This window comes from Gossypium hirsutum, chromosome A01 (assembly GCF_007990345.1).
Source record: "Gossypium hirsutum isolate 1008001.06 chromosome A01, Gossypium_hirsutum_v2.1, whole genome shotgun sequence".
Taxonomy (NCBI): Eukaryota; Viridiplantae; Streptophyta; class Magnoliopsida; order Malvales; family Malvaceae; genus Gossypium; species Gossypium hirsutum.
Window position 1 is genome coordinate 104,117,859 of NC_053424.1, and position 68,514 is coordinate 104,186,372.

The window sequence follows — 68,514 nt, forward strand, 5'->3', positions numbered from 1 at the left end:
TATTGGACTAAAATATTAGCGGAATGAAAGTGTAGGTACCACTTTTGATCAAAAAAAAGTTTAGGTACCTAAATGGGAAAAACACTATAGCTTAAGATTAAGTTTTTTTTTAAGCCTACTAATTATCTAGTTCTTTTTTCACTTATTTTGTTTTAAAAGAGATATCAAATATACATGATATTTATATTCTTTAACTTGGAATTTAATCATATTGTCAACAATATTTCAATATGATTGATTTGATTTTTTTAATTTAACTCGAACAAATTTATTTGACTCGAGTCAAATTTCATTTCACTCGACTCGATTAGGAAAATTTTCAAATCGAACTAAGATGATAAAATAGGATTCGTAAGGTCGATCAACTTAAATTTTTTTCGCTCTATTTGACTTGATTCAAACGATTATCCCTAATCCAACCTCAACATCTGGATGTATACTTTATTATGATAAGAGTCCTATTAGTTGGAACATATGGTAGCACACTGGACTACGAAGGTTAAGTATTAAGCCGTCACATAAGCTCTTGTCGAGGTTAATTGGGTCAACAATTGCACATTGAACTTCATGTTAATCTTCCAGGTAAATCTACTATCTTTTATGAAATGTCGGTGCTACTCATCTTTGCCAAAACCTTGTTCTTCATAACAAGGTGAAGCATATTGAAGTAGATTTTCACTAAGTTTGTGATCAAGTGCAGTGGAAGCAGGTTTCTGTTTCAATAGTTCAAATAGTCACACGCTCACAAAGCCTCTGTCTCGTCCAGCGTTTCATCACCATCTTGCCAAGCTGAGGTTGTTCCACTACCAATCAGCTTGCGGGCATCAATGACTGATAGCCTTCTTTCCTTATTCTTCTTATTATTCAGTAGCAATTGTTTATTGTCACATCATTAAATTTTAAAGACATGAATTATTATACACCCATCCATATTCAACTTACTTTTTCAACTCTAGTTTTATTTTTAAAAAGAATATATAAATAATTAAAATTAAAAAATTGAATAACATAGAAACTTTATTATCTTTATTATAGATGAGTGTATAATAATACTTTATTATCTTTAAAATTTAATGGTGTGACACTATTTTATTGGTACCTCAAAACCATATTTTTTAGGATAATCCTAATATAAATTATTCCCCAACTTTATATATATATATTTGCATATATTAATTTAAATGTATAAAATCATGTAATTGTTTAAATCTAATGAATTTACAAATAAAATAAGAAAGGAATTAAAATAAAAATTTGATAAATAATATATTCAAAAAATATATTTTATATTAAAATAAGTTATAATTAATATTAAAAAAAGTATTTAAATCTGTATTTGAAAAAAAATTAGTCTCGGTTGCTTTTTGAATTTCATTTTGTTTGACTTTTAGTATTTCTATTTTAATAACAAATATTAAATTTTCTTTTAATAATTTCATTAGAAGTTTTTAAGATAGTATTTAAAACCTATGTCTTTTTTCATTGACAACAATATCCATACCTATCGGGCAAATATTTAATCGGCACAAATAATAAATTTCTAATTATATTGCATTTGATCAATAAATTTTTGGTTTCATATACCACCTCTTAAGTTGGATTTAAAAATATTGCAATAATGTTACTATGTAAAATAATTTTATTTAACAAGGGATACAGGCAAATTTTGATCCTGACTAATAATCTTGAAGTCGCTCAAACCTTGTCTGACTTAGATTTGGAAGATTCCGGGATAACTGTTCTCAGAAGGACTCAACGCATCATGAGGGCGGAAAGAGTGTGAAAGATTAAACATATTCCAAGAACTTAGAATTTGGTTGCGGACCGTCTTGCTAAACTTAGTAAATTGAAATTTTAGCTTACAAGTTTTTAATGAGGCTCCCAAGGAAATAATTGATTTGTTACAAGAAGATAAAGACAATGATTGTCTTATGTAATTTACTTTATTCAATTTCTTTTCATCAAAAAAATAATTTATTCCAAAATAAATGAAAACAGTTTATATAAATAATAATTTAAATGTATCCATTAATATAAGTAAAAATAATAATTGATTCCAAAATTAAATAATAATTTATTATTTTTACAAAATATTTGGTTCTAAAACTAAGTAAATTAAAATAATAATTTTAATGTATTATTTAGTTTTTGAATAATTTATTTTGTTTAATATATTATTTTAATAAGATAGACTATGTAGTTGATCACCCAACTTTTAAAGTGTTTTCGTTTTGGTCACCCAAAATAAAACACTTGAAATTTTGTCATTTAACTTTTAAGACACTTTCATTTCAATTACTCAACTGCTAAATCTCTAATGTCAATTAGATTATACATGCTACATCATATTTACACTTTCATTTTGGTCACTTAACTTTTAAGTCTCTTTCATTTTGGTCACTCAATTTATTCTTTTTTTCAATATTGAAAATTTAAATTTCAAAACAACAAAATCAATTAAATAAATTGTTTAAAAAAATTATCTATTGATAATGTCAACCAATTTCTTACTATAACATTGAAATTAATTAATTTAGTCTCCTTCTAAATTTTAAAAATTTATTTTATGTTTCAAAATTATTCTTAATGAAATTAACTCGAATAACTCATATTTAATAATTGTCTATAAAAATAAATCTCAAGTCTTCCAACTAAGCAAAAGTAAAGAAAAATATTTGCAATTAATTAAATTATTTGCTTGTTCTTTGTTTAGGTAAAGAAGTGATGAAAAAAATTTCTAGATTTTGTTTGAAATAGAAAATAAAATTAATTAATTGCAAGGGTTTTTCTTTGCTTTTAGCTTAGCACTGAAAGTTTAAGATCATATAATCAAAATAAAATTAGGTTTCATAAATAAATATTAAAGATGAGTTATTACGACTTTATGGAGCAAGAAAAGCTACATATGAAGATTCAATTGGAGCATTTTCAACTTGATGCTCATCAAAGCATGGAGTTACAGAAAGCTTTTACAGTTGCCAAGTTGTGTCAAGTGCTAGCTAAGACAAAAAAGTCAAATATTTATCCTCTTATTGATAGAATTATTCGTCTTGTGCTAACTCTTCTCGTGTCTACTGCAATAATCGAACGAGCATTTTCAGCCATGAAAATTGTGAAGACAAGGCTTTGCAACAGAATCGAGGATGATTTTCTTTCAACTTACTTGGTGGCATACATTGAAAAAGAGATAGCTTGAGAATTTTCAACAGATTCTATCATTGATGAGTTTGATCTTATGAAAAATTGGAGGGTGCAATTTAGGATGCCTAGTATTGAGAAGTAAGACTAAGGCCAAATTTTTTTTAATTTACTTTTTGGAATTATAATGATATTTATGAAATTTTTAGTATAGTATTAGTTATTCTTTTTGCATATTGAAAGAAATATTTAATTTTATATTGTGTGATTTTTTCTTTTAACTTTTTTTACAATTAAATCATTCATGCTTTTTAAAAAAATATTAAATTGATTTGTTTGATAAGAAAAAAAAAGTATTCGAGAAGAATTTTTTTTATATTAAAAAAAATCGTTCAGATTTAGAAGTTTTGTCCCCTTGGAGTAAAATCTTGGATTTATCCCTGCTAATATATGTACTATTCTTGGTGTTTCATGCCTATTAGTTGTCAATTAAGAGGATTTTTGGGTAATGGCAGGCTTCTCATTTTACCCATTGTTTATTTAAGGCCTTACTTCACTCCTTTATAGCTTTTCTTGATCACCACTTTCTGCTAGTTTCCTTTTGCTAATTAGGACACAAATGATAATTCTCAAGGTCTGTTTTCTTATTATCCTGATTGAATATTACATCTGCTAGCTCTTATTTTGTATTTGGGAAATGGATGATAGGTTTAGTGCTCTTAGCGAACAGTTAGCTTATCAAATTCTTAGTTTCCTCAACATAGATGATCTCTGCCAGCTAATGCTTGTGTCCCAAAGATGCAAGTCTTTATGTGTTTTTGTCCCCTCTTTTACTGTTGATAGTATGAACCATACACATGACTTGATTTCTAGACACCACTTTAACCAATTTGTTGACAAGTTTTAGGTTCACGTACTCTCTCTGGAACTAAGACACGACACCTCACATTGGTTCGGTCTTTCCAAGGATCCCGTTGTGATCGGAGGAAAGAAGAAAAAAGAAAAGGGATAGGATTGTTGATCCTGAGTTGATGTATAGTTATCAAGCTAAAACCCTTTTCTATTAGTATGGTGCCTCAAGAGGTGATTCCTAATTTTCTTTTCTAGATTATGTCTTTTATAAATCTATGAAAGACCTTGCATTGTGTTCCAACAAATTGTTGGAGAAAACAGAGGATAGCAGACTAAAGATAATATTTAACCGAGGAATTGATTTGACATTAAGGAGGAAATTTCTTTTTATGTTGCCTTACATCCACAACTTTCTTCAACACACTTATATAGTTTACAATAAACTTAAATACAAACTCAATTCACTTAACCTAACTATTTAAACTCTCTAAAAATATCATAAATAAACCGACTTAATTCACTTAACCGAACTATTTAATTTCTTTAGATTCATGAATGGAAATTGCAAATTAACTTTAACACACCCCCTTAATTTGTAATTTTCATTGAGTCTTTAAACTTCTCGAGCTTCTCCAACGACACAGGCTTCGTAAGAACATCCACAAGTTGCTCGTTGGTCCAAACGAACTTCAAACAAATTCTCTATTGTTCATCAAATCTTGAATGAAATGATGACGGAGCTCAATGTACTTACTTTGGGCATGAAAACCTGGATTCTTTTTCATCATGATCACTGACATATTATCACAAAATATGGTATTTGAAACCTCTTCTTTCTGCTGCAAATCAGCCAAAATTCGCCCAAGTCAAACCATTTCACAAGTTGCACTTGTTGCTGCAGCATATTCAGCTTCTATAGATGATAAGGACACTGTGTTTTGCTTCCTCGAGCTCCAGGAAATCAGCTTCGATCCCAAGTAGAACAGATATTCCAAAGTACTCATCCTATCTACAACGAAAATTGATATCTGTAAAACCAACTAGATTGTTGCTCGATTCTTTCACATATCTTAACCCCTACTTCTTCGTTCCTTGCAAGTACCTGAGTATTCTCTTTGTAACAACATAATGAAACCTTCTCAACTTGCAGGTTGAACAATATCGAGCCTTGTATTAGTGAGATAAATCAGAGATCCCACTAAGCTTCGATAAAGCATCTCATCATTCATCTCTTCGCCATCTTTTTCTTGCAACTTTTCATTAAGTGCCATTGGTGTAGGCACCGATTTACAAGTCAACATCTGAAACTTCTTCAATAGGTCTTCCACATAAGTTTCTTGAGAAATAAAAATCTCAGCACTTGATTGCTTAACTTGAAAATTAAGAAAATACTTCATAAGGGCGAGATTACACATCTTGAACTCTTTCATCATGGCCCTTCTAAATTTTCAACCATCTTTATATTGGTTCTTGCATAGATCACTTCATCAACGTAAAGACAAACTATTAGAAAGTTCATGTTTACTCCAACCTTCATATAAATGATGTGTTGAGAAATGTGTTCGTATTATAGTAAACATGTAACTATTTTCTATTTATTTGAACGATAAATAAATAAAGTTAATTTCATATTTCACTATTATGCCTTTTGTATTTTTTGTCTTTCATATTTTGCATACATAGCAAAATTGTGACAAGCAAATATTAGCTCATTGATTGCCTAAGTTCAAATTGAAGATAAGTGGCATTATAAGAACGTTTACATTACGAGAAAGACAACTTACTTCAGTAGATAATTTAAATAAGTTTGAAATCCCGTAAAAGAATCAAAGTGGGCATTTGATTCAAATACTGAGAAGGGTTATTATGTCATCTACAATTCCAATTGGCGAGATGGCTAGTCTTGGCTATCAGAGTAGTTGATTACACAGGTAGAGACATAGATGTATTCATTGATAGAATGATACATTGGACTGGACCCAAGATGAATTAATTCTAAATCCATTTGTGAATTAATTCACTTGTGACATTCATGGTGTGATTTACCTAAATCCCGAGTAAGTCACTGACCATGCGTATGCAACTCATATGTTTTGATATAAGTGGAGGCTTATGCTCTAAAGATCATTGAGCCCATACTCGGTATGTTAGGTTACATGACTTGTATATGGCATGGCTTTACTAGCAACAGTGGAATTCATAACTCAATGAAAGAGTTAGTGATATCCTCTCATTGGCATTGTGTGGATTGATAAATATGGAACGTAGCCACAGGTTGCTTGTTCTTGAACGAGCAATTTATTATAGTCATTTGTTGACAGTGACCATATTAATCATTAAAAAAACACAATGGAGACAATGAGATAAGATAGGATTGTATTTAGTGAACGAATTTAACTCAAAGAAATCAATGATATCATATGAGGGTAACACACATAAGATGAGGTTATTGGACAAAGCAGTTGAATGAATTGCTTTCATAAATAGTACAAAAATAAAGAGTTTTCAATCATGGTACTTATTGTGGATTGAATTCATGATTAAGTAATTGTGAATTATCATAACGATGCTCTTGAACATAAATTGCAATTACTAGAGTCTAATTGTATATGTCCGATTGGTCTCTCTACTAGCTCAAAAAAAGCTCAATCGGACTGCATTTAAATAAAAAAAATTTTACGACTCTCAAAATAATTTAATTAAGTCGATTTATTCGATGTGGAATTAAATTAGGTGGTCGTGAGAATTATTCAACTAGAGAATTTGATTAAGGAATTTTCTTGAAGAATTAATTTAGAAAATCTAAGTGATTTTTAGAAAAATTAATTTTGATCAAGTAAAATTAAATTAATCAAATTAATAAAAATTAATATGATATTTTTAGAAATTAATTTTCAAGTCAAACAATTGTCTCAATGGGTAATTGAACTTAAAAATTGGACATGAGATCGTAAATTAAGCTTGGGAGCCCAAAAATCAAGACCAAGACCTAAAAACTAGTCGAACTGGGCCAACAGTCTAACCAATAGCTAGACCGGACCGATTGGGTCTTCACTGATCCGGACCGAACTAGCAATAGCCGAACTGGCTCGGGGTGCCGTAAGGGTGTCGCACCTGCATCACCAGACACGGCGGTGTCGACGGTTGCGATAGTGAAGTCTTGGTGGTTGGTGGTTGCAACGACGATATCCCGATGGCCAGCAACGGTTGGTTTTTAGTGGTTGAGCAGTGAAAGAGTTACACTCCTACTGAGACTGTACCAAAGAATTTGATTTTAGATTTACTATTCCAAAAATAATATTATTTTAATAGTTTATTATTAAATTTAATTTAATGTTTATCTTAATAGTATTTTATTAATTTAATATTAAAGTGATTATCTTAGTATTAAATTTAATTTAATGTTTATCTACAAGATAAACATTCTATTATTTTAATAATATTTAATATTAAATCTAATATTTAATATTAATAAATATTATATTAATTTAATATTAAAGTGATTAAGTTTAATCATAGTTGAACCCTCTAAACTCTCCTTCTATAAAGAGAGTCTTGGGTCATTATTTTACACATACTTGAATTCAAGAGAAAGTTGTAGAGAGAAAATTCTCTAAAGAGATTATTTTAGAAAATTTCTAAAGATACTTTTTAATTTACAACTTGACTCAAAAGTTTAGAAAAATTACAAAATTACCCCACTGGTAATTTTTGTGAAAAATTTTTCTGATTCGAAGCGAGCCCATACTCAGTAGACATAAGCTTAAGGATAGTGGAGAAGACTACTTGGTCAAAGTGCTCATCCTAGAAGAATCGAAAAGGTACAATTTTGATTAAGTGTTTACTACTTTAGATATCAAAACCAAGATCTTGTTTTGGAAAAATGTTTAAAACTCTGGCTTTTCCTTAAATTTATTTTCCACTGCGTTTCCCAAACCCCTTTTTCCAACAATATCGCTCGCTCGAGCTCCGTAAAAGACCAAAGTGTTGAAAGTATAAGTCAATTTTGTTGCTCCATGCTCAAGGGGCATGTTTTAACCCGTTAAGACCATTTTGAAGCCGATACACTTTTTCTTCCTTCCCATTTACGACATATCCTTTGAGCTTTCAATAAGGTTGACTTCATGTTGACTTGGTACACCTTTATCTCTAACTGATATGCCAAAGTGAAAATAGTTCTTATCATATTCATTCGAGTAACTAGAGCGAAGGTCTCATTGAAGTCGACCCCTAGCTACTGCGAATAGCCTTTTGCGACCACTATAGCCTTGTATTTCTGAATGCTTCCATCCTTGTTATACTTTGTCTTGAATATCTATTTCAATTCAATTACATCCTTTCCTTCAAGCAAATCGACCAAATCCTACATTTGATTTTTCTGGATGCTTCTAATTTCTTGATTCATGGCTTTTCTCTATACTTTTTGCTCTGTATCTTCTTCAAAATTTTGTGGTTCTCTAGAAAATAAAGTAAAATTGCTTACAACATATATGCCGGATAATGAGCAATACATCTGAGGAGAATCTGTGTCACACTTGATTTCCTTCAAACCCAAAAATTTAGAACAATTTGGGGGTTAAATTAAAAGAAATTGTAGGTTGGAAACCTCTACTGAAAAATCAAGGAAACTTAGTGACTAAATTAGACATGGTTGAAATCCAATTATGACTCTATTAGACTGGAACTAATTGGTTCCTTAGTGGGAGACATAATGATTACCAACGAATGATTTCTATAAGGTTGGTAACCAAGCGATAAGAACTATATTACATAGTTGGGAAATGACTTTTTTATGAGAATTCTCCTCACTTCTATTTCATTTTCTTCTCTCCTTCACCTTCTTCCTTGGTTGCTTTGGAGAAGAGATGGTTATGGGAAGCTCTGCATGGAGTGGAGATCATGAGGTTTGAGTCAGAAAAATAAAGAATCTAGTAAGCTGGTAAGGTTCCCAGCCCTTTTGTTTATGTAAGGTTAAGAAAATGAATATAAGGAATTTTAGAGACCATTTTAGGGGCTCTACATGTTTCTGGAATTTTGAGTTCTAAGTTGAAAATACTAAGTTTAACTCATAATTCTGGTTGTCATGCCTAACTACCAAGAGAGTGGAAGTTCTAGCATTTGCAAAAGCAAAGTTGAAAATGCGAAACAGCATGAGATGAGTTTCTGCACTTGCCTTCTAGATGATAGAAGTTGGAATGTAAGCTTGCAAGTTGTAAGGGGGTGCAAATTTCAGGTTTAACCGAACAAATTCGGTTAATCAATCAGTTAACCGAATTAATTCAATCGAGGGTCGATTAATAATGTTTTGGAAGTTTGGTTAACGGTTAATTCAGTACAAAATCGATTAATTAACTGAATTCACCGAAAATTTATATTCTTATATACATTTTACATATTAAATTCGGTTAATTTGGTTAATTCGGTTAATTTTTTTATATGTTTTATACTTGTTTTAACCAAAAAGCAAAAAAAAAACCATATAAATTTCGGTTATTTTGTTCAATTAATTTGGTTAATTCAGTTAATTTTTTATGTGTTATACTTGTTTTAGCCAAAAAATAAAAAATAAAAACATATAAATTTCAGTTGTTTCAATTAATCGACCGAATTAACCGAAAAAGTTCAGTTCGATTAACATTTTTTGAAAAAAATTCGATTCAGTTAACGGTTAAAGATTTAAAAGGGTCGGTTAATTCAGTTAATGGTAATTCGAGTCAGTTAACCGATTGAACACCCTTAGCAAGTTGTGTGCTAATTATTAAATTGTAGACAACAAATGTTTAGTTAACTAGTATGATGTACGTAAAATGATAATTTGTATGAATAATGTATATGTGTGGCAGAAGGAAATTATCGAAGGGATAGATGAAGTTAAGTCTTAGAAATGGGAATTTCTGTTAGATACTAAGTATACGGTACTACTGTGTGCAAATCGTGATGTGTGAAGCTCCGAGCCTTGTAGAGGGGATACTACGGTGTTCGAGTGTCAAGGTTAAGAATGGAGAAATGGAGGAATAAGGGAAAATGAAATTCCTGTTAAATACTTCCATACGATGCTACTGAGTGCAAACCGTGATGTATGAAACTTTGGGCCTTACAATAGGAACACATCAGTGTTCGAGAATCAAGTGGATATGAGATAGGTTGATATCGACGGTTATAAGGCTCCATAAAGCAACATCATGGTGGTGGTCAAAAGGCTTTTTGGGACGACACTGTGAAGGTGATAAGGTTCTATAGGGCACACTTAAAAAAGAGGTCTAATATGTAAAACCATAGCTTGGGTATGGCAATCAGTATAGTCTGCTGAGACAGTAAACATGGGGTAGTCCACTAGGACATTAAACATGGGAATTTTAGGTATAAGACAATAGCTTGGTTATGGAATCATATGGAGTCCACCGAGACATTAAAGACAAGTGGTCTTCTAGGAGGATTACAAAGGGGAATCTCGTGAACAAAGAAAAAGAGATTTGAAGAAAAATGCAAGTGTTAGCAAGCAATAGTTAGCAAGCGAATTATGAGAAATCAGTCAATCAAGGTAACTTTAATAGATAGGGAAATAGTACGCCAAAATAGTAATTAAGAAAGTCAGTGAGGCACATAGGTGGTAAGCCAGTAAGAATTAGGCATGGAAATGATGCATCCGCAATACCTGGTGTGAAGATGATTCGAATAAGGTTCACTAGAGGATTAAGAATAAAGGTCCATAATTAAGAGCCACCAAAAAGTCTTTAAAGAAGCTTTGTATGTTGAAAGAGAACCTCAGAAGGTTAGTAGGAGTTCTACCTCAATATGAGGCTCGTTGATGCCAATGTTAGGAAGGGAAGATTAATCATCGGTACTCTAGACCTATTAATCGATAAAGAAAGAGTTAGACAGAACCCATTGACAAAAAAAAAGTTCCAGGAAAGATAAATTAAGTGATAGATACGTCTATCAAGACTATTCCTCTTTAAGAGGATTATATTGCAAGGTACTTGCCAAGAGCTAGTTCTATAAGGAACAATCAGATAAAAGGGATTGTAAACTCAAAAGGTTATTCAGGTGACAGTCTACTAGACAGTAGGTCCAAATGGTTCCTAGAAGATGGACATGTTGCACTTATAAGCATGGTATCGCAAACAAGATGGATTACAAAGAAGTAATCCAATCACTACTCATTCCAAGTGGGATGAATCCGCTAGAGTGGCAGGTAACCTCAATAGTTATCCCAATAGATGAGATGTCAGTAAGTCCTTCAGGACTATGATAAGAAAAGGAGTTTGTCATGGACTAACAGATTTGGAATGACCACCAAGGGGGACATACCCAATGGCCATTAAGAGGGTAGGCCGAAGGACTACCTTATAAGAACATGGTGGAAAGAAGAATCCATACTAGGGATAAATGGAAGAATGAAGAGGAGTAAAGGAAGGACAAAGTCTGTAGAGATGACCTGAGGAACCATCAAGACTGATCAAAGGTTGATAGGATTGCTAGAAGAAAATCGCTTAATGATTTATTCGTCAATAGATGGGATTGGGAATAAATCAAAGCCACTATGTCGGGTTAAGAGAAATTCTCTCACATAAGCTGGGGGTCAATTGCATTTAGTTTCTTTTCTTTTACCATCCTTGCAAGACGGGGTCTAAGTATAACTAATCCAATTAGAAGACTCACTAAGTTATTTTGGGACTTATTGAGGTTTGACTTGTGGTTACAAGATTCGTGGAATAAGGAAACTCGATGAAGGACCAAGCTAGAATGCGTTGGATCAATGATCATTGTCAGTAAAGTGTCAAGCACATAGGAAGAGGGAACCTATAAAGACTCTGCCATGGGGTCAAATATATTGTAACTATGTAGTTCCCTCAGAGTCCAAAGTTGAAGTAAACTTTAATTTTAAAATTTTTGTCTCTGTTGTAAAGGTTTTTAAATAAATATGTAATAAAGTCTAATTTTAAAATAATCAATTCTAAACTTGTATATGAACCCAGTTCAGTGGTGACACTCCATACCCGAATTCAGCAATCAAGTCGGATAGGGTCGTTTCAAATTTAGTGGTATCAAAGCATAATTTAGTCGATCCTTTAGACCTAGAAATTGAGAGGAATATCCCTTATGTGCATGACTTTTGATCTGGCTAAGCCCTCGAGTCTTATTTTATTCAATTATTGTATGTTGAATGTATATATATGTTCGTTAAAATTGGCGAGCAGATACGAGATTAAAAGCAGACGAATAGGGGAAAAAGACATAAAAGAAAGATAAGTAAATACATTGATTGGAAGTACAAGTGCTAGAGAAAACAAAATTTTATTAAAGGAAAGATATAACGAAAGTAAAGCATCATTATCCACCAAGTGAGTTGTCACTTCAAAGGTGTCTTTGCCTCCTTCCGACTAAGTCTTCTAAAAGGAGTGGAAACAATCATGCTTGATTTTTGAGAATAAGGATTAGGTGAAAGAGTTGCTGAAGAAGGTACGCTTGGATGTCAGATTTGGTAACAGATGCAAACTCCTTAAGGGCTTAAGGGTTCTCCATTTTTCTAGTGTGCCTTTTCTAATAGGGTGCAGCTCCCACCAACCCTTTTTCTTTTGCACACCTACAGAGGTTTGAATTTAGGCTTCCAAGCAAGGAGAGCATAGGTAAACCCCCAATTCTAGTGGACAGGTTCCTATGAATCAATTTTTTTTAAACAATCATTAATTATCAATCATTCATTCAAAACATGTTATTCATACTAAATCCGAATTAAATCGCGCTTATGAAAGCTTTAAAAACAATTCAAAACTAATGGGGGACTAATTTGAAATATTTTAGAAAAATATGGTAAAAATGAAAAATAAGGGTCACACGGTTGTGTTGCCAGGCTATGTAACTAACTGTGGCTGTGTGGACCTAATTGTATAACATTACAAATATTCACACAGTAATGTGGCTAGGTCGTATGTGAGACTAAGTACATAGTATTATATATATACAAGCCTAAATACATGCCATTTATATCAACTATAAAATAAACTTTTTACCAACATTGTTTAAGCTGATCTTCGATTCTTCGGATGCTACTGGAACGACCTACTGAATCTAACTACTTGCGCACAGAAGACTTGACAATTATATGTTGTGTAATTTTTTTGCTCAGTGATGCTAATATCATATAAATCATTACATAAGTATTGAACATAAATTAATTGATAAAAATAAATTAAAACATGATTATAAATATCATTAATAACATCACAATAAAAGGAAATTATAATATTAATAAACTTTAATATTACAATATTGACAAACTGAATAAAAAAAGCTTTTTTAATCAAATTCAAATTCGCATGATTAATTTAATTCGCACAATGTGGAAATTCAAATAAATTCAACTTTTGTTTTTACTTTTCTTTCAATTTAGACATCGCATTAAGGTTTAGACTCATAACAAGATACACGAATCTGCCACCCCAAGTTGTTCAGCAATGATAACTATCAGAGTAATCCACGACCCCCCTCTGAGAATTGGGACTGCCCACAACCCTTTAGGAATTGGGCCTAATAATAATAATAATAACTGGCTAATTTGGCATGTCCTCCCTTGACCCTCTAGGAATTGAAGAGTTCTAAATCCTCTGATATAAAGACTCTATGGCATGCCAACTGTATCCAATTTAGTCTAACTTAGTGAAATGAGGTAAAAACCAAATTTCATAATCCATTTCAATTCCATATTAATATAATTCTCATTCCAATTTCATTTCATGTTCAAATTACATATCGCCTAATGTAAAATTAGGCTTCCAATTCAAAACATACTAAACATTTTCTTGCTCAATCATCTAAAATCATAATACTCAAATCTAAATCATAACCATGAATTTGCCAATTTAATCATTTGAAAAACATAGTCTTCCATCTCGAAACATAATTTTATAAATATTAACTAAATCATTCAAACTCATCCAAAACTCATAAAAAATAAAATAAATATAACTAGTCTTAGTAAACTAAATATTATAAGACATTATGTAATGAAAATAAGATATTAGCACAAATCGAAGTTTCAATCACTTTACTTATTTTCTTCACCTTTCTCCTTCAAGATGCTTGCTTCGTTTTTAGTTACAGTAGGAGCAATTCAATACAACCATATCATTTATCTATTATAATACTAAAACTAATAATAATAAACTTAAATATGCATGGTTAATCAAGTTGACAACTTAAGTTTCCTAGTCTGAAATTTGCATATCTTTCGACTCGATTATCCGCTTTCAATTTTATTTTCACCAAAATATTTATTGTTTCACGAGCTATCATTTAGCACTAATATTACACAAAGTGGCCAAGGTTCTACTTCTCCTTCACCATGGCCAAATGTACCAAGTAGACTTTCTATCCATTTTTATTTCCTTTTCACACTTTTAACAAGCTAGAATTCATCTTCTAATCATTTCCTTTCAAAAAATGTACCTACTTCACTTAAGTTTTTTAAGCTTCCATTAATGTCCTTTAATGACAACTTTAATATACTTGATAAAATAAAAAAGTATTGGTACATATATGTAAAATAAGCTTCAAAGATTTAAAATCTATGAAAAGTTTGAAAAAATATCATACCTTATGCTTGAATTTAAAGGAAAATAATGAAAGAATTTTTTTCTCCCCCCTTTAATTTTCTTAAAAAGAAAAAAAATGAGAAATATGTTCATCTTTCTCCATTTTTATGTATTATAATATTAATTAATAAATATTATTACTTATTAAAATATTATTATCTAATAAAAATATCATTTAAAAGCCATCATTAAACCATTAATTTTTCTTAAGTAATGGTAAAATTGTCATCAAGTCTTTTTCATCAAAATAAAAATGGAATAGTTGCACTTTAGTTTCTATACTTTTCTAACTTATTCAATTTAGTCCCTTGATGCCGAATTTTTAGTCTAACCGCATGCTCCGACTAATAATTCTCTATGTTTTCATATTTGACAGTTTCCTCTAAAAACGATTATAATTTCTTGTACTACTATTTATTTATAGATTACTTATTCAAGGAATTCTACCACAAATATTCTTCTTCTTCTTCTTTTTAAAGTAGGGGTATTACATTAGTAATTTTATTTAAAATGGGAATTTCATATTTTCGGACTTGAACTTGGTAATTGTTCCCATACTGGGGTTAAAACTTTTTTTTGGTCCAAGTTAGACCCTAAGCTTGGTAAATGTTCCCACATTAGGACTTGAAATTTTTTTATCCAAATTAGTCCTTGAAAACCCTAAAGTTTAGCCCAATGTGAGAGCAATTACCAAGTTCAAACCTCAATACCGAAACAATTGTCAAGTTCAGGATCTAACTTGGACAAAAAAAATTCAAGCCCCAGTGTGAAAAAAGGTTGCGCAATTCAAGCCCCAATGTAGGAACAATTGCTAAATTTAAAACTTAACTTGAACAAAGAAAAAGTTTAGATCCAATATGAGAAAAGTTACCAAGTTTAGGCCCCAAATATAATTTAACCCTAAAAAAATTGGCGGGTAAAGCAAGCTAATTGCATTTGGCGTCCGGTCAAATTATTAAAACGCAGCGTACGTAGAACCGAAGCCAAAACCCTACAAAAATATCAGGAAAACCCTTGTCCTATTTTCTTTTTTCCGAATTTGTAGAAGCAACAAAACCAAGCTCCCTCACTCCTCTCCGGTAATCAACGGTTTCAAAAAAATATGGTTGATAAATCTGTGAAGTTAACAAAGAAAAACAAGAGGAAGTTTAACAGTTCCCAAGAAAAATCGAGTCTTAGAAAACGCCGCCGTAACGATTTGTTGATCAAGGAAGCAAAAGAAGGTGAAAGCTCGGCGCGGACTGAACCGGAGCTGAATCCCAGTGAAGAACGCCCATGGAGAAATCTACAGTTAATTCTTTCCTTGCAAAACAAACAAACCGACCTTCAAAAGTTAGTATTTTAGTTTTTTTTCCCTTTAGCATAAAAAAGTGAATTTGTTTGCTTCATTTATTCGGTTTATTTGTTATATTATCTCTTTCGCCTTTTCTTTTCATTTGCATCGAAATGGATATGCAAGATTTAATTTTGAGTAATGGAGTGTGTATTGTTGCAGAAAGGTAGAGCTGGCTTTTGATTTTGTTGATTCAGAAGAGAAAGAAGTAAGAAACGATGTGGATGGAGATGATGAAACGGTGAATATATCTCGAATGATTGTTTTTCTAAGTGATTGGATTCAGTCATTGTTAATTTCTCCTCAAAAGACTGATAAAGTTGATGGAGTCGTTGACGCTTGTTTGGATTTTAGATGTTGGCGGATTTTTGAATTCTGTTTGAAAGAGTCTTTGAAATTGCATGTATCTTTGAATTTCTCTCGGAATTTATTAAGAGCAATTGGTTACATTGCAAGAAATGTTTTGTCTTTTATTAGCGGTCCATCTATGTCTTCAAATGAATCAGTTTTTGCTGGTGAAGGGTTTGAATTGTATGGTGTATTTCTTGATTGTGTTTCCTTGTTATTCTCATTCCAACATGGCTTGTCAAATGAAAATTTAGAGTTATGGGTTTCCAATATTGACGTAGTGCTTCAGCTTGTTCACAAAATTCATGCTCAGAACCTTGGTGGTGGCAATATAGGTGCATTTGCCATGCGGTTTTCTTGTGTGGTTCTTGAGCCATTTGCCAAGTTTTTGAGGATTCAGCCCACTCGGAAAAATGGGTTTCGTGATTTTGTAGACAAGCTTCTTGAGCCCTTGTTGCTTCTGCTAGATGTCTTGTATGGCTGTGTTAATGAGAACAATTCTTGCTTGACAAGGAACTTGTTGATGTTGGTTGAAGAAGTATTATCTCATGGGTTATTTCATCCAATTCATATTGATGGATTTTTAGGCTTGCGCAGTGTGGAAAATTATGCTCTGAAAATTGATGCAAAAGACTCAAATGTGGTCATTAAAAGTTATCACAGACATTTATTTGACAAACTACAGAGCATGGTAAAGAAGAACATAGTATTGAGTGGTATTGGACGATTATTTCACTTGTTTGCTGCTCGAATTAAAAAGCAAAAAGGAGCTTCAGCTGCAGGGACTGCTGGAAAATTTGGAGGTACTAGGTGCATGGAAGATGAGTTATCTGGTCATTTGTCTACAGATCCATCTCCAAGTAGTAGGGCAATTCCAGATAATAACTATAGATCTAGTACTTACAGTGCAGAAGCACGGAAGTCACTATTTGATTTTTTTGTTCAGCTTTTGGAGCCTCTCCTGCTTGAGATGGATGCCTACATGCAATCTAACTTGGCAGCTAGGGTCTCATTGGTAGATGTTCATTGCACACTGAAGTCCATTAATAGTTTAGTTGCCAGTTTTGTACATGAAAAAGTATATGTAAGAACAGAAGATATCTCAGAAGGAGCTTGTCTTAATTTCTTGAAGAAAGTTTATAATACAGTAATCTCATTTGCTGCGAAATTATTTGGCCTGTCAGAAATGGATATAGATGGCAAGACACGGAAGGAAATGTTTCCTTTATTAGCCAAGGAGTTATTTCTTGCTGTAGGGCACTTCTTGGATATTGAAAACGATGTTATTGGGAGTGATTTAATTAGCTTATGGCTCATGATACTTTCTTACTTGACCAGTCTTTCTGATTTAGATTTACCAGATCAATCCTTATTGATTTCCCCAATACTTGATCTTGGGTGCCAGCTGGTTAATCTTTATAGCGCACTTCGCCAGGTTAGTTTATATTTTTCATATATGCACTTTCTAACTGTTGCTGCCTTGAATGGCACTGTTAACAACTTGTAAACCATGTTGGACAGTGCTTATTTTCTTTCATGGGATTTAGGGGTATTATGTCATTTGATCAATTACTTCCCCTTTCTGTCTTTTTCACATTTCTTGTCCTTGAATAAATGGCTTAATCTTTCCTTTTCATTAAATGGATCAAATCCAATTCATAGACTTTGTAATTGATGTAGGTGAATAATTCTATTTTTACACTCTGCAAAGCAGTGAGACTTTTGATAACACACCACCATGAAAGTGAAACGAGCTGCACCAGATTTTTTGCATACTCAGCATGCTTATCTAATGAAGCAACTGCAGCATCAGTGGCAGTTCTTTTAGGCTCACAAGAATTTAAATTGGCTATTCACCATGCTATTAAATCCATACCAGAAGGGCAAGCGAGTGAACTTATTCAGCAATTAACTGCAGATGTATCAGAATCGATGGAATGGTTGAAAATTGGTTGCTCAGTAACTGATGGAAAAGAAATTGAAAGATTGCACGTAAGAGATCATCGCATGCTAAGCATTCACAAACAACTAGAACTCTTGGGAAGGGTGCTATCTGAAATTTATATGGTATTGCTAGACTCACTTTCAGTTACCGCAGGAAACTGCATTCTGCTTGGGCCTTCTATAAAGGAGCTAGTAAGTACTATTTATCCTTTCATTTGTAGTCTGGGAGAAAAATGCCTTGATGGTGTCAACGTGTTCCTGTTTTCTGTCATGGGAACGACTTCTGAGAATATGGTGGCTGAGAACGAAAAAGAAAAATATGGAATATCAATACAATGGATATTTGTTTTCCTATTTCGACTATACATGTCTTGCCGAAGCTTGTACAGGCAAGTCATTAGCCTTACACCTCCCATTACATCACGGAAATTGTCGTTGGCAATGGGGGATGCATTCACAGCGTATACTGGTAGGGATTGGATGGAGAAATCAGTTTGGACTGATGACGGCTACTTTTCTTGGATTATTAATCCTTCACTGTCTCTTCTTGATCTTATACACCACATAACAGACACATACATTAAAGACAACATTGAAGATTGCTGTCCACTGATTTATGTACTGCATATTATGGCTCTCCAAAGGCTAGTGGATTTAAGCAGGCATAGATGCTCTCTTGAGTATTTATTAGAGCAGAATAAGAAGCTGATGCAGGTTCAAAAGTTTGATGATGCTGATTTGTCACGTTATACCAAAAAAGACAGAAAGTTGAAAAGACGCATCTTAGTTTTGGAGCAAGAGGCAGTGCAGCTTGCTGATTTTGTGCTGGGATACCTTTCATTAGTTGCTAATAATCACTCATCAATCCTCTCCTCTGATGACACATTTTGTGAGAAAAAGGCACATGAAAGTAATAAATGGGATTTTGGTATTTGTTCTGTGAACAAGAAGTCTTTGCCGATTGCAATTTGGTGGATTATTTGCCAGAATATTGATATTTTATGCATTTATGCCGATGCTAAAAAGTTAAAAAAGAAGTTTAAAACATTCCTCACTCTTTTGATCCAGACTTCCCTTCCTTGTTTATCAAAAAGCTTTCAGCAGGTTGAAAAGCATAAAATTGAAAAAGATGGTCAGCCAAAGAAAATAAGTCTGTATCAGATTTCACAAGGTCTTCTAAAAGATTCCACTCTCTATGATCATAAAGTAAGATAATAAATTCATAAATCTTCTCTCTTTCTTGCAGTTCCGTTTCATTTGTCGCATTTATTCTCTTCGCACTTTTACACATTCCATCTGTAATTTTCTTATGCTTGCGTGGTAGTGATCTGAAATTTTCATGGAGATTATTTTGTGACATGATGTTTACTCCTGGTTTATTAGTTTGTTCGCAGGAATTTGTCATCAAGGTTTTGTCATGCATTGGAGAACTTGGCTCTGTTACTGTTTGGCAATTCATCAGTTAGTGACAGGAATTTTAATTCATTTCCTGTTTGGTCAGAGGTTTTTAGCACACTTGATAACTCACCTGCGGTTGTTTCTGGTAGAAGATATGTTAAGCATGATTCAGCTACAAGATCAATTTCAAATTCATGCAATGAGCAATCTTCTATGAATCCGACAGCCCTTCCTTTCAAAACTGTGAAAGATTGTAAGAGTTTGCTTAATCTTCTGTGTTGGATGCCAAAAGGATTTTTGAGTTCAAAATCATTCTCCAAGCTAGCCACATGTGTCCTCCACCTTGACCAGTGAGCCCTCTATCTCTTGTTTGGAATCTATGTTAGACAGCTGGCCTTCCTCTCCCTCCTTTTCTGATTTGAAATAATGTGTATTAATAATCTAATGCATAGTTTACAATCATACACTACTGATGCATTTACACTTAGTATGAAGTCTCCATTGACAAGAGTCTCTTAATATTTTCAGGCTTGTAGTTGCAGAGCTTTTACTCTGTCAAAGAGCACTGTCTTCATATGGTTGTGAGCTTTTCCAATTGTTTGTCACTTGTCGGAGGACATTGAAAAATATTATTATGGCATTGTGTGAGGAGAATATAGAAGCTAGTCTGTCTTCACTTCTCTCAGTTGCTGAGGGTTCATATTTTATCACATGGCTTTTCAAGTCAGTATCTGCTGTGACTGAACTCCTAGACACAATGTCGGAGGACTGTATTTCTGATTACAAAACTAAGAAATTCTCATTGATGGATCACACATCTTATGTCTTCTTTGCAATAAGCAAATATCAATTTAGTCAGGCTGTTGATTTCATTGGAAATTCTGAGCAACCCTGTAAACATTTTTCTGGTTTTGTCAGTGATCAAAGTATTTTAAATGAACCTCCTTTGTGCTTCAATTATTTGAAAGATAGTGAAGCCTTGAAAAGTTTGTCTATTATTGCTGAGAGTCTACAGGAACAGGCAGAGAGCTTCCTTTCTTCTTTGAAAGAAGCCCTTGGTATTGCACAAGTAGGAATTGAGGAAGAAGCTGAAAATATTAATAAAATGTCTTTCTTGGTTTCTTGCTTTGGTGGGTTTTTATGGGGCTTAGCATCTGCCTTGAATCAGTTGGGCGAAAAATGTGGGGAGCTAAAGACAAAATTGTTACGATGGAAAAGTGAGCCTCTCTCGAAAATAAAACTCTGCACAAATGTGTTTGTTGATCTTATTAGTGATGTCTTACACATGTTCCTTGAGAAGGGCCAACAGCGAAGAAGTGATCCTGATTCTCAAAGTTCTGACAAGTTTGATTACAGAAGGGATTCTCTGGTTTTTAATGATTTAGTGGTGCTTCCTTGTCTAAATAAGCATTTGTTGCTAGGGTTGCTAAAGGGTGATCATCCTGATAGAGCAGTTTTACTTAGGCAGCTATTAATTACTTATTCTGCTATTTTAAGGCTAAATTTGCGTGTTGGTGGTCCTCTCTTGTCATCAGGCATGGCATCTCTCATAATTGACATGTCACAATTCTTGTTGTTGGAGTTGGCAAACTCAGTTGAAAGCCCGCCACCATTCACTTTTGTTTGGTTAGATGGTGCAGTTAAGTATTTGGAAGAAGTCGGGAGTCACTTTCAGTTCACTGATTCTGCCTTGAACGAAAATGTTTATGGCAAGCTAATAGAATTGCATTTAAGGGGCATAGGAAAATGCATATCTTTACAAGGAAAAAGTGCTACTTTGGAATCTCATGAGCGAGAATCAAGCTCTAAGATACTCCATGATGATACTGGTTTATCCGAGTCATTTCTTTCTCATGGCTCACATTGCCTAGATGAATTCAAAGCTAGGTTGAGGATGTCATTCAGTGTGTTCATTAAGAATCCGTCAGAGTTGCAACTAATGTCAGCAATAGAGGCTATCGAGAAAGCATTGGTGGGAGTACAAGGAGCTCATGGAAGGATATATGAAATAACCGCTGGAAGTGCCAACGGTGGCATGGTCTCCTCAACTGTTGCGGGTGGCATTGACTGCTTGGATCTACTTCTTGAGCATGGTTCAGGTATTATGTCTGACTATCTATTATGGTCATTGTAGTAAACATAAGACATAAATTATGTCACTTGTAGCCTTTACTGCATCTGCTGAAAAGTTAAATTTTCTTTTTATGTTGGATTTGGATAACTTTTGGTTTTGTTAGAGAATACCACTTCTGCTTCATCTTTCATCAACCATGTATAGTTATGAATCTCAAAATCTAGACAGAAGTTTTCACTTAACAATGTCTGTATTCCTTTAACAGCATGTTCTCTTTTACTTGGTTGGACTTATTTGATGGTGCCATGACTTCTTTGTAGGACGCAAATGTTTGAGTGTGATTAAAAGACACATTAGAGGCTTTGTTGCTGCTCTATTCAATATAATCCTGCACTTGCAGAGTCCATTAATATTCTACAGAAAATCTGTGAGTAATGAAGGTGACAGAAACCTTGATCCGGGATCTGTTGTTCTTATGTGTATTGAGGTATTGACCAGAGTTTCTGGAAAACATGCTCTGTTTCAACTGGATCTGTGTCACATAGGGCAGTCTTTGCGTATCCCTGGAGCACTTTTTCAAGAATTCCATCAACTAAGGATTTCTGAAGGACCAGTATCAAGTAACACATTTTTGGATGAACAAAATCACAATTCTACTGTAAGCATGGAATATCATGTTTTGGGCCTGGACCAACAGTTCTCTATAAACCTCTTTGCTGCTTGTTGCCGATTATTGTACTCCATTCTGAAACATCACAAGAGGTATGTGTCAATTTGTGTTTCTTTGTTTACTCCGTAAAAGGTCCCCCTGCCCTTCTGCTTTCTTTGGTTGTTGCAGTTCGAAATCATAAATAGAATCCAAAGGCAAATGTAGGAGAAAAGAATAGAAAAAGGAAAAGGGATGAACTTTTTAGGTTCACCTTTTTAGATGGATACGGGAATACATTTAATGCTTTTCTTGTTTGGGAATATTTTCTCCCAAGTTTCCTTGGTTTGTTAATGTGCATGTTAGACTGCTCTTACATGTATTTTGTGTTTCTCGATTTTCTTACCTTTTCTTATTTTTCCCTAATTCCTTATTGCATGAAGATTCATATGCTAATATTTTTTTTCCTGCTAATTTCAAGTGAATGTGAACGGTGCATTGCTGTGCTTGAAGAATCTGTTTCCCTTCTTCTTCATTGTTTGGAGACAGTGGATGCTGATCTAGTGGTCCAAAAAGGTTATTTTTCATGGGAAATACAAGAGGGAGTGAAATGTGCTGGTTTTCTCCGAAGAATCTATGAAGAGGTATGACAGTATATATCACATCCGCAACTGTTTCATGTAACTTGTGCATATATTTCTGACGATGGTCTAGTTTGACATGTGCATTACATGAATAAGAACCCCTGCTATTCTGACCTTTGACACTTACTGTTAACTTTTACAGATAAGGCAGCAGAAAGATGTCTTTGCAGGGCACTGTTACAAGTTCTTGTCAACCTACATATGGGTTTTTTCAGGATATGGTCCCCATAAAACTGGCATTAGAAGGTGGTAGTCAGTGCTGCTTACTATTATATATGATCATATTTATACATCTACATCTAATCTTATGCTAAATATAAAGAAAACCAATTTCCCCTATATTTTCAATCAATTTGCAGGGAGATAGATGAAGCTCTAAAACCAGGTGTATATGCATTAATAGATGCTTGCTCAGCTAATGATCTTCAATATCTTCATACAGTATTTGGAGGTAAGCCATCTTGATTTACCCCTATCTTAAAAGTACGACTGTCTTAAAACTTTTTCATTCATCTATGCATAATTTTGCAGAGGGTCCTTGTAGAAACACTTTGGCCAGTTTGCAACGTGATTACAAACTGAATTTCCAGTACGAGGGGAAAGTCTGATCTCAGCCATTTACTGTGGTAGGTTATATTGGCAAGTCATCAATTTTTCCACTTTTAACTCATCTTAGTTACAAGGAAACGAACTTTTTAGAGAGCATCATGTTATTGTACAGTTTTCGCGAAAATTGATAAGCTTGATGATCCCGTTTGGGTTCTTAATATAAGGGATAAAGTCCAGACATTTGGTCCGAGAAAGGCTAACTTATCCATATAAGATTAGTCGGATTGGGTAGAACCAAGAGGAATAATTCATGTCTTTTGTTATATTGGATTTCAAATGCTTTGGAGCTTACCAGATGATTGTAGAAATTGGTGTATTGTGGGTTTCTCTAGTTTATCATTTTATTTTTAGGAGGGAAATTAAGGAGCATGGATGATGGATCGTCTCTGACGTTTCCGAGGCTGCTAGCTTGGGGAAGGTCGGTTGTTTCATTCATGAGCTTGTTGTATAAATACTAAAATTTCATTTTTTATATTTATTTTTCACCGTCGTCATGGGCATGTTAGGAACTCATCCCTTAGGTGGGTCTGCCGACATGTGGCCCATATTTGGGAAAAAACACCTTTATGGTCCCCTTAATTTCAATATTGAATAAATTGGTCCCTCAAAAAAATCAAAATAATTTAATCCTTATTAATTTCAAAAGTAAATAAGGACAATCACAACATTAATACTTGGTCTTGATTTAACGAACGTAGCTTACAGTATTTATATAAAATATATAAACATTGAGAGATAAGTTATTATAGCAGTCAAAAGTAGTTATAATTGACAAAGGAAGGTGATTAGTAGTCCATAATTGTTTAATTTCAAAATGGATAGGGATTATGTCAGAAGAGGTGGTTTTACCCCATATTTCTAACATGACTATAGTTAAGAGTAATTGAAAAATGCAAGTGTTGGATTCTGATTATTCATGAATAAGATTGAGATTGATGCCCTAGTTCCAACTTGAAAAACATTGTCCATTAGCTCCATCTAAAAGCTTTTAGTGATACACTATATTATTCTGAGATTCCTTCACGCCTATCTATTTGCTCATATGGATATCATAATAAGATGTTTATAATCACCAACGAAAGCTAATTGCTAATTTTTAGAGGAGGATCAACCATAAAACACATTCCGAGGTGCTTGTGTTGTGTAGTGTAGCATTGAGCATTCCCCCGGCCAGTCCCCTTCTCTTCGTTCAATGTTAGTACTATCTATCTTATTATATTATACAGCATTCTTGTAATGCAAACCATCCCCAGACCAGACAAGCCAGCTCCATATTCCAAGAATTAACATTTTTCTTCCGTATGCTTAGAACTGCAGTCAGACTGATTATTTCACTAGGAACCAAATCAACAAATGTGCGGTCTATCTTTTTACTATAAATAGAGTCTTTAATTCACATGCTAGAAAATACCCTAAACCTATACCTCTTTTATGGCCCATCATATTAGAAGTAGAGGTGACTACATCTTGGATTTATTCTCTTTAACTCCTCTGCCTTATCCTGTTCTGCTAATCCTTTCTCTCACATCTGTATTTCTCGGAATATCAAGTTACCTTAACTACGAATCCGCTGTGGAATCTGCCGACCAGCAAATGAGTTGGGTACTTTTCGCCACACCAGTCGTGTTAATACTCTTGGCACGATGGCTCTCCTCTATGGAAGTCTCTGGTATGCTGTTTGGTTCATCACCCTGGGAACGTATCCGCCGGACTCATCATCACCCTTCTGAAGGTACCTCACCCTGGGTGGTGGCTGCTTTCATTGTGTTGCTGTTAGTCCTGTTGCAGTACCTGTCCATTTTTCGTGAGAGCTGGATGGTATGATCTTTATATATGTGTGTGTGTAGTACTATAGTTTGAAAAAACTGTGTTGGAATTTCTCATCTTTAACAGGGTTTTGCCTTGTTAGATCCAACACAGTATCTGTGCTAGCAACGGTTCTAAATAACACTGCAAAATTTAGGAAAACAAGTTTCTGTAAGACTTGGAATGGATTTTGCTTCATATAGATGTAGTTTTTCATGGTTAAAACTTAAAAAGTAGTTAACAAAATATTAATACAGTAGAATTCTTCTCATCATTTATATGTTTGTCTGCACAGAGATGGTTTCTGCCGAAAATTCGGTGACAGCTCCATCTATGATGGGGACTAGTTCAAATACTATTAAACTAATGATTTAGTCTATTTACTAGTAACAAAAAACAAATAAGACCATTTTTTAGAAAAATAGAAAGTTATTTATCATTTAACAGAATTAATAATATTTTTAAATTTTGCAAATGAAATGTTTTGTTGAATATAGTTGAACTGCAAACTAAAATTTAATGTAAGGATTGGCCCTCACAAAAGTAACCTCGAAGCTTATGTTGTTTGGGTTCATAGGAAAAAGAAAAATCCTGAAATGAGTTGAGTGTTAGTTTTATTGTAATTGATCAAGGTTTAGGTACTATTGCGTGTACTATCTTCTCCCAAGCAAACCAAATCCTGCATCCTGGGCTTGAATGAAAGGCAAGGAAACCTTTTTACTAATGAAGTTGTGGAATTGAAATCACTTACGACTTGTTAATGTGTCTAAAGACAAGTTACCTGTTAACTTATGAATCAAGCAGTGGTAATCATTAGTCAAGTTGATCAGACTAACAATGATGATAAAAACATAAGACCAGACAAAAGCACTGTCAAGTTTTTTTTTCTTCCAAGTTCAAGGACAAAAACACACTTTATCACCTGTCTGTCTGGTCCCAAAGCCTTAAGCCATTTTGAGTTCAGTTTTGTTTTTGACAAGTTGGAGTCAAACTCATTTGACAGAGGTATTTGTTTACTTAACTTCCAAATCAAGGCCAATTCAAAAGTGGCACCCTCCAAATTCAACGTTTATTTCCTATCCTTTATCTGGGAAAAGAATCCCAGTGTTAAGTTTGCATCTGTGGACCAAATGAAACGTCGTTTTCATATTTTGAAGCCTTTGTATAGGGTTTTAGAGTCATGTCATGAGACACGAGCTGTTTGTCTTTAAGCCTTTGATGTCAGCAACATCCAATCAATCTAACCTACCGGTGGCCAAGTGGTCCAGTGTTTTATTAACCCATCAATATTCATCCCAACTGCTCCTATCCTTACCTCTCAAAACAAATTTCTTCCTGTTTTAAGCCTTTGTGATCATAACATGACTAAATTTGGGATATATCCTCCAAAAATTCTCCCGAGTATCAGATACATACACGCATCCAACACCAACACAGGTTACAACATAACAATAAATGGTCATTGAGGTTTCGGTAGTCATAATCGAGTCACAAATTCCCTGTAATTTCCCAGTATTTCCATCTTTCTCGAGACTAGATTTCGATATCATATGTTGCAGAAAAAAGGGCAACTTTCCCTGGGTTCAATCCAGAATTCCAAACCACCAAATGAGTAAACGAAGTTTAGATTAGCAAATGAGAATCAAACAGTAAGCGGGCACTCTTATCATTATCAGTGAATTAGCTATATATATTTCCCACAGCAGTTTAAAGAAATTGAACTATAGCACATGAGAACGAACATACTTTTTCCTGTTATTTTGGGGAAAAGGAACTCAATAAGCAATCAAAACCCCACTGGATAACACTGGAACTCATACATCACCATGAAGCTTCAACCTGAAACAGCTTCTCTTCGTCCTTTTATTCATTTACCAGAATCCACCTTACATATATTTAAGCAACAACCTTTTTGGTTGTTACAGAGTTGACAATTGTAGCAAACTCAGGCCCCTGCACCATCAAGATTAGAATGAAATCATCAGCACTGCCCCAGTTGATTGATATTCGGTATCCTGACCACTCTTCTAACTAGACAGTTGCATTTGATCAATACCATTATGAAACAGAGTGATTAGTGGGAATATACCTTCAAAGAAGCACCACCAACAAGAAATCCATCAATATCTTCTTCTTTTGCAAGCTCACCACAGTTGCTTCCATTCACGGACCCTGCAAAAGAGATGTAGAGTCATTATTTTGCGCTTTTAGATGCCACTTGTATGGGAATGGCATGATAATTTAAACAAAACATAGAAGAATGACATAGCATCCAAGCTACCTCCATATATGATACGCGTTTTAGATGCCACTTCCTCAGAAACATTCTTTTTAAGCCAATCACGGACAGCTACATGTACCTCCTGAGCTTGCTGGGGTGTAGCAACCTTACCAGTCCCAATGGCCCATACTGGCTCATAAGCAATAACTATATTGTCCCAACTGGGTACAACATCTGCAAATGATGGAATCATTGGGATTAGGTCACAGCGCTTCCATCTTCAGTCTTTGCAAGATAGCCTAGAATGATATTTCATGAGGAAAGAAAGTAACAGAAACCAAAAAGTGTAACCCAAGCAAAATACCAGCAAAAGCCTTCAGTTGCTGGAAGCATACATCAAAAGTTTTCCCTGCTTCTCTTTCTTCTAATAGTTCACCGATACAAGCTATCACTCCAAGACCCTCATTTAGAGCATAAGCAGCTTTCTTTCCTATAAACTGGAGAAAATAAATCTTCAGTCAGTACTAAATACTTTAATATTTTGCATTTATAACCACAAACAACTATGCCCTCCAACCTTTGAAGAACAAAAGCGCCAAAACTTTTACCTGATCATCTTCACCAATAACATGTCTGCGTTCAGAATGCCCAAGAATGACCCATTTGCAGCCAATATCTTTCAGTTGCTCCACACTGCAGGAAGAATCAGATGAATCATATAAAAGACAGAATACAATAACTCAACCAAGCCAGCTGACATGTGTAGGACCAAATACCCACAACTGCTAAAAATTGAAGGTCAGCAAACAGCTTCCACTATGTTTTCGAAACTGATCAAATAGAAAAACAGATGCTAAGTTGTCTGAATCTTAGGATCTTATCAACACTACCACACCTTGCGCCAAGCAATGGATTGAGAAAGAGATACAAGACAGGAACAGACACTTCTGTGTTAGTTTTCCCATGAATCAATAGAAGTAGCTGCACTAAGGGAGATAAAATGCATACTTAACAATGATCTGAAGTCTGAACTAAATAATTTGAAATTTATCCACCAGCAAAAACAAATATTCCACTAGTATCAAGGCAACAAATTAAACTCATTGGGACATCATAGGAAGTAATTGAAGTCCTGAATATTTTTAAACATGTTTCTAATGGTAGGCTAAATGAAAAAATGATGCAGTTTTATATTCCCAAGAAGGGTAAAAAGCCAATATTACTATGTTAAAGGCTCCAAAATTATGAAGAATTAACATGTTTTGTGCACAAAGCCAAGGTTAGCTAACCTGATTTCTCCCGTGAAAGCCCCACCTTTTCCAATCCAAGAGTTCTGAGCAGATACCTCAATCCGATCAGTTAATGAAGAAGTCACCTGATCAAGATAGACAAAGGGAGGTGCCACAACAACATCTGTTCAACAGACGGGGATATCAGAAATCTTCATAATATTTAACATGATATCAGTGAACCTAATGAATATAAAACTACATGGCATCTAAAATGCAATAAGCAAGTCTAGTTAAAAGAATCAAGAAACATCATACAAATTGCTTCCAAGAAAGCACAAGTAGCATTTGTCTAGGAGTAGTAAGGCATATGAACAATGATAAAAAGTTTGCAAATCTTTTAGCCATGAGCCAATATAAACCCCAAGCCTAGTTCCACAATAGATTTAACATCGCACATGGATTGAAAAATAAAGGCTGTAAATTACCAACATCACTCTCCAACTTTGCGCTGTTCAGGTCAGAAACAAGCTTCGTGGTGGAGTCTTTTGTTCCATTCTACAAGAACAAAATGCACGTCATCAATAAGGGAAAATAAACAAGAGAATGAATGTCATAGATAGGCAACTGTTGCTGCATACGAATAGAGCCCAACAATTACAGTGTGAAATCATACTGACAGGAAAAAAAACACAAAAAAATATAATAACGAAATGAGTTAAGTGCATGGCGATCTCAAAGAACCTCAATATACAAAGAGACAGGTTTAATCCATTGGAAGATGTACAAAATTAACAATAAAAACAGAGCATTTTGATATACAGTAATAGAATGGCAAAAATTAAAATGAGGAGAGGGAGCGAAAAGAAAAGAAATCTGAACCGACCTGAAAACACAACACTTGATTCAAAATTGCAAAAGTCTACACAGCTAGGGACACAACAAACTTAAGAGACAAGTATTAGCTTGGAAGAAGATTCCACATCAATAAACTTTAAAGGAAGACCAAAAACCAAACCGAAAAAACACTTCAAAAGTGTTGGTCCGGTAACACGTAGGTACTAAAAAACATAAAACAGAGCCACGCATGATATTTGACACAAACCACTGAGATTGGAAGCACACCAAGAATGGACATAGAGATTAGAGAACATAGACAACATAATATCTGAGATAAAGGGTTCTTACACATTTCCAGTTACCCCCAACAAAGAACTGCAAGTAAAAGGAAAAAGATTCATTAATAAACACCGAGAAAGAGGAAAAAAGGACTATTATTAAATCTACTACCGCAGAAGTCAAACTGCATTTAGAAGCACCTAAGGAGAAAGAAACTAAATAGTTTATCCCACCCTTTCTAGTTTCAATAGCAATCCATCTATATTACATTTAACTCCTCAAATTGCTGTCACGAGTCAATCAAACACCAATTCAGTTGAAAAATGACTGAAAAAATCATTGTTTACCGTTTCAACTAAAACATCATAGGAGTCTTCTTATACGTTATACATTTAATTTCCTGAAAACGGAAGAAAGATTTACATAAAAAAAAATAGTGGAGGATACCTTCCCAGAGCCGGACATGGCAATAACAGCTCTGCAAGGTTTGGGAGAAGAAGGGAGACGGGCTTGAGAGCTGAAGTGTTGAAGGAAAGATTGACATGGTGCATTGTGTAAGTTGGGAGATGATCGGCGAAGCCCACTGAAGTGAGGGCAATATGTAGATACCATTGACATATCTAATCGGAGCTGTTTCTTGAGTTCTTCGGTGGTGCTGGGTGTAGGTGAGGCGAGGAACTTTTGCTGGGTTTAATTGTATGTGTTAAAGTCGCAGGGTTGTCAAGAATGGAGATAATATGCACTCACGCGCCTTCCATAGTGTCAAAGGCACGCTCCAGCAGGAGGTTGTTGGTATGGGGCTAGTTTTTAAAAATGTTAATTTATTCAAATATGTTAGAAAAAAAATTGAGAAAGTAGGTTGATTTTGTAAAATTTTAATGATCTATGTTATTTTTTTCTTTGTAAACACGTATTATAAGGAGCTTTTTCAGTGTCGCATTAGTGAAAATTTGTCATGTAAGATGTGTTTGAGAAAAGAAAAAAATGCCTCTTAAATTATTATTTTTTTTGGTTGAAATTTAAAAGTTTGCAAATTTATTTTTGTCCGTGTTTAAGATAGACTTGGTTATAGTTTTAAAGAATGTTTGAATTTACAGTAGTGTCGAAGAGCTGAGTGACCTACAAATTTCATTTGCCATGTGAGTATGGAGCCATCACTCGGGAAGTCAGATCACTTTACAACTCAAAGTTCCAGTTGACAGTGATTATACGGTCTGAGGTTGAAGCGTAACTAAGGCTTCAAGTTTACAAAGGTTATGCTGTATTGGGGTGACCCCATTATTATAACCTGTGACAACATTGGGGTGTAACAAGTTATACTAACAAAGTCACTACCTTTGGTGCCGCATACTATATGTTTTTCCTCGCACTTATGTTTTGAGTTTTATAAAGAAGCATACTCTTTTGATGAGAAGACTCGTTGTTGTGCCCGCATTAGCACAATTAACTACGACCTCTTTATGCTCCATCCCTTGACAGCATAACCTTTGTAAGCTTGAAGCCTTAGTTACACTTCAAACCGAGACGGTATAATCACCACAAACTTGAACCTCGAGTTGCAAAGTGTTCTTGGACGATGGCGTCATACTCACACAACAGGTAAATTTGTAGGGTACCAAGCTCCACGGCACCACTATGAACCCAAACACAACTTAAAACTATAACTACTTCTCCCTCAAAGCGAGAGAGAAAATAAATCTTTAAACTTGAGTATTTCAACACGCAACAAGAAGAAGAAACAATTTAGAGGAGATTGAGATGTGGTGAGTAGAGGATGAAGAATGATTGTTTATATAAGGGATGGGCGGGGTGTAAAAGGAAAAAAATTTATCTCAGGAATCCTAAGTTTTAGGGCTCAAAAACAATAAACGTTTCTCTCTGGCCATTTCAACCACAAAATTTAATTGCTTCTGAGCCCCTACAACCTGGGATTCCCGGGATAAACTTGATCAAGTAAAATATAGAAATCACATATGTAGAATTCACACGCCAAAGTTAATATTAATTATTGAAGTGTAGAAGAGCTAATTAAAACACTAACTCATTGGAACAACGGAAATGTACAAGTGTATACAATCGCAATAAGTCATAAAGTAACAAGTAAATGTCGAGTTATCGTACCCATAGGGATTGTGAAAAGAATTATTTATGAATGCAATTTAAAACACTCTGGTGAAGAAAAATATTTTGATTTGAAAAGGTGATTAAAAACTAAAATTTTAACAAAGTAAAACAAATAAAGTAAAATAAAGTTCATATGCACGATTTCAAAAAGATTATTTTAATCAATATGACATAATTGTGCTAGATTAATTACATTTCTTAACTTAGGATTATAAAACTCTTGTTTATGTTATTACGAATAAATTCACGGTAAGTCGATAATTTGCTAACTTATGAACATACTTATCTACCAAAATTCATTTATCTCTTGACTATATCTCTATGTCAATTCAACCGATTAAACAGATTTTAATAAACAAATGTGTTAATGCACATACATACTAATGAAATTAAAATAATCTCTTGTACATATCTCTATACCAATTCAAACAATTAATTCAATCTCATAAGCACATAAAAGATTACGTAAGATAACAATGTATTTCTACCTTGAAACAGTTTAATCATAATAATCTTGCAAGTTATGCAAGGCAAATGTATCGCTAGATACCATTGCTAATTTAACCCTCAGCTACCTTAGATGGTTAAACATGCACTGATTAAGTATGGTGTCAATTAATTACAATTCAATCCGTTTAAATAATTAATTCATTAGTTACCTTACAATTGTAATGCAAGTACCTTACAATTGTAATGCAAGAATAACTTAGTCATGGTTTTACTTAATCAAACATCTTACCGAGGCCCATAACAACACAAACACAATTTTAATAAATTAAGTAGATGAAATGCAATCAACCTAACACGAAATAAATTTAAGCCATATTAATTAAATTAAACATTTCAACATCATAAATATTCATAGACATGTTCATCATAATAACAACAAAAATTAAAAGGATAGGGAACAAGAATCAAATCAGGTGTTTTTTCGTGGCTTGATTGGTTTGCTCCACTCTTCATTCTCCACTTGTTCTTGTCGAACCAAGGCTGCTACGAACACTTTAATGCTCTCCAAATGGTGGATGAATGACTCTTTTTCAAGAGGTGAAACCGGCAAGAGAATAAAGAAAATGGATGGGAAATGAAGAGAGAAAATTGAGAGAGAAGAGAAGAGATGAGAAAAGTTGAGGTGTGTTTGAAATAAAAAGCCAATGGGGTTTTTATAGGTTGAGAGGGCTGCTAAAAATAGCCAAAATCAGCAGCTAAAGATCCCTCCCATGGCCGACCACACATGTGGTGTAACTTCCTTAACCCGTATCCGTCGCCGGAATAGGGCTACAAGGCATTACCGATCAATTACATCATAAAACATATATTTCTCATACATGAATCCATTATCACATAAACATTAATCAAACGTAATCACATTGTCCCTTATAAGGCTCTACGATACCTTAAAACATGTTTGGAAGAGGTTCAGGACTAAACCGATAACATTTGAAAACTTTGAAAAACTTAGAAAATTTTCATGTATACAGGGTTCACACACCCGTGTGAGCAGGCCGTGTGCCTCACACGATCACCAAATATTCCCGTGTCACAGGCCGTGTGGAAACAGGGCATACATATTGACTTGCATCACACGGCCGGAGACACGCCCGTGTGCTCATCCGTATGGCACGAAAATAGGCTTAATTTAAGCCATTATTCCCACCTATCATTCATGTACTTATAAGCATTCATTTGACATCATTTTCTCATACAATAAGCAGCCAAAAAATGATCATTTCATGCATATTTTATACTACTTAAATTCTATCCATTTCATTACTCAAATCCATAATAAAAAAACATGCTAAAACAATAAGTCATAACCTTAACTTCTATATGTATTTTCTCACCATCCTATTAACTATTTCATGACTCAAAACATATCAATTCATCATCTTAAAACCAATTCACAACATGCCATTTCTCAACCATAACACATTATTGATAATTAGCCAAAATCAATTAACCATCTATCAAACACATGAATCCATACTAATCTTGCCAAAACATAAGACATTATATGCATTATATATCACTTACCAAACTCATAAATCTAGCCAACTCAGATGGCCAAATACACACCAACCTTTACATCATATACAAGCCAAGTCTCATGGTTATATCATAACTCAAAACTTATCATCATATCACTCGTCTATACATGCCATATACCACATTTACAAAGCATCCAAAAGTATCAACAAGTAGTCGATAGTATGATGACGATTCCTGATGATCCTCGATGCTCGAGCTAGCTTTTATAATCTATAAAGTAAGGAAAGAATACACAAAGTAAGTTTTAAAAACTTAGTAAGCCATATACAAATAAAACTACCACCTAAATCAACATCATTACCATCAATAGACAAACTATGAGTAAGCACATATAAATTCACAAACCTTTCTCATTGAACACATATTCAATATCATGATTGAATTCATCAAATACTTTCATTTTCACTACTTGTATGAATCTCGTACGTACATGAGTCACTTAACTCATTCACACATTCTTTCTCGACTTGATTTGCCCGTTGAACCCTTTGGAATTGTTAAGGACACTCGGAAATCACACATAGCTCGTACAATGCCATATCTCAGATATGGTCTTACTTGTTATCACATATCGATGCCAATGTCTCAGACATGGTCTTACACGTAATCTCAATACAATGCCAATGTCCCAGACATGGTCTCACATGTAAATACATCTCGGTAATCCTAATGTCATGACATTCGTATCCTATACTATTCCTAAGGTTTGTAGGGACTTTCGGATATTGTAACTTCGTCGATTCTTGCTCGTATTTGCTCATTCAACATTCATGGCTATGCAATGACAATTGAACACATATAATTCAATTTAAAGACATTTATTTGCATATGAACTTCCCTCGTATATACGATGAACGGATCGAATCAACTACTCGATCACTTTCGATTTCCCCTAATCTAAATCTGATTTCTTTCTTTCTTGATCTATATAAATTCAAATTTAGCTCATTTAATCACCTATTCATTCAATTTCATCCAAAAATACCTATTTGGGATTTTTACACTTTAGCCCCTAAAGTTTCAAATTTTTACAATTTAGTCCTTACTTAACAAATACACAAAATTCACTCAATTCAATTTAACCCATGCTTGGCTGAATTACCATAGTGCCCCTACCAGCCCATATTTCACATTTATTTCACATTTCAACCCCTCAATTTATAATTTTCATAATTTAATCCTATTTAGGCTCTTTCATCAAAAATCACTTTACAAAACATAAAAATCTATCAACAAATATTCATTTTTCACCATCAAACATTCAAAAGCTCAAGCATTCATCAATGGCATTTCACGAAATCATCAACACTTTCAAAAACTAAAGCTTGGGCTAGCTAGAACAGGAAGCAACGATCACAAAAACATAGAAATCATCAAAAATCGAGCTTGAAACATACCTCAATCAAGAACAACAAGGTCGAACCCTAAAATGCTTCCAAAGCTTTATTTTCTCTTCAATAATCGGTTATAGATGAAGAAATAAAGATGATTTTGGCTTTTGTTTTATTTAAACTAACTTAATTAATTAAATTGCATATTTAACCTTAATGAAACCATTATTAAATCACCTAATATATGCCCATTTAAGTCCATTCCCACTATCAATGGTCTAATATCATCATAAGGACCTTTCATTTTATCAACCATAACAATTAAACACATTTAACATATAGAATGTTACTTTTGCATTTTACGTGATTTAGTCATTTTTCTCAGATTGAGTTATTAAACGATAAAATTAGCTCACGAAATTTTCACACATATATATTCACATGCTTTAAACACATAAAATAATATTTAAAAAAATTTCGATATTGGATTTGTGGTTCCGAAACCACTGTTTCGATTTAAGCTAAAACTGGGTTGTTACATGTGGCAAGTTTGAAGTTTTCAAACTTGCTATATTAACGTAGGGGTAAATCTAGAAAGGCACAAATAGTGGAGGGGTTTGTTTGCAACTTGAAAAAGTCTTCAAGGGCCATTTTGCAAGCTAATTAATCAGTTAAGCAAGCTGATTGGGTCAGCATGTAGGACGATTTTGGGTTGCCTAGTACTCGGTCGGTTCGATTTTCTCGTTTAGCTCAATTGGACCACTTTTCATAATTAATTAATAATAATTTATTTAACCCAAATTAAATTGAATATAAATTAAAATTAATTATATTATGAATTAATACACATAATTTGGACTATCTTAGGCTGAAAAATTAATTCGCCTTGATGCTAAAAATTGTTTCTCGGTTTTGCGCTTCTAGCAGTGTCTGCCGAGCTGTTTTTCGCCCTTTGTGCAAATCTGTCGAAAATAAAAAATTAATCAAAATTAATTATAAAATTAATTAAAATTAATTATGTTAATAATTTAAGTACAAGCTAATTATTTTATAATAATTATATATTTTTCGACAAGAATTTTACCGAATTTACATGAATTTGAGTTAAAAAGGGCATGAAAAAGTGTGTATATTTTTGTGTTTCCACTCATGTAGTGAAAACACTAAATTATTTGTTTATTTATTAATTTTTCCTGTAAAGTGTAAGTTAATATTAATTATTGAAGTAATATATAATACAATTTGCAAGCCGAAGTTTAGGGTTTTTCCAAACCTTCTGAGCAATTATTTGCTTTCTGAAAATATTATTGTAACAGCCTAATTTTCAGCGGTATCGGGAATAGAGATTTGAGATCACTAAATCCCATGGGTGAGTTGAAAATTTAATAAATTAATACCTATGAGTCAAATGTGAATATAAAAGCATTTTTGAATTAGTGAATTTGGTGATTTAAAAGAATTAATTAGGTAAATTGGGTCGAGAATGAGGTATTGAGACATCGACTTCATAAATCGAGCCATAAATATTTTTAGAAATATTTATGGAGTGTTGGTGAGGTAGTAATAAAATTTAGTCAGAAAATTTTGACGTTTGGGTGGTTAATTAAATAAAAAGGACTAAATTGAAAAGGGTATAAAAGTTGCTAAAAGGATTAAATAGCTCAATTGTCAAATAAGGAAGGACCTAAAGTGCAAATAAGCCCAAAGGAGATATTTTGGGCGGCAATAGCTGAGAAAAATCATGAAATGGGTGAAATAAGGGCAAAATTGAAAATTTGACAAAATTGGCTAAATAAAAATGAGACTAAATTGGAATATCTAGAATTCTCTTCATTTCTCTTCATATTCATCAGATGAAAAACAAATATGGAGGAGGTTTCAAGCTGGTTTTCATACTCTAGCTTCATGTGAGTTTAATTTTTGCTTTCTCCTTGACATTTTTATGTTTTTGGACTTTTACAATTGGGTCCAACTTACTATTTCATTAGTTTTTGATTCCATGTCTAATTTTTGAAGTTGTTATGGATGATTGCTGGAAGTATATGATGATTTGACATGGAATTAGAGCTTTAAATTGTTTATATTCTGATTTTATTGAAAGAATTGAATAGAAAGTGAATGTTTGGGACCTAATTGTAGAAGAGTTTGAAGTTAGAGTTTTATGTGGAAATTCTGAATTTCAGTAGTTATGAAATAACTTATAATGTCTAGAAAAAGTATTAATTGAGAAAATTATCTTAATTGAGGGGTTAATTGAACAAGGACTGAATTGTATGAATTGTGAAATTTGGGGTAAAATGGAAATCAACATTTTGCACTAAAACTGTTTTGGGCAGCAGCAGTAGTTTAACTTTGAAAAATCACCAAAAATTGTAGAAATCGAATTAGAGGATGAATAAAATATGAAATTAAAGCTTGTTGAGTCTAGTTTAAGTAATAGAATTGTAAATCATGAGATACAATAACTTTTGTGAGACAAGGTCAGAATGATTTCGGGTTCCCCTGTTCTGAATTTGGAAAATCATAAAAAATTGGATAAAAATAATTAGAGGCTCAAATTTATATGTTTATAATCCTGAACGAGTCTATTTTCAATAGAAACAAATTAGAACATCATTCAAATCTTTTACGAGAAGATAATTAATTTTTAGTGAAGAAGGGTCGGAACTGTCAGACAGCAAAACAAGGGAGACTTCAATGAATAAACTGTATTAATTGGCCCAACCAAAAATTATGAAATTTTTATGGTAAGAAGACATATGAGTCTAGTTTCTGGGAAAATTTATGAATATTAATTTTGAGTTCTGTAGCTCAAGATAAAAATAATTTAGTGATTATGACACAGATGGACAGCTTGAATATTCACATAAGTAGATAGTGAAAATTATGGATAATGTTAGCAACAAGTGTGTTGTTTATACTAAGGATGTGGATGGAGAGGAGGAGGAGGAAAATATACAAAAATATATGAATGACTCGTGTATAAATTGATCACATGCCCGATCATAATCGATAAGTGTTGGATTAGAAATGATATAATGTTTTATTTGGTATATTTATTATGAAATTATGATTATCGTTATAATACAAAAATTGAACTTGTGAGTTTATATGGCTAAATTTTAGTGATTATTTGTTAATTTTATGAATTTCATGATGTGTTATTTCATATGTATTGATGATAAAATCGTGAATAATGTAAAAGCATGAAAATTGAATAAATGATCAAATTGAGCATTTCAGTTCAGTGACAAGATGAATTGAAGGAAAAGACTATGGTTGGACCATGGCAACAAGTGATAAGTGATAGCTTCGGCTACACTTATCTGATCAAGGAAAAGTGAAAGTGATAAGTGATAGCTTCAGCTACACTTATCTGATCAATGACAAATGACAAGTGAAAAGTGGTAGCTTCAGCTACCTGATCAGTGAAAAGTGGTAGCTTCTGCTACCTGATCAGTGAAAAGTGGTAGTTCCGGCTACCTGATCTGAAAAGTGGTAGCTCCGGCTACCTAATCAGTGAAAAATGGTAGCTTCGGCTACCTAATCAGTGAATAGTGGTAGCTTTGGCTACAAGTGACAAGTGACAAGTGACAAGTGACAAGTGACAAGTGATTTCTGTATAATACCATATCTGGGATATGGCATCGGTGTGATATATGCTACTGTATAAGACCATATCTGGGATATGGCATCAGTGAGATATGTGATTCGTGTAAGACCATAGCTGGGCTATGGCATCGATATATGAATATGTGTAAGACCATAGCTGGGCTATGGCATCATTATGTAAAGATGTGTAAGACCATAGTTGAACTATGGCATCGAGAAAACGAAGTATTCAATTTCGTAAGACGTTCACTAATTTGACAAAGTTTGGTAAGTGTTACATGGAATTATGTGATATAAGGAAGTACGAGTTGATAAGATACGAGTATAAAACTTGGTTGATAAATGAATTCATTTGTGATTATATAATTGTTCATCTTGAATGTACTGTCCATATGTATTGATAATTCAAATGTTTTAATGAATAAAATTCCGATATGGAATAAATTGAACACGAGACAAATAATTATGAAATTGAACTCGGAATTCATGAAAATGACGGTTATTGATATATGGAGACATGAGACATTGATATATGAATATAGAAAATGTTTGGTAAATGTGTTTATTCGTAATTATAGAATTATATACCTCATGTGTACTATTTGCATAAAGATGATATTTCAAATACTTTGGTTATTTAAGCTTAAATATGAAATAGTCTGAAATCAAGATAAGTTGTTATGAAAATATATATATGGCTGATATATGTTGTATTATTACATAACGTGAAATTGTGTATATATATGAGAAATTGAATGAGAATTAAGCCCATACACGTTTCTTGTTATTTATATGAAGTGTACGACTGACAAGGGTGATGAAGTTATAAACAAAGAGTTACACGGGTTGAAAACACGAGCGTGGGACTCTCCAAAGTGTGAAAATTTTCTAAGTGTTGCAAAAGTTTTATATGTTTACAGTTTGGTCCCGAACCACCCTGAATGTATGTTTTGGGCCCCGTAGGCCCATATAAGGGACGTCAAACATATGTATGAAAGTTTTTAATTTAGAAAAAGTTTTATGGCTGATTTTTTTTACATAATTGATCATATTAAGTTTGGTAATGCCTCGTACGGGTAGGGGGTGTTATAATTGTACTTAAAAATAGACAAAGAAAAACTTAAATGAAAAAGTAACATAAATAATTGTAAATTTTAAACTCATAACTTGATTGTGTACAAATCAAACCAAATTAATAAATTTGTTTCGTACATGGTAAATAAGTGTACGTTTTAGATGTAAAATAAAGTATAGAAAAAATTACAAAACTATAAAATTAACGTAATCATTAGCGTCTCGAATGTGTGCCACAACCAGGTGTCGAGAATGCTTAGGGTTTCTTTGCACTATTTGGTTTGGTGGCTCTTCTTCAAATTTAGCTTCACCTTGACATACACGTTGGGGTTGATCGCTGATTTCATCTCATTACACGTTGGGGTTGATCGCTGGCTTCATCTCATTCCTCCATGGTTGATCGCGACCATGTCCTAGCCGCCCATCGTGGATCCCTTTTATTTGATTCGACGATTGTGAGGATGATCCATTTTGGCAGAACAACGATGTTAGAGGTGTTTTAAACACTATCGGCAGGCCACTATATGGTGTTGCATGGCCCAATTGCAAATAGAAGGTAGGAATCGTCAATGAGTCGAGATGTATCGGTATTGTTAACAAATCGGCATGTAATATGGCACGATGGGTAGCGGTCGCGCATAATACATCCGTAAAGTAGGTGTTGATGCAGGGAATGATTGCACGTGGTGTGGTGCTTGTGTAAAATAAAATGGTGCTAAATGTGTTAACATAGGGAAAGATTTTACTTGTTGTGGTGGTTGTGTAAAATAAACCGGAACTAAATATAATGATTTAGGGAATGAGTGTGCGTGTTGTAATGCTTGTGACAAAAAAATTGGGTTAGAAGCAAAAATAAATGAACCACATTGACCAGGAGGTTGCATGACAATTAGGTCCTCTGGTGCAGATGAAGCGAATGTCAATCCGCCGCGTCTCCATTTCCCGACCTAGGATTGATGGGCCCTCGTCTTGGCCTCTTATGGAGATGTTGCCTACTCCTTTCCAAAGCCGAAAGTAGATACAACTTGTTGTTATGTCTGAATCACTCTGATGTGAGAAATGGTTCATGTGTTAGCAAGTAATTGTATCTATGCTACCATATCTCAATATACTGCTTGTAGAATGTTGGTCTGGCAATGGAATATGTTGCGTGCACCTAAACTGTCGTATAATTTGGTCTGATTTGTGCATCTCAACTGTTGCAAAGACGACTACTAGCACTTTGGTGTGCCAAATGTTACGATTGGCCAAAAATTCAGCCAGAACACACATTCTCCTTGGATCTACATATGATGTTTATACAAACTGCATTACGAATTTATAATTTTTAAAATGAGCCTAATATTTAATTTCAAGTGCTAGAGTATACATTATATAACTTTGAAATTCATAAACTAACCTCCTCCTTTGTTTCTTGACCTAGAGCTAGTCGGATATCCTTAAGCTCAGTCGGTATGCCATTGTGTCTCAGGGGTTTGTTTCACCTATTCAAATAATATGTTATTGCAAAATTATAACAATGAAAAATAAAAACGGTAATGATATTGTCAAATGAATTTTACTATATGACGAATGAGAATTCTTAAGGGAGTTCCACTCGGGGGCATAAAAATAGTAGTCGATACCATGCCCACGATTGAAGAAGAAGAATGCAACTGTTGATTTTGGCTTTATCCAATATTGTCGCCCGACACATTTCTCAATACAACGTCGCTAACATCGCTGATCCCCAACTAAGTCGTCCCAATTCTTTCAAATCGGCTAGTAGTAGTAACCACCTTAAATGTACTATTGTGAGATTTATCTAGCATTAGCAAACCCCCGATCAACTTCAAGATGAATGCACACGTGAATTGTTCCTTTTTAGCATCACTCACTAAAGCATCGATAATTTGGAAATTGTCCTCCAACCATTTCATCTTGAACTTGCTACCCATAAACTTGTTCGACACCTTCCCTAGTAGTTGCTCACATGTTGCAGTCCAACCGGCACTAATAATTGGCCCCGTAACGACATCCCTATTGGTCGATAGATCGAGTTGTAAACTAACGTCATCGAGTGTAATTGTACACTCGTCGTAGGAAAGATGGAATGTGTGCATCTTTGGTCTCCATCTCTTGACCAAAGCACTGATAAGTGGGAGATCCAATTTAGTCCCCCCGAGTATGCGAGCTGCGTATAAAAAACTTATATCTCGCAAGTGTCCATGAATGACCTCAGGTGCACCTTCGCTTAAATTGTTTATATACGTCTTTAAAACCTGATCTTCAGGCTGAGTATATAAACATAAAAAATTAATAATCTAAACAATATAATAATTAACTATTCAAAATTAAATAATTTAATAAACTTTCTTACCATTTGTAATTGAACGTCGAAGATATGCTTGCCATCCAAACAAATAAGTTGATTTACCATTTTAAGATTATAATAAAAAGAATAAATTGAATAGAATAAAATTCAAAAAAATAAATTTAAAATATAATTGAGAATTGAAAATTCGAAATTGAAAATTGAATATTGAGGATTGATATTTTAGGAAGGAAGAATGAGTATGGAGTATTTGGTTGAAAAGAAAGAAGTTTGGAAGGGTTTATGTAGATATTTTTATGGTTGTTGGAACCCTAATAGTCGTTGAAAAACTTACTGTTGAATGAAAAACATGTCTTATATGACGCGTTTTTTCTTTTTCTTTTGAAAACGTGTTCTATATGACGCATTTTTACTAATGTGATAGTGAAAATGCACTTTATAAGACGCGCTTCAGGAGAGAGAAAAAATTATAAATCAATAAATTTTTACAAAATTAACTTAATTCTTAAAAAAAAAAATTACCATATTTGCATAAGTCAGCCCATAAAAGGGTAATGATATAAAAACAAGGGGTAAAGTGTTTGTCACGCTAATGAGAAGCGTTTGGGGTTAGCATTGATTTGACCTTGAAGGAAAAAGATCAACTTTTATGGTTCGTAGTTGAGTCCGTCCTTTCACGAAAACACATCTTAATCTTAGCCAGAAAGACAAATAGTAAACTAGAAGCTCCCCTGAGATGATGTCGTTTTAGCTGTTTCCTATCCTCCCCTAGAAGTTGGATAACATCATAGCAATCGGAGCCCTTCTCCTGTCTCCACGTGGCTTAAAGAAAGTGCAAGTGCTTTGAATCTGTGGTGACGAGTTATTGGGACCGTACACGTGGGTTAATCAAAACTTTTAAAAAATCTAATTTTTCGAAAACCTGGATTGATGGTAAAATCAATTTAATTGAGAGAATAAATAGGATTCTTATTCACGTAACCTTTTGTAATAATTTCATTTTCTATTGCTTTAACTTTTAACCCATGCAAGCCCATTGAGTTCTAATTGATCCACACAGTTGCAGTAGTTTAATTATATAATGTCCATTTGGGGATTTACTATATTAAAAAAATAAAAAATAAAGTTTTCAACCCATGCAACTAAGCGATTTGTTGGCCGAGATCAAAAGCTTTGTTTTGACAAGGAAACGGCCATTGCTTCAGTCTCAACACTTACAGAAATGAGCTGAATAAAATCCAAAGATGATTGTGCATGAATGATCATTTACACAACAACTTCTGCATATCTAGCAATTCACTCAATCCACCTCTCAAGTCTCAAGCAAGGATGCCGACTCAAAACAAGCACACGTCCTATTCAATTGCATAAGTACTCCCAAGGTTCCAACGATACAAAATCTACTTTGGACTAACCTTTCCCTCTTACCCTCAAACATGCCATACCAATGGGTCTTAGAATGCTAGCTGCGCCTGGAGATCAACAGAGCAGGTCGCTCACATTTTAACAAAACTACTTACATACACAGCTTTTCTCTTGCTCAGGCACCGGCTTAGAGTGTTGCCTCTAGCTGAAGTCAACTCGCTAGACATGTCAATTAGTCAACAGTGAATTTAGGCTCTCACAAAAGATCTAGGTCTTCTGGATATTTGACACTTTCTAGTAAGGCCGTGTTCCTCCAACGTTTCATTGTTTTTTAAAGTAACTTGTATTTGGTACTTCTGTCTGACACATATCAGGATATAAGTATAGGCAAAGGATCTTCTAAGGGCCCTTCATTACATGACAATTTTAGAAAATAATTTGAACACACATGTTAGACACATACCTATATTCGATACTCTCACCCAAGTCGGAGTAACTTAGTTTTCATGCACCTCTCAACAAGGAAATAAGCTGTTCTTCTTCAAACAGTTCTCGGTATAAGCAGCTATGTTGAAAACACAATTACTTCATGCTTCTTAATCTTCATCTAGAAATCTTTCAATAATGGCATACATAGTCGATTGCTATGTTACTCAAACTCAAATGTGACGTTCAAATATGGGTGTCTTCAAATGTGACCTTCAAAGGATCATATGCGTCAAACACATGTACTTAAAGAAAAATGAAAATCATTGCATTCATAAAGTAGATCAAACAATACGTGTCTCATTTTGACACAACATGAATAACCAATCCTGTCTGATGTTAAACATGAGCACAACATGGGTTTTATACATATTACACATGGCTAGACACGATTAGCATGTTCAAAACTAATTAGTGTAAATTTGGCATGACATTACACTATTAAATAATTGCAATAGGAATAACATAAATGAAACAAATGACACGAATTCTAATTTTAAGTTTTCAAATCTATAGAACCAAAAATCAAAGAAATTTCTTGACAAATAATTAAAATCTATCGAGACATATACTCAAGCAAAAACTGATGTGATTCATTTGGGTTAGCTAATCACGTCTAACCGTGTCTTAGATGCAAGTGTTTTACATGTCTATAACATGAAACTTTGTCATGTCAAATGTGTTAACATGATTATAACACGAAACACAAATACATAAAATCCGTACATGATTAAAGCATGTTGTTTACGAATCATATTTCATGTTTTGTTAAAATTGCCAGGCCCATGCATGATTCCATCCTCTATTCTTCATGAATGTAAGAAGGAAACATAGTAAAATTAAGCACGAATGAGGAAAAGATTGACAACTTCACTGAATAAGTAAAGGATAAAAGATGAAAACAGTTAAACCTTCAAGGAAACAAACTCAACCTTCATTCAAACAATCACAGGCAAATGCACATTTGTTCAGTTTTAGCATCTAAATCATACCCATGTTGGATGAATTCTTCATTTTTTCTTATGGTACGCTGTGTCTGACACATTGACATGCAAAATCTTAAAACACTAAACATACCCATGTCTGATACATACCCATATCCGTCTTGGGTAACTATAGAATTATACTATTTATTCTGAAAGGCCTAACTTCTGCTCATATAATTTCAATATATAAGGATCTTCATAAGGGGTGATGAACCTTTGGAGGAATGCCTTTTCAGTATACTCCAGAACAAGACATACACTGAATTTCTTGATCAAACCTTTGGATAACAAGGCTTGAAGAACCGAACACCTTGGGATAATTCTCCTCTCCAAGCTATACGAAAGAATAACTGGACGGTTAGCGATATCCAATGATTTCCATCCCATTGTGTGGACGAAAAAGCTCATTATTGTAGTGATCTTCTTCTCAGAAAACATCATGAATCTCGGATACTTCTCAAAAGCTGAAAGAACAACTTCATTTGACCAACCCCATTGGTTAAGAAGATCGAATTTCTTTTCCCATGTTGATTTGCTAATCTGTAAGAAAGCTTGAAGAGCTGTAAGGAACCTACGTTTTGAAGGATTAAATCCCATTTTCTTTACTTGTTCAACTGTTATACTAAACTTATCAGGATTCACTGCATAGGCCCTTGGGTGCACAACAAGTTCAACCATAATATTTGATTCAGGCACCCCATATTCTTTCAGGATTGCAATATTAGGAGCAACAATGGCTTGAAAATTACGTGAAAGGACGTCGGAATAGTTCTTGTATGCTAAAAACACCTGATCGTCGCCACATCGAGTGAATTCCTTGAAGGAGTTGAAGTTTGGGATGACGCAATTATCTAAACTACGTCTAAAGGCATCTGGGTTTGAAGACAAGATTCTTAAAAGTTGAGAACCTGAAATCCTTTTGGAGTAAAAGAATTGAAGTTTGGGCAAAAGGGTTTTCTCAGGGTTGCATAAAAGAGATGCAGGCCATTTCTGAACGATGTCTCTAATCTGGGTTCTTGAAAAGCCATGGTTGTTGAAGAAGGAAATCACAGTGTCTGGTTGTTGAGAGGTCTCAAAATGGAGCTTCTTAGACACTGATAAAGCAGACTGTGGAGACAACCCGATTGTGTTTATGAGGTAAGAAATCTTAAACGGCTGTTCATTTTCTGCAATTCCAGATTCATATCTAACAAGTAGCAATGCAATTGCTCGAGAAAAACTCACATTTTTAGCACAGGTTGGGCGAATGAAAGAGCCATTTCTAATGAAGACTTGGCTTTTGAAGATGGAAAAAATCATGGATTCGAAAGCTGAAACTTGAACACTAAAAGACAGCAAATTTAAGATGGAAATAATGAGACGAAAACAAACCTCGATGTCAAACAAATCTAACTTCTACCTAACCGTCGGTTGTTGGAGTAGTATTCACTTTTTCCCATTCTCCGTTCCTTCTCAGCTTTTAGTAAAGCAGACATGGTTGCAACTTCAATTTGGGAATGGACTTTTGAGTTTAGGGTTCTAAGTAGATTATAGCCTATCATGTTCGCCATGATTTGGGCCCTATTTCCTCACGGCTCAGGTGCGTGAAAAAATAGCCCACTCCACCCCATATATAGGTGGTTAGTGCAGTTGTGATTGGTTGACTTGGCCAACCCAAGAATATTGGCTATAAATGTTGGATCAGTTTTTGCAAAATGATACAAAAGATTCTTTCTTCTTCCTCAATTTTTCATTCATGTCATGCTAATTTCTTCAGAGGCAGAGTGTTCGCTTCTGTTGCTGAACCAACAAGCTCGCTCCAACCAGCCTGTCGTCAATTCGCTTTACTCTCCTAACAAAACTATCCTTGTTGTGGGTTTGTTATTTTAGTTATCGTGGCTGTTTGTGTTTCCATTAATCCATGCACATATTTTATTTTTAAAAAATTAACGTTGATTTTATTTTTTAAAAATTTGAAAACAGATTTAACTGTTTTTTTTATTTAATCTTTTTCATTTGCTAACTGTTTATTTCAAAAGTTAATGAAATTTATTATCTGCTACCTGATTCAAAATTTGGCTAAAACAAGTAGAAAATTATATAACTAATAACCTCTGTTCAAAGACATTATAGAGACAATTCAATGTAACTGGAAATAAAGAACGAAAGGAGAATAATGCATTATATAACTAATAATCACCAAACAAGCTTGGCCATAATAAAAGAATATTAATCAATGCTATAGAAGTTAAAACCCTAATGTTGTATGATTGGAAGTCATATAGTTTGAGGAGTGCAAAGCACAGCAGGGAATTCATCCGGAAAGACCAGAGCTGCACCATGACCCCTTTCTCCAGTTGGTTGTTCTTGACAACACAGTTCCAGGTGTTGGTGAGGACATAGAGCGAGGTGTTCCCCATAACCCACTTGTTAAAGGTAATGCTTGTTTGCTGCAACGATGGGTCTAAGAGGCACACCTGCATGGGGTTTTTGTGAGCCAACTCTTTAGTCTCTGCCTTGTTGAGGAAGTCATGAGTCTTGACTTGGGAGAAGGGTATGGAGAAACGACTGGCAGTAGGGTTGACATCGGAGTAAAAGATGGTCTTTTGTATGACCAAAACCAAACCCGTACCACCCATTTCTTCAAGTATATGTTGTTTGAATTTTGGAGGCAAGTCTGGCGGTGGCACCGGACAAACGGGTTTATGTTACTTCTTGCTTCTCTTGAGCTTTATTTCGGTGCTTCCCATTCGCGATCGTCTTCCTCTTCTGGTGTTGTGAGTGTACGTTTCCTTTTCAGTTCAACACCGTTGTTGAACTTGAATCTCAGCTTGGAACACATATTGCGGGGTGGTGCGTCGTAAAGAAAATGCTTCAGGTGGTCATTATGACGGCTTTTCTGCAATTTCTGTTGGTCAACTTCAGTTACTTGTAACAGGATATCAAAAGGACTCCAATTGGGATTGATCTTTTTATGCTTGAAATCATCAAGGCAGAGCAGTTTCATCATCTTACTGTTTTCTGTATTTACTTGCAACTGAGAACAAATTAAGTTGCTTTCTTGAGATTTCTAGTGCATATAAATAAGAGGGGGTGCTTGAGATAAAAGCAATGTTACCGTTGGAGGAGTTAGAAATCTTGATTACCGGAGGGCAGCCCTGAGAAAGGCGGCAAAGGGGTAAAACAACCTTTCATCCCGCGTTGGTTTAAATTTTGGTTACCGTTGCAGTACTGGTGAATGGAGGTGGGCTGTCTGGTTATTTGGTTTGGTGGGCCTTGTTTCCTTTTCTTTGTGTAATATCATAGAATCCATCCTCCCTTTACACATTTTGCAATTTCAAATATACGCAGAAATTGCAACTTTCGTGGCCCATCAATTCTTTTTTTCGTGGCCTGGTTATCTGGATTGTAGGGGAATTTTGATGTGCTGTTCCCTATGGCCAATTCAAGAATGGCTACACTTTTTCAATGGTAGAAGAAATGGCGCTGTTACTTTCGCCTCTTTTTTGGAAGCTCTGTCCCCTCTCCAGAGGTTCTCATTTTCAGCCCCTCTTTTACTTTTTATTTTTTTATTTGTGTAATTTACAAGGTTCAACATGGATGGCGTGTTACATTTTATGCTGTTGTTCAAATTTTGACCAGCCTTGGTTTTTCTCCCCTGTATTCTTTGTTTCCAATCAATAGGAACTCTGGTCCTTCGGCAATTAAGTATCAAATGCCAGAGGATCCAGCGAAGATCATTACAAGTTCAGTACCCCCTTCTTATTCTGTTAAAATCAAGGAAGCAGGTATCTGTTAATAACTTCTCCGGAATTCATGGGTATTCAGTGAAAAATGGCATTTGCTGGTGCAGGTGCTCCACCGTCAAGCTATCAAGGAGAGTTACAATGCCCAAAGTAGGTCGCACTGAATTCATATTTGTGTAACTAAAAATATCCTCTTTTTCACATAAACATCAAATCTCTTTCCGCAAAAATTTAAGCATAGCTACAATTGTTTATATTAACAACTTCATGTTAATGTTTAATTACTATTGTGTCCGCTTTTACCAAAGCTTAAGCAATGTAATATTTTGAGATCATAATTGTACACTGACTAAAATGAAGACTGCTCTCTCAAATCATCAAGAACGCATGCTGAGTTGCTGACACTGTGAAAAGCTAATGCTTGTTTTGCTGCGCAGGATTTCATTTAGCGATCATGATTTAAATGCTGCCAATGATCTGGAATGCAGCCACTGAGAATCGTAAGTTGTGATGTTGGACTATTGGTTATATACAAGACATATGTCCTGACAGGATTGTAGCTAGCCAAAAAAGTATATTATTTTCTTATTGCAATATGTAACTCCAGCATACTATTAGGATTCTTTTTTCTTGATGTTATGAAATAAATACATGGTTCTCTTCAATTTTTTCTTCCATCGTTTACTTTTCCATAATTATCTGTTTTCGGCATGCTTATTAATGATGAATCAGAAGTCGGTTCAGAAAGAAGTCTGGTTCATGAAGCTCATGTTGCATTTTCCGTTGAAGATGTGATACATTAACAATTCAGGGAGTCATTAAGGCAGTAGGTCATACAGAAGTCGATTTCCAAAGAAACTAAAGGCAAACTTACATGAACAACTGTTTTTCATGAAGTTTCCTCTTTTTATTTGAAATTTATCGCTGTTTGAAATCAGGAGTTAATTCAACGATTGCCTGTAAGCCAAAAATTGAACACTGTAGGAATGGCCAGAAGATAAGTGGATAACTTCTAAATAGAATAGTAGCAAAGAAAGTGGCTAGTGTTAGAGTAGGAATTACACTTACCTTACCTATTTAGCCTCTAATTAACCTGCCAGTGCATCACTAATGAAGGTATCTCAACTTTGATTAATTACTTGTTTTCTATGTTATCAAGATACTGATGCAGTGATCTTGGTTTTCAAATTTCAACATCCTAATAACATGGTATTACCCAAATTTATCAGGTTTAGGTAAGATCAGAACAGAGACTCCATTGCACTCCCCAAAGCAAGAGGGCAGGTAATGGATAATATGCAAGATCTCTCATATTCCCTATTCACTTGCTAGATACTTGTCCTAATAACAGTTAGTTTTAGTTTCCTAAACTACTTTCTGTGTCATATTGTTTCCATGAACTGCATACTTCATGAATCTATTTTCCATTTAAAATGGTACTTCTATTTGCAAGCAGCAATTAATTGATTCTCTAAATTCAAATTTGTAGTTTACCTACATCATAAAAGAAGGGAATATGAGATTTCCAAAGAAAATAAATATGTTTATCACCAAGCTGGAATTCTTTTTGATAGGTATGATATGATGTGTAAGAAAATCTGGTTACACTCCAAAGTTAATTGTTTGTTGAGGTATGGACTGGTAAAGTGCAATATTACTTATATAACTGATATGACATATTTAACTGGTGTAAGATGTATTTGAGGTGTGCCTGAGAATAATCCTTCTATCATTCTTACAAATTTTTATTTTTTGATAAACTTCCTAGGAAGATTCCTTTATTTCATTTGGCCCTCTAAGCAGTAAATAGTTAAGTTCCTTTCATGGCATGAAGTCAAACAGTTTGAAGTTTTTGTACAACCACTCAAGAGTGAAAAGTACTGAGAGATTTGTAGTCTTCAGTTCTCATTTCTTAATATTTTCTATTCTTTTTTATCTTCTTGTGGACTATGTTCAACTTACTTTGGTCTATCACACAACTTATATATTTTAGATTCTATGAGACTGACACATTCTTCAGCAGCTGAGTGCTAATTTTTTGTTTGAACAAAGTTTATATGATGTATTTCCTGATAAACTAAAAGTTACAGAATTAAGGAATGGTAAAATTTTATCTAAACAGATCTTAACTTTCTGCTATTGTAGAATCTCTTCTGATGATTGCTCATTACCCTGGAACTTTTCAAGGCAACTAAACTCATTGAAGGGTTCTAACTTTGTGCTAAATGATATTGAACTAGAAGTGGTGAGAGAACTAATTGATACTCAGTTTCTTATTTATATGTTTGCTCCAAATTAATCTTTTCCTTGAAAAATAACCTTCACATTAAACCTCTTTCTTTTACAACATTAGCCTCCCAAGAATATCATGTAGAGAAGGGTTATTATCATGTGCTAAATGCAGGATGCTATGATGCAGGACATGGATGTTCCACTTGGTGGCAATCCTTCGCAGTTCTCAGTCGATATAACTGATTCACATGGCAATTGGAAGCCAAACCTCTCCACTTTTTCTAACGACATGCAACTCGATAGCCATTACAGAATTAGCAAGTGCACTTTTGGTGACACTAACATTTCCTACAACATAGGATGTAACACTTCAAACTCAACCTAGACATTATAGCCGAATCTGGAGAAGTTATAGAAAATGGGTTTAGTTACGTAAAATCATTTTAGTTATTCAACTCATATACTTTATATCCATTTTCGAAAACATTAATTAATTAGTTATTTGTCAAGACCTATTTTACAGCGGAAGTCTAACAAAACCGTTGCATTTTAGAAATCTAATTCGTATTTTTAGAAAAAAACCTTTTTTTATGAAAAAACAATCGGTTTAATAAAATAATTTATCAATGCATGCATATTATCAACAAACAAAAAATTAACAATTAATAATCATAAAGTCCAGAAAGTCCTAGAAATTATGAACTCTCAAATGAAAACCAAAATCATAAATAAAACCATAAATTGCCAAATTTAAACTGTTTACGGTCGAGTGGTCATGGTTGGGTTTCCATCGCTCTGATCCGCCTAAGTCTATGTACCTGAACAAAATAGACAAACAAAAGTGAGTTTTTGTAAATTCAGTGTGTAACCTAGTAGAATTAAGCATGCAAACATACAAAGTTATGTACACAGTCAGATATAGATCCAAATTTAGATAATAGTATCGATTCAGATTTCAGATATGCAAAATTCTACCCTCATCCTCTACACACCAACTCTGACCATCCTATCACACCATGTGGGGCTAAAAACATCCACCCATCCCTACACTGTCATTACGACACATATCAAAATATAAGCAGCCAAACTGCTAGAATATAGGCAATTAACATCGAACAGAATACTTCCTCCTCATATACAAATCCCATCCCCAATCAGATATAAAAAAGCAGATACATATATACAAATTATACATTCTTAGCATGCTTATTTACAGATAACGAAAATATTAGACATGCATAGCATGTTCATACTCAAAACAGAATATCAAACTACCAGATCCACAGTTTTAGGGTTTGGTAGCCTTTATCGGCCCTACGGTAGGCCCACAGTTGACCGGAACAACCCATGTAACCTTAGGGAAAATTTTAAAAATATAAGCCCACATGCCCGTATGGCTTACCCATGTGGGCCCACACGCCCAGATTTGCCTTACCCGTGTGGTCCACACGGCCTAGCCTAAAATCCACATGCTTGTGTGACATGCCAGAGTGGGCTTAGACGCCCAACTTAGCCTAGCCCGTGTAGCCCACACGACCACACTAAAGCCACCACACGGTCGTGTCTTGCACATGGCCATGCCTATGTCGATCACACGGCCATGTTTCAGACAGAGCCTTCTACACGAGCTACTACACGCCCGTGTGGCGTCGACAGACTAGTTTTTTGGCTTTTGCCAAAGTTTGACTTTTTACGTTCCGGGTACACACCTGGTATGTTTCCGATGCAAAAACACTCCCAAGACCACTAGCACTTAAAATCAGAATACTCAACACCTTTAGCGACTAAAATAGAGTTAACAAAACTAAATTGATTGATGCTCAAAAACTTACCACCACAGAAACGATCACACATGATAAGCTAAATCGTTGAAACGACAACCCTGTCTCACCGTCTTCTCCTACACCATAAAATCCATCAATTTCAACCATTAATCAGCCATCAATAAGTTTGCCCCAAAATTTCAAAATCAAAAGTTAACAAAAACCCAACGTCACTTACCAAGTCGACTAACGAACACAATGAATCACAATACGAATTTTGGAAGGACAGATGAGGACACAGATTGAAGAGGAATAACATAGAAGAAAAGAATAGAGAATGTGGCAAAAATCACGTCAGAATTTTGGAGAAAGAAACCAAAATTTTGAAAAAGAATAATAATTAAAAGGAAAGAAAAATAAAAGATATGATAACATATCCTTTAATTTTCTCCCACTAATCTACTAACTCACAACCTCTTTAGACTTTTAACTCTACTGAACCACCCTTAGACAATCGAGTAAAAATATATCATCCACGCTCACGTAGGGATTCAAACACAGGACTCCCAACACACCAACCCCCTTACCACTCAAACCAGCAGGCTCATTCTGATTTGAATTTACAAGTAATTTAATATAAGCCCACAGAACAAAGGTAAGGCTTAATTTCAAAAAAAATACCAAAATTTAGCAAATGTGAGACTTGAACAAAATACCTCACACATATACCTAGAACACTCAACCACTGGAGTAGATACACATTTGTGTCAGATATTCACAGAAGCAGAAATCAATTATTCAGGGTGTTACAACTCTACCCCTTAAAAGAAATTTCGACCTCAAAATTTATCTGATCAAAATAGATGAGGATACTGCAGACGCATCGAGTCCTCAGGTTCTCACGTGGTTTCCTCAGTGCCATGATTCTTCCACAAACCTTTACTAATGGAATGGAGTTCCTTCTCAGAACCTTAACATCTCGATCCAGAATTTGAACCAGCTCCTCCTCAAAACTCAAGTCTGGCATAACCTTGATCTCCTCAACTGAGACAGCGTGAGATGGTTCAGACCGATACCGCCTCAATATAGAGACATGAAAGACATCATAGATACGGTCTAACTCTGGAGGTAACTCTAACTGGTAAGCGATCGGTCTCACACGCTTCAGAATTCGATACGGTCCAATAAACCTAGGGCTCAATTTGCTCTTATGACCGAACCTTAAAACTTTCTTCTACGGAGAGACCTTAAGAAAGACGAAGTCCCCCGAAGTGTACTCAATATCTCTCCTCTTCATATCTACGTAAGATTTCTGCCTATCAGAAGTCGCCTTCAGACGATCCCAAATTAGTCTAACCTTATCTTCGATCTCAGAAACTAACTTATGACCCAAAACCCGACGCTCACCCAACTCAATCCAACATAGCGGGGTACGACACTTATGACCATACAAAGCCTCGTAAGATGCCATCTGGACACTAAACTGGAAACTGTTATTGTAGGTCAACTCAGCTAGCGGTAAATAGTCCTCCCAACTACCTCAGAAATAAAAAACACAACCCCGAAGCATATCCTCCAATATCTAAATCACCCTCTCAAATTGACCATCGATCTGAGGATGGAACGCAGTACTAAAGTCCAATCTTGAACCTAGAGCCTCTGTAATTTCTTCTAGAACCAAGAAGTGAAACGAGGATCTCTATAAAAAATAATCGAGATAAGAACCCTATGCAGTCTTACAATCTCATAAATGTAGAGCTTCGCTAACTTTTGCAGAGAATAATTCGTCTAAACCGAAATAAAGTGAGTAAACTTGGTCAATCGATCTACGTTGACCCAAACAAAATCCTTATTAGTGGGTGTCAAGGGCAACCCACTAATAAAGTTTATCGCCACTCGTTCTCATTTCCATAAGGGAATTTTAACTGGCTATAACAAACCCGAATGCTACTAATGCTCAGCCTTAACTTGCTGGTACGTCAGACAACGAGTAACAAAATCAGTAACTTCACGTTTCAAACCTAGCCACCAATACAGCCACTGGGATACATGACATATGGGCTACTATACTCCTCCTTCAAAATTGACTGCCTCAAATCAGAATTATTCGGTACACAGATCCTTCCTCCAAAACATAGCACACTATCATTATTCAGCCAAAAATCTGAAGTATTGCCACTCTCAATCTGACAGAACTGCAGACCCAAAGACTTATCCCCCAACTGCTTATCTCGAATCTAATCAATCCAGGTCGACTTAACTTGCAACTCAGCTAACATACCCCTATCCTCAAACAGACTAAGTCGAATGAACATCGCTTTCAAGTTAGACATCACCCTACGAATTAGAGCATCGGCCACCACATTAGCCTTACCAGGATGATACTCTATCGTGCAACCATAATCTTTGAGCAATTCAATCCATCAGCGTTGCCTAAGATTCAACTCCTTCTGAGTAAGGAGATACTTGAGACTCTTGTGATCGGTGTAGATGATACACCTTTCTCCATACAGATAGTGTCTCTAGATTTTTAACGCAAAAACCACCACAGCCAACTTGAGATCATGCGTCGGATAATTTCCCTCATGTGTCTTAAGTTGATGGGATGCATAAGCCACAACCTTACCATCCTGTATCAGAACATAACCCAAAGTAACATGCGACGCATCACTGTATACCACAAACTCTTTACCAGATTCAGGCTGTATCAGAATAGGAGCCTGAGTCAGAATAGACTTGAGCTTCTCAAAGCTTGATTGTTGTGCATCAATCCAAATGAAAGAAACTCCCTTACGCAGAAGCTTAGTCAACGGAGCTGTGATCAGAGAAAACTTCTTGACAAACTGTCGATAATAACTTGCTAGACCCAGAAAACTACAGACTTCAGACACGTTTGTAGGCTGTTTCCAATCAAACACAACCTTTATCCTCTTCAGATCAACACGGATCCCCTCAGTAGAAACCACATGCCCCAGAAAAGTCACTTCATGCAACTAAAACTCACACTTACTCAACTTAGCGTAAAGCTGTTTCTCACGTATAATCTGAAGCACTACTCTAAAATACTCATCATGCTCATCCCCTGTCTTAGAGTATACCAAAATATCGTCAATAAAGACCACGAAGAACTGATCCAGATATGGCTGAAACACTCGATTCATTAAATCTATGAGTGCAGCTAAAGCATTCATCAGACCAAAAGGCATAACTAGGAACTCGTAATGTCTATAATGAGTCCTAAATGTAGTCTTATGAACATCAGCTTCCTTAACCCTCAACTGATGATACCCAGAACGAAAATCTATCTTAAAGAACACTAAAGCCCTTCGAAACTAATCAAACAAGTCATCGATCCTCGGAAGTGGATACTTATTCTTCACAGTCAACTTATTCAACTGCCGATAATCGATGCATATTGTCATGGTCCCATCCTTTTTCTTAACAAACAGAATTGGTGCCCCCATGGAGACTTAAGCTCTGTAAGCTCCTTCGGTGACATTCGATATGAAGCGATAGACACCAAAGCTGTACCCGGTAGAAGCTCAATTCCAAATTCAACTTCCCGATTCAGAGGTAAACTCGGTAACTCCTTAGAAAAGACATTCAAAAAATCTCTCACTGTTCTGATATCTCCAACAGAAGAGTCCCTAGAATTAGAAATACTGACGTAAGCCAAGTACGCCTCACACCCTTTTCGAACTAGTTTTTCAGCCACAAGAGTAGAGATCACATTGGACAAATAATCTCGATGCTCACCAATCACAACCATCTTCATATCATCATTGGTCCTCAGAACAACCCTCTTAGATGCACAGTCCAAACTGACTCGATGCTCAACCAACTAATCCATACCTAGAATTAAACCGAACTCTCTAAACGGAAGCTCCATCAGATTTTCCAGAAAGATAACCCCTTGTACCTCTTACAGAACATCCCTATAGAGTTTACTAACCCGAGTAGACTGCCTCAAAGGACTTAGTACAGTAATCTTACTAGAAATACTCTCAATAGGAATCCCTAAGTTTTCAGATGTAGTGCTAGCTACATAGGAGTGAGTAGAACTTATATCTATCAAAGCAGTATAAGACACATCAAATATAAAGAACGTACAGGTGATGACATCAGGAGCATTTCTATCTTCTTGGTGTCATGCACCATAAACTAGTACAGGCTGCCTCGCCTTAGTCTAACCAGCACTTCTGCTCGGTGCTCTCTATCCGTGACCCACACCATTACCACCCCTAGCCTGTCCACGGCCCCCAGTGGTTGCTGAACTGCTCTTTGAGGCTACGCAGAACTTGGTCCCAAAACTTGCATCTAATCAGCCTTCTGTGGACACTCTTGAATACGGTGCACTAATGAACCACACCTCAGATAAGCCCTTATCCTCTTTCAACACTTGCCCGGATGGAGCATACCACAATCACCGCATAGCTGAATCCCAGTAGGAGCAATAAGAGCCCATACTATAACTGACCCATCAGATCTGGCCTTTTTCTTAGGCCTATGAATAGAACTAGAGGGCTCCGATTCTCTCTTATTCTTACCCATCTCTCGATCCCTGTTCTGGCGCTTCACGCGCTTAGTATCCTTAGCGATCTTCATATTCTCAACCAAAATTGTGAACTTTCGCTCCCCTTGTGGAGCAATTAGAACCCTTAAGTTATCCCTCAGACCATACTCAAAGCAAACGCACCTCTCATACTCAGACGCCACCATACCTTGAACATGGTGGCTCAACTTCAGAAACTCGGTCTCATACTCAGCCACAGATCTATTGCCTTGTGTGAGATTCATGAACTCACGCCTACGAGTATCCATATAGCTCGCTCCTACGTACTTACTCTGAAAGGTAGTCTTAAAGAAATCTCAGTTCAGACAATCAGGCTTGAGTACCTTCCTTAACTATCAACCACCACTGATATGCCTCGTCGCGAAGGAGACTGCACCCTTAAATTTCTGCTCGAAAGTACAGTCTAAATTGTTCATGATCCTCTCAATGGCCTCCAACCAATACTCGGCCATATTAAGGGCGACTCCAGTGACACCCCTAAATAATTCGGCACTATTAGACCGAAGTCGTTCAGTTATCGACCCTTGGCCCTAGCTCTAGAATGGGGTCTAACGACCCCTTTCAAAATCTTCAGCATGGCTTGGGACAGTGCACCTTCCCCAGCTAAGCGACATTGAGACCCAGTCTCAGTAGCAGATAAAACTGGTGTCTCACTCGTATCTAAGTTCGGCATATTGCCTAGAGAGAAAGACTCAACTCGAGCTCCTTTACGGCATTTACCACGGCCCCGAATACTATGTCCATAAGTTCCACGAGCACTCATTGTATATTTCAAGCTTTATCTACATTAAAAATTTTATGCATCAGTTTAGTATTTATTAGCAGATGTTTTATGCATAAATTGTTAAAAGTTCAGAATTGTTTTCAAAGGTTTCAATCTCTAACTACTCAGTATAGTTTCAGAAAGTTCTAACTATAGTGTTTTTAGAGTTTTCCATCATAAATTACTAAATACTTACAGGATTGGCGCCGGAAACTTGGTGTACCCATACTTTCCCAATTTATCCAAAAAAGTATTTGAAAACCAATTCTTTTCGAAATATAATTTTGAAACCCAAAATTCACAGTCCAAGTTTTATAACTTGGCTCTGATACTACTAAATATAACTCCCCAAACCTGGCCTAAACGTTATAACCGAATCTGGAAAAGTTACAGAGAATGGGTTTAGTTATGTAAAGTCATTTCAGTTATTCAATTCATATACTTTATATCCATTTTCGAAAACATTAATTAATTAGTTATTTACCAAGACCTATTTTACAGCGAAAGTCTAACAAACCCATTGCATTTTAGAAATTAGCTTCGTATTTTTAGAAAAAAACTTTTTTTTCAACAAACAAAAAATTAACAGTTAATAATCATAAAAATCAAGAAAGCCCTAGAAATTACAAACTCTCAAATGAAAACCAAAATCATAAATAAAACCATAAATTGCCAAATTTAAACTGTTTACGGTCGAGTGATCACTACTGAGTCTCCGCCACTCCGATCCGTCAAGTCTGTGGATTATTTGAACAGAATAGACAAACGGAAGTGAGTTTTCGTAAACTCAGTGTGTAACCCAATAGAATTGAACATGCAAATATACAGAGTTATGTACACAGTCAGATACAGATCCAGATTCAGATAACAGTATCAGATAACTGATTCAGATTTCAGATATGCAAAATCCTACCCCCATTCGCATACACCAACTCTGACCATCCCATCACACCATGTGGGGCTAAAAACATCCACCCATCCCTACACACCATATTGTACCATTACAACACATCAGAATATATGCAGCCAAACTGCCAGAATATATGCGATTAACATCGAACAAAATACTTCCTCCTCATATACAAATCTCACCCCAATCAGATATAAAAAACAGATACAAATATACAGATTATACATGCTCAACATGCTTATATATAGATAACGGAAATATCAGACATGCATAGCATTTTCATATTCAGAACAGAATATCAAACTATCAGATCCATAGTTTTAGGGTTTGGTTAGCCTTTACTAGCCTTACGATAGACCCTAGTCGATTGGAACAACCCGTGCGACCCTAGGAAAAATTTCAGAAATATAGGCCCACATGCCCAGATTGGCCTTGCCCGTGTGGCCGACACAGCCTGGCCTCAAATCCACACGTTCGTGTGGGCCCACACACTCAACTTGGCCTAGCCCGTGTAGCCCACACGGCCACACTCAAGCCACCACATGGTTGTGTCTTGCGCACGACCATGCCTATGTCAACCACACGACCGTGCCTTGCACACAACCTTCCATACGGGCTACCACATGCCCCTGTGGCGTTGACAGACCAATTTTTTGGCTTTCGCTGAAATTCAACTTTCTGCGTTTCGGGTACACACTTAGTACGTTTTCGATGCAAAAACACTCCCGAGACCACCAGCACCTAAAATTAGAATATGCAACACCTTTAGCGACTAAAATAGAGTTAACAAAACTAAAGAGATTGATGCCTAAAAACTTACCACTGCAGAAACGATCACACATGTTAAGCTAAATTGTTGAAACGATAACCCCTGCCTTACCGCCTTCTCCTACGCTACAGAATCCATCGATTACAACCATTAATCAGCCATAAATAAGATTGCCCAAAAATTCTAAAACCAAATGTTAACAAAAACCCAGCGTCACTTACCAAGCCAATTAACGAACACAGTGAATCACAATACGAATTTTGGAAGAACAGATGAGGACACCGATTGAAGAGGAATAACATAGAAGAAAAGAATAGAGAATGAGGTAGAAATCACGTTAGAAATTTGGGGGAAAAAACCAAAATTTTGAAAAAGAATAATAATTAAAAGGAAAGAAAAATAAAAGATATTATAACATATCCCTTAATTTTCTCCCACTAACCCACTAGCTTACAACCTCTTTAGACTTTTAACTCTACTAAAACATCCTCAGACAATCGAGTAAAAATATATCATCCACACTCGCGTAAGGATTCTGATGCGGTCATTGAGAGCACCAAAAATATCCTATTCCCTGTAAAATAATAAAAATAACAGTAAAGGGGAAGTAGGGTTGAATCCTCAGGGACCGGATTGTACGAATGCTCGTTTCTTGAAATCTTAGACAATTTCTTGGCCAAGAAACTTGTGTTCCTGAAAAAATAAAAAAAAAACAGAATTAAGAATTTCGATTTGGAAAAATAAAAATAGTATTTAAATTAAATTGAAATTGCGAAATTAAATAAATGACGGAAATTGAGATGGAGAATATATAAAAATAATAAAGAGAGTTAAAGGAAAAGAAATTCTTATTGGTAGATTCCAGCCTCCAGTTGTCTCATTCTGCCTTGGGTTCAATCCTCGGCTTTTAAATAACCCTTCTCAACTCAAGTAAGCTAGTTATAGTGGAAGAGGACGCCTACGGCCACCAGCTCCAAAGATTAGACTTACGATTTTTAGGGAACCTAACTCTAGCCAGTAATCTATGCTACATCAACGCTTCTCAATGGTGAATCCCACGCCATTTTGTCTCTTTGGCTTGCCAACCTCTGACGCAGTAAGTTAACGAACCGACTGTGTCATCCTTCCAAAACATACAAAGCGGCCGCCTTTGCATATGCTGAAAAGCTTACTTCTTAAGGGCCATGGACGGAAACGTCAGCCCGTAGTGCGGAGAAATGATGAATACTTGACGAGAAGGCTAAGTACGGATTCTAGGCCTCAAGAATCCTTTTTGGGGAATATTGACAACTTTCTGCTAGATAGGTTTTAGCGGCTCGTGATAATGGTGGAAAAGAAAATAAATATAAAAATGGAAAAGGGGATTTTATTGAAAGAAAATATGAAGAAACAAAAGCCTAAACTTTCAGGGGGAGAGTGTTTACAGAAAAGGATGAACACCCAATAGAGTCACTTCACCCCCTATTTATAGTGCTAGGGAGATAGTCTAATTTAACTTAAATTCTAAAAAGATAAATATAATTAATTAAAGATAAATAAAGATAATTAAAATAAAATCCTAAAATTAAATAATCCTAATAATTATCTTAATATTAATTATCCTAATAAAATGGAGTCTTATAAAATAAAATCTCTTCTTTTTGCGTTTTTAGTCCTTGTGTCTTCCATGCTTGCACTTTTGGCATAATCTTTTTCCTGTGTCGCATATCAGCCCATTGTGTCTCGAAATCGCACTTTTGTCCCTTAATTTTGCTTTTGCCTCCAAATCAGTCCCTAATCGATAAAAAGACATAAATAGCTCAAATTAGTAGGATCAAGCCCAGAATAAACACATGATTAATATATAAAAATACGTTATTCTAGAGCATTATTAGATTCAAACACAGGACTCCCAACACACCAACCCCCTTACCATTCGAACCAGCAAGCTCATTCTAATATGAATTTATAAGTAATTTAATATAAGCTCATTGAATAAAGGTAAGACTTAATTCTAAAAAATACCAAAAATTAGCAAAAGTGAGACTTGAAGCTAAGACCTCACACACACCCCCAAAACACTCAACCATTAGAGCAGATACACATTTATATCAAATACTCATAGAAGTAGAAATAAATTATTCAATGCGTTACATAAGAAGGAAAGATATATGGTATGGTGAGTCTCAGCTTTAGTTGGTGTTGGTTGTTTTTTTCATGAATCACAATTCTTATTGTTCATTTTACACGTTGCACCAACTTGTGATTAAGATATTTAGAAATTCTTTTGCCTATATTCATTTATTATTTCAAACATAGATTTTATGTTAGTCATATGCATCTCTTTCATCAAGTCTGTTTGACTTAATCATAATAATGGGAATATCTCTTGCAGCAGACTATCATTCTTGTTGTCTGTGTTAGTAAGTACTATTTTGAACTAGTTCTTTTTTTCACAAGCTTTTCTCATATTTAGACAGCATTATACTATGGAAGGCTTCTCTGGTGCAACATGTTATTTTTTTTTTTTTTTGCTTATATGTTTGTTAGCTAAAGTTATCTACTTGGATGATGGCTTTCCCCATAAAAGGGAAGATGACGTTTCAAAATAGATGGTAATTCTGGAATTTTTTGGATTATGAAAATGGTGAGATGCCAAATAATGCTTTTGAAGGGTATCACATGCTAAGGAAAAGTTTAGCAATCAACAGTGAATATTTCCTTGTTTTGAGAGATAGGAGTATACTTTTTCTTTTTGATGAATTCATTACATCTATCCAGGGATGTCAAAGCAACAAATTTGAATAGTTTAGGTACTATTTTTCATTCAATTTACGGAATAGTTTAGCTCAAAATTTCTTATTTAATATTAACAGGACAAATTAGTTTATAATTATTGCTTTTTTATTGGTTTTTTGCTGCATATGCTAACTTTGAACACAAATCATTATATGGCATCATCCCTTTGTGTTTTAAGAATTTGGAGTGCTCTACTTCACTTACTGAGAATTTTCTGAGGGGGAAATCTCCAGATTCTTAGGATGATTGTTGGTTCAAGTTACCTCGAAGAGAGAGGTGTTAAATGTGAAAGTGTGTGGTTGCTCTATTTCTTTCATGTTATTATTCTTTACTTGATGTATCTATTGTTAGTACAAATCTCTGGTGAGAAAAATCTCGAACACACTAACGGAACTCGAATAGAAGAAGAAATAGGATAAGGCTCCAAGGCGTGTATCAAACCACTACCTTTAAGGTTATATTCACCCCCACCTACCTTCGGTGTGCAAACGAGTTTCAAGCAAATTAACCTCGAGGATACAATGAAGCCAATGACTCTTTGCGTTTTGCACTGACGAGAATAGCACACTACACAGTGAGCAATGTATGACAAGGAACTCAATTTCTATAAAGGATTTCTGCAATAATACTATATAGAATAATCTAATAATATTAGAATATGAAGGAAGGAAAGAAACAATATTATAATTTGTGGTATGATTTCCAAATGAAATCTCATTCCTATTTATAAGAATTTTTATGTCTCTTCATGGAGACATCTTTTATCAATAGGTGTCTTTCTGAATAGTAATATCTTTAAAATAAACTCATAATTATTCATTTAATTATAACTATTTAAATAATATTATTTAAATAGTTATAATCATTTTTCAAAAAATTAAATAATATAATCTTTTGATTAATTACACCTATTCATTTATAGTTATTAGAACACTATAAATATTTGAAAATGTTCCAACAATCTCCCCCCATTTTCAAAATATTTTAGATTTTGATATTCTTAGAAATCAATTTGCATAAATGAATGTATCTTACGATTGAACCTCCACTTAGTGAAAACATGTTAAAGTTAATCGAAATTGCATGGTAGACTAAGCTTTGAACCAACTATTTCATTTGATTACCGAACACATCTCACACAATGATTTCAACATTGATCAATGCATAGATCTAGGGACACTATTAAGGCCATGTGCCTGTGTCCTTTTTTCATGAATGCTGTCAGAGCCAAGCCCTTGAGCTCTTAGAAGCGGCCACACTTCCACTCACATAGGTAAATCCCATCAAGAGTGTTCCCATAATTATAACACTCTAACATATTTATGTTATGGGTCTATTAAGAGTACATTACTCATCCTTCCCTTATTATTACGGGTACTTAGCACTTTAATCTTAGGATGGATTTAGTTATAGTGCTAACAGTCACATACTAATGATGTACTTTATCTCATTGAACTCAAGACTTGACGTTATACCAAGCGTTGAGTCAAGTTTCAATCATGGGTGACTCTAATTAATAGGCTTGAGTCCCATCCCTTTTTAAGTCCCTTTTATTGTATCTCTAGCAAGAGTTTTTGTCAAAAGATCCGCCAAATTTTTATTTGACCTCACATAATTAATAGTGATCACTCCATCAAAGATTAATTGTTAGACATAACTATCACTTAATCTAGTGTGTCTAAACTTTCCATTATATACTTGGCTATATGCCTTTGTTAGAGTAGCCTCACTATCACAACGGATAGAAATAGGTGAAATTGGCTTAGGCCATAAAGGTATATCATAAAGCAAATTTTTTAACCATTCTACTTCTTTTGATGCAGCGGCTAATGCAATAAATTCTACTGCCATGGTGGAATTAATAATACATGTTAATTTCTTAGAACCCCAAGAAATGGTTCCTCCACAAAGAATGAAGATCCATCCACTAGTAGATGCATGATCTTCCAAACTTGTAATCCAACTAGCATCGAATACCTTGCTAAAACTGGAGGATATCAATTATAACACAATCCATAATTAATATTTTTCTTTAAGTACCTAAGTACTTTATTCAAAGCTTGCCAATGCAAACTACTTAGATTACTTATGTACCTACTCAATTTCCCAACAACATATGCAATATCTGGTCTTGCACAAGTCATTATGTACATAAGACAACCAATTAGACTTGCATATTTCAATTGATCAATTTTCCTACCAGCATTAGATACTAATTTTATTTGAGGATCCATGGGTGTAGATGTTGGTATACAGTTGAACAGATCAAACTTTTTAAGCACATTTTCAATGTAATGTGATTATGATAAATTTATAGTGTTTTCATCTCGGGTTATTTTAATCCCAAGAATAACATCTGCTATACCCATATCCTTCATAGCAAAATTGTTTGACAAGAATTTCTTTATGTTTTCTATTTGTTCCAAATCCGTGTAAAAAATGAGCATGTCATCTACATATAAGCAAATTATAACACCTTTTCCATTTTCAAATTTGCTATATATGCACTATCGGATTCATTTATTTTATAGCCATTAGCTAAAACAACATTGTCAAACTTTTGGTGCCATTGTTTTGGTGCTTTTTTAAGTCCATATAAAGATTTAACAAGCTTACATACCTTATGCTCTTGTCCTTGAACAACAAATCCTTCCGGTTGTTTTATGTACACTTCCTCTTCCAATTCACCATTTAAAAATGCAGTTTTAATATCCATTTGGTGAAAAACCAATTTATATATAGAGGTAAGTGATATTAAGAGTCTAATTGTAGAAATTCTTACTACTAGAGCATAGGTATCAAAGTAATCAATACCTTGTTTTTGTATAAAACCTTTGGCTACCAGCCTTGCTTTAAACTTATCAATGGTTTCATTGACCTTCATTTTCTTTTTGAAGATCCATTTACAACCTATTAGTTTGGAACCCGGTGGAAGATCAACTAATATCCAAGTTTGATTTCCCAGTATTGAATCCATCTCATCATTTATTGCTTCTTTCCAAAAAGCTGACTCTTGAGATTTCATTGCATCTTTAAATGTAATAGGATCAGATTCCGTATTATAACAATAAGGTATCTTATTGCATATACTTTCACCTTTTCCTTTTACAAGAAACATAAAGAAATCTGGTCCAAAATCTTTGATCTTTCTAATCCTCTTACTTCTTCTTAATTCTTGACAAGATTTATCATTATTATCAATTTGTTCCAATGGAATCTCATTCTCATTTGAAGAATGAATCAATTGTTGTAGTTGTAATTGTCTTAATATAGAATTAAATTTATTTTCATTAAAAATACATCTCTTGATTCAATAACAGTATTAATTGAAATTCGATCATTTGGTTCAATTACCATGAACCTATATGCCTTGCTATTATGTGCATATCCTATAAATATGCATTCAATTCCTCTTTCACCTAACCTTTTATGTTTAGGTGTTGGAACTTTGACAATAGCTTTAAAACCCTAAACTTTTAAATAATTAAGTTTTGGTTTCCCTTTTTTCCATTGTTCATAGGGGGTTATTTTAGTTTTTTTATTAGGAACTCTATTCAATATATGACAAGCTGTTAGAACAGCTTCTCCCCCAAAAACTTTGACTAAGACCTGGATATGATAATATTGAATTTATCATTTTAGTCAAGACTCCATTTTTCTTTTCAGCTACACCATTTTTTTGTGGTGTGTAAGGGGCTGAAACTTGATGGACAATCCCAATAGATTCAAAATAACTTGAATTATAACATTCTCCACCTCTATCCGATCTTAAGCACTTGATAAATGATTCACACTAAAGTTCAACTTCAGATTTATAAACTTTAAATTTATCAAGCACTTCATTGTAACACTGCTAACCCACATTCATCCCCAGAACGGGGTTACAGGATGTTACCAGAGTTTACAGAATAATTAAAAATAATTATACTATTTGCTCATATTCTAGTCAAGCTGTCTTCTCAAGTCATAGTTACTAAATTATTTATATCTGGAGCTATAGAACTACAAATTAAGATATGCTAATTTTACCTAAAACTAGACTCACATATATTATTACCATAAAAGTTTTAGAGTTTTTGGATTAGCCAATAAGTATATTTTATTCTTCAAAGTCAACCCTTTTTCCCTGTCAGACAGTTCCAATCCATCTTTACTAAAGATTAAGTATTTCATCATACAAAATTCGAATAATGTTCTTGTTTATTTATTTTGAAAATAGACTCATTAAGTATTTTAAACATATAAATTTAAGCCCCTAATTATTTTTATTCAGTTTATTATGATTTTCCAAAGTCAGAACAGGAGAACCCAAAATCATTCTGACCTTGTCTCACAAAAATTCAAATATCTCATAATATGAAATTATTTTGATTACAACATTTATTCTATGTAAAATTAGGCTCAATAGGATTTAATTTTATATTTTATTCAACCTCTAAGTCGATTTTCACAAATTTTTTTGATTTTTCAAAGTTGGACTACTGCTGCTGTCCAAAACTGTTTTAGTGAAAAATGTTGATAATTAAGTTTATATCATCTTCACTTCCTTTAAATTAAACCCTATACATGCCATATAAACCGTAAAATGCACAAAAAAATTTACCGAAGTAATCTGGATAGTGTGCCTGATGTGTTGATCCAATTCACCGATTTCACGTCAATCTGGGCAAATTCGTAAAAGTCATACAAGTTCAGGGACTAATCGGCTATTTTTTCTTTTTTAAGATTCACTTCGGGTTCTTGATCTATAATTATAAAATTATTCATTTATTAGCATTCATTTCAATTTTACTCTACTTCACAGTTTATACCTTTTAATTCCTAAAATTACACTTTTGCTCCAAATTTTATAATTTTTACGATTTAGTCCCTGCTCAATTAACCCATCAATTGAGATAATTTTTCTCAATTAACACTTTATTTATTCATTCTAAGATACTAAAAAACCTTTGAAAATCATAATTTCAACACCAAACCTTAATTTACAACTTTTTCACAATTAGGTCCTAAAATCAATTTCTATCAAAATTACTTAATAAAATCATCATATAATAAAATAAGAACTTCAATTCCATAATAATTCACCATAATCATACATCACTTACTCATGGTAACTTTTAAAGTCACCCATAAAATCAAAAACTAATGAATTAGATAGTTGGACGTAATTGTAAAAGTCACAAAAATATAAAAAATTACTAAGAAAAAGTAAAAATTGAACTCACATATGTCAAAATATGAAAAAACCAGCAACTTCCAGACCTCCCATGGCATTTTTTCTGAAGAAAAATGATGATATCTCTAAATTTTTTCAATTTTGTCTTTATTTTATATGTTTAATTTGCAAAATTTTCAATTTTGCCCTTGTTTCTCCTTGTCTTTTTGCTGATTTTCTTACCCAAACCGTCCAGCCCATATAATTTGGGTCTAATTTTCTTTTAAATCCCTTCTTATTAGTCATTTATGCTATTTAATTACTTTACTAAATTTTGCACTATTTTCAATTTAGTTCTTTTTAATTAATTGACTAACCAATCGTTAAAATTTTCTAACGAAACTTTAATACTAACTTAATAACACTCTATAAATATTTATAAAAATATTTATGGCTTAGTTTATGAATCTGAGGTCTCAATACCTCGTTTTCAACCCAATTTTACCTAATTAATTCTTTTAAATCACAAAATTCACTAATTAAAAAAAT

General features: G+C 34.5%; 6 protein-coding genes across 11 annotated transcripts; 3 read left to right on the forward strand and 3 right to left on the reverse strand.

Moving 5' to 3' along the window:
* Positions 1-15,586: 15,586 nt before the first annotated feature.
* Positions 15,587-25,661, forward strand: LOC107916705 (uncharacterized). Of its 3 annotated transcripts, XR_001689583.2 has the most exons (12): positions 15,587-15,917; positions 16,081-17,701; positions 17,947-19,416; positions 19,594-19,958; positions 20,137-21,707; positions 22,003-22,444; positions 22,810-22,972; positions 23,115-23,218; positions 23,332-23,423; positions 23,504-23,598; positions 23,933-23,999; positions 25,132-25,661. XR_001689583.2 is itself a non-coding variant. In XM_016846055.2 (11 exons), the coding sequence occupies exons 1-10, from the start codon at positions 15,688-15,690 to the stop codon at positions 23,578-23,580; spliced, it is 6,135 nt and encodes a 2,044-aa protein (XP_016701544.2). In that variant the 5' UTR covers positions 15,587-15,687; the 3' UTR covers positions 23,581-23,598; positions 25,132-25,661. The 3 variants fall into 3 exon arrangements, 1 of the variants encoding a protein (XP_016701544.2); XR_001689582.2 differs by having other exon boundaries at positions 23,504-23,999; XM_016846055.2 differs by lacking the exon at positions 23,933-23,999.
* LOC107917495 (uncharacterized) lies at positions 25,013-25,513 on the forward strand. The gene is made up of 2 exons (XM_016846841.1): positions 25,013-25,399; positions 25,475-25,513. The coding sequence occupies exons 1-2, from the start codon at positions 25,013-25,015 to the stop codon at positions 25,511-25,513; spliced, it is 426 nt and encodes a 141-aa protein (XP_016702330.1).
* Positions 25,662-26,996: 1,335 nt separating the features above from the next.
* LOC107916706 (triosephosphate isomerase, chloroplastic) lies at positions 26,997-30,747 on the reverse strand. 2 transcript variants are annotated; one of them, XM_016846056.2, is made up of 9 exons: positions 30,404-30,747; positions 30,026-30,052; positions 29,326-29,395; positions 28,898-29,021; positions 28,217-28,301; positions 27,973-28,105; positions 27,669-27,842; positions 27,477-27,559; positions 26,997-27,340 (listed from the first exon to the last, which is right to left on the reverse strand). In XM_016846056.2, exons 1-9 carry the CDS (start codon positions 30,572-30,574, stop codon positions 27,284-27,286), a joined length of 924 nt encoding a protein of 307 aa, XP_016701545.1. In that variant the 5' UTR covers positions 30,575-30,747; the 3' UTR covers positions 26,997-27,283. The 2 variants fall into 2 exon arrangements, with proteins under 2 accessions (XP_016701545.1, XP_016701546.1); XM_016846057.2 differs by lacking the exon at positions 30,026-30,052 and having other exon boundaries at positions 30,404-30,722.
* A 14,476-nt stretch (positions 30,748-45,223) lies between these two features.
* On the reverse strand, positions 45,224-46,877 carry LOC107916704 (uncharacterized). Its single transcript, XM_016846053.2, has one exon. It carries the CDS (start codon positions 46,594-46,596, stop codon positions 45,442-45,444), a length of 1,155 nt encoding a protein of 384 aa, XP_016701542.1. The 5' UTR covers positions 46,597-46,877; the 3' UTR covers positions 45,224-45,441.
* Positions 46,878-47,078: 201 nt separating this feature from the next.
* LOC121229013 (uncharacterized) lies at positions 47,079-51,727 on the forward strand. Of its 3 annotated transcripts, none has more exons than XM_041112121.1 (7): positions 47,079-48,808; positions 48,961-49,022; positions 49,130-49,172; positions 49,460-49,522; positions 50,252-50,306; positions 51,168-51,267; positions 51,442-51,727. In XM_041112121.1, exons 4-7 carry the CDS (start codon positions 49,486-49,488, stop codon positions 51,637-51,639), a joined length of 390 nt encoding a protein of 129 aa, XP_040968055.1. In that variant the 5' UTR covers positions 47,079-48,808; positions 48,961-49,022; positions 49,130-49,172; positions 49,460-49,485; the 3' UTR covers positions 51,640-51,727. The 3 variants fall into 3 exon arrangements, with proteins under 3 accessions (XP_040968055.1, XP_040968052.1, XP_040968057.1); XM_041112118.1 differs by having other exon boundaries at positions 47,081-48,808; positions 48,961-49,064; XM_041112123.1 differs by lacking the exons at positions 50,252-50,306; positions 51,168-51,267; positions 51,442-51,727 and having other exon boundaries at positions 47,118-48,808; positions 48,961-49,064; positions 49,460-49,687.
* On the reverse strand, positions 47,404-47,915 carry LOC107917494 (B3 domain-containing protein At2g32645-like). Its single transcript, XM_016846839.1, has 2 exons — positions 47,581-47,915; positions 47,404-47,425 (listed from the first exon to the last, which is right to left on the reverse strand). The coding sequence occupies exons 1-2, from the start codon at positions 47,913-47,915 to the stop codon at positions 47,404-47,406; spliced, it is 357 nt and encodes a 118-aa protein (XP_016702328.1).
* Positions 51,728-68,514: the final 16,787 nt, after the last annotated feature.

What these genes read in the sequence shown, in the direction of transcription:
- LOC107917494 (XM_016846839.1), bottom strand. Translation starts at nt 47,915, where the DNA reads ATGGGTGGTACGGGTTTGGTTTTGGTCATACAAAAGACCATCTTTTAC. An exon ending in TTCCGGATGAATTCCCTGCT is followed by an intron (nt 47,426 to 47,580) that starts GTGCTTTGCACT and finishes CTTTATTTCCAG; the next exon opens with TTACATTGAATTGTCTCTAT.
- LOC121229013 (XM_041112121.1), top strand. Translation starts at nt 49,486, where the DNA reads ATGCTGCCAATGATCTGGAATGCAGCCACTGAGAATC. An exon ending in GAATGCAGCCACTGAGAATC is followed by an intron (nt 49,523 to 50,251) that starts GTAAGTTGTGAT and finishes CAAATTTATCAG; the next exon opens with GTTTAGGTAAGATCAGAACA. An exon ending in TCCCCAAAGCAAGAGGGCAG is followed by an intron (nt 50,307 to 51,167) that starts GTAATGGATAAT and finishes CTGCTATTGTAG; the next exon opens with AATCTCTTCTGATGATTGCT.
- LOC107916704 (XM_016846053.2), bottom strand. Translation starts at nt 46,596, where the DNA reads ATGATTTTTTCCATCTTCAAAAGCCAAGTCTTCATTAGAAATGGCTCT.
- LOC107916705 (XM_016846055.2), top strand. Translation starts at nt 15,688, where the DNA reads ATGGTTGATAAATCTGTGAAGTTAACAAAGAAAAACAAGAGGAAGTTT. An exon ending in CATAAAACTGGCATTAGAAG is followed by an intron (nt 23,219 to 23,331) that starts GTGGTAGTCAGT and finishes ATCAATTTGCAG; the next exon opens with GGAGATAGATGAAGCTCTAA. An exon ending in TCTTCATACAGTATTTGGAG is followed by an intron (nt 23,424 to 23,503) that starts GTAAGCCATCTT and finishes ATAATTTTGCAG; the next exon opens with AGGGTCCTTGTAGAAACACT.
- LOC107916706 (XM_016846056.2), bottom strand. Translation starts at nt 30,574, where the DNA reads ATGTCAATGGTATCTACATATTGCCCTCACTTCAGTGGGCTTCGCCGA. An exon ending in AACGCGTATCATATATGGAG is followed by an intron (nt 27,560 to 27,668) that starts GTAGCTTGGATG and finishes TCTCTTTTGCAG; the next exon opens with GGTCCGTGAATGGAAGCAAC. An exon ending in TTGGTGGTGCTTCTTTGAAG is followed by an intron (nt 27,341 to 27,476) that starts GTATATTCCCAC and finishes TTGATGGTGCAG; the next exon opens with GGGCCTGAGTTTGCTACAAT.
- LOC107917495 (XM_016846841.1), top strand. Translation starts at nt 25,013, where the DNA reads ATGGCCCATCATATTAGAAGTAGAGGTGACTACATCTTGGATTTATTC. An exon ending in TTTTTCGTGAGAGCTGGATG is followed by an intron (nt 25,400 to 25,474) that starts GTATGATCTTTA and finishes CATCTTTAACAG; the next exon opens with GGTTTTGCCTTGTTAGATCC.